Source organism: Cupressus sempervirens, chromosome 2 (genome assembly GCF_028749045.1).
Source record: "Cupressus sempervirens isolate cs-2001-9-10 chromosome 2, ASM2874904v1, whole genome shotgun sequence".
NCBI classification, from domain to species: domain Eukaryota; kingdom Viridiplantae; phylum Streptophyta; class Pinopsida; order Cupressales; family Cupressaceae; genus Cupressus; species Cupressus sempervirens.
The window spans coordinates 213,179,768-213,251,856 of NC_143119.1; the positions used below are offsets into that span (position 1 = coordinate 213,179,768).

At 34.7% G+C, this 72,089-nt stretch overlaps 1 protein-coding gene across 1 annotated transcript; it reads right to left on the reverse strand.

The window, feature by feature from the left end:
* Positions 1 to 34,825: 34,825 nt before the first annotated feature.
* On the reverse strand, positions 34,826 to 52,377 carry ATERDJ3B (DNAJ heat shock family protein). Its single transcript, XM_089813214.1, has 10 exons — positions 52,121 to 52,377; positions 51,877 to 52,025; positions 50,521 to 50,647; positions 47,334 to 47,454; positions 40,436 to 40,552; positions 36,361 to 36,447; positions 35,899 to 35,958; positions 35,743 to 35,820; positions 35,537 to 35,608; positions 34,826 to 35,425 (listed from the first exon to the last, which is right to left on the reverse strand). Exons 1-10 carry the CDS (start codon positions 52,189 to 52,191, stop codon positions 35,264 to 35,266), a joined length of 1,044 nt encoding a protein of 347 aa, XP_089669340.1. The 5' UTR covers positions 52,192 to 52,377; the 3' UTR covers positions 34,826 to 35,263.
* Positions 52,378 to 72,089: the final 19,712 nt, after the last annotated feature.

Here is a 72,089-nt window from a genome sequence, read left to right on the forward strand (position 1 = left end):
AGTGGATCAAATCCACTCATATCACTCACTCATGACTCATTTCCTCCCCTAAAAGTTCCCATGAGTTTGTGAAACATCAGAAGCACATTTTTTTAGGGCCAAGAACTTAATCACAAGTACACTTGATCTCCATGAAAACAAGTCTTGATGTTGCTTCTTGCAAAAAAATTAACTACTGGGGAAGTGCCAATGGAAAGACTGGCAGATGATATGATAGAAGTTGTTATGGAAATTTTGGTTGTGGGGTTGGGAAGATGGCGATCAGTGCATGGTGGGATAGACGCCAATGGTAGTGAAACACATGTGGAATATGTAATGGCTAGGGAGTTGTAGTGTTGAGTGAATATCCACACATGTGGAGTTAGAGTTTAGTTTAGATTAAGAGATTAAGTAGAATAATGTGGAATCCTTTACAATATAAAGAAGTGATGTAATCTAGTTTATTTGAGTAGAGCAATGAATAAAAATTAATTTCTTTTTTGGTGTAGCACATAGCTCTGTTTCCCCTGTTCTCTTGCGTATTTTAGTTTTTAAAATTGTACAATACAAACCCTCTGCAAACATGCTAAAACCCTTCACACTATCTAAAAATGCTCAAACATGGATAACATTTTCAACATTGCTAAAGCACAGAGGTTAAGAAAATGGTTTGTAAGCATTCATCGTCATTACAAATTTACAAGAATGTGCTCAGGAACCCAGTTTCCAAAATCTCAAGGAATTTCAAAATCTGGAAAAGGGCCCAGTATATGTTCGAAACATGACATTAATGCTTGTTTTTTATGTAAAATGAATGGCGCAAAAAAAAAAAATACCACTTGAATCCTTATTCAAACTAATTGCTTGAACAATGAAAGTAAACCCCCTACCTTCAGAAAATGGTGAAAAATGATAATATTGCAAAAGAGATTGTTATGGAAGATCTTCTATGAAATCCATTGTTATTCCAGTTGAGCCACAACTATGACTTGGGGATAAGGAAACCCTCTATTATGTCTAATACTAATAGTACACTAATTATAATAAGAAAGATAGTGATATCCCTTAAGAATCTCAAGCCTTCAACATAAGTGATATCGCTTAAGAATCTCAAGCCTTCAACATAAGTGATATCCCTTAAGAATCTCAAGCCTTCAACATATTATAGAATAACGTAGGAAAGGTCAAACAAATCAAACAAAATCATTTTGTTTCCATGCTTAATTCTAGATTGTTAATAAGGCCCTGTAGAGATACCCAGTCTAGACAATGCATGTAAAGAACCAAATCCTATGAACTACAAAGACATTGGGAAAAAAAAAATGAGAATTCATTGAATTGGTTGATGAAGAAAGTTAGAAAAAGAGAATGAGAAAATAACACTACACGTACCATTGAAAAGCCTAAGTTTAGTGAGAAGGCCAAATACCAGTTTTGAAAGGTTGTACAAAGAAGCAAATGTCATCCCGCTTCCCCTAATATTAAATGATTCTTAGATATGAGTTCAAATAAATGGTGTTTAAAAGGTCTGATAGAAGAAAGAAAGAAAAAGAAAAAAAAAACTTTAATTTGTTATATCTAGTAGCAACTTAGACTGTTTGTTTCTACAAAGTTAAAGCTGTTGACATTGTTTTATAAATTAAATTAAAGTTTGTATAGATAAAAACTAAATATTTCTTTAACAATCCTGAAGGAAAAGGAGGGTGTTATGTCCCCAATAAGACGCATGCAGTATTTTATCATATTTTCCTAATTTTATGAGAACCAAGGGAACATTTTAGGAATTTTTGAAGTATAGAAATGATGCAGGAGCATCCAGAGGTATAAGGGCAATCCTGTGTCACCCAAAAAGAAATGTACTTAGACTTAGTTTCTGTTTCATGTGTTTTCATTTCTGGATACCCATTTGGGTCAAATAAAGGTTCCAACTCTCATAGTTCCACTATTAGTGTTCTAGGATAGAGTATTTGAACACCTTGGGATATGTGTAAATGCCAAAACAATAGGAGTATGTAATTGAGCCATCATTTTGGTGAACTAGAAGGTGTAAATTGGCTGGATGAATATAATTGTAATTTAGAGCATTCCAGAAAAAGAATCAAGTCAAAAGGACCCACGGTTTGAAAGTTATTGCAATTTTTTGGTTTCTGGAGACCTCCTAAGAATGCTTCAAAGTCAGGTTAGGGGCATTAAATGAACTCAAAAAGGGCTGAAAAGTGAGGAACGAGCAAAGCTCTTCCATAGGGCTATAGAGCACTTCGAGAGCTTTCTGAAAATGTAAACGATTCATCAATCGGAGCTACAGTTCAAAAGTTATGCCTCCCGAAAGTTCAGTTACCCTTTTTGGATTCTTCTAGATTTGCACCAACTTCTAGTGTGGCTTCTGGAGCCTTCTACTTGGTCGGTGGATGCCTACTAGCACTTTCTAGAATGTATTCCTAGTCCTTAATCCTCCGAGGTCTATTTAAGGACATTTCTGACATTGTAAAAGGCAGTTCGGAGTGGAGTTTGAGAGGAGGTATTGAAAGGAGAAATTATCTCCAAATTTATGCTATTGTAAGCCCATAGGGCATGTTTTGAAGTCTATAATCTCTGTATTGGATGTATTAACTTATTTACAAAGTTAATAAAAAATTTCTTTCCTGTTGTGTCCATTATGTGCTTGGGTGGTGTCCCCATCAAGAAAACTCACATACAAGCTATTTTTCAATCAGAGATGCTCTTTCAAGTGACATAGAACATTTCAAAGTAAAAGGAAATGGTTTGTCATGGATATCAGCTGAAGAAACCCATATATGTACAAACACTCAAATTCTACAGAAAGACTAATATACTTCTATGCGCTCAAAGCACACAAAAGGGGAAAATGTGGATGTCTGTGAGGTATGAATTGTGATTGTTGAGGTCAGACCCAAATGGAGGATATCTTCCATTGCAATGTTGCAAGGTCTACCCTTTGATCAACAAGCAAAGAAATATTCATCCGCATACCCTATACTTACAGACAACTCTCAAATGTGGATATGGTGGAGTTTTTCTCCTCCATGTGACCCGAAATTCACTCTCAGCATTGTTAGCAATGTCATTACAGCAAGCAATAAAGAAAATTTTGCATTGGAAAATATGTCAAACCTTTAGTTTTGGGCTCTTCAGCATTAATGAACATATATGAAAGTAAATAAGGATCCATTCCTAACAAAATACCATGCATACCTTAGTGCATGCCCTCAACGTTTTGAAAGGCACAAGAATGCCCATTAAAGGTGTGTAACACCTACACATACACTACTTACGATGCAATGTTGATTTCCCAAATGCTCTATAGCAGGTCGATAAGTTCACCATGCATCAACCCATCAAACATATCCTCTACGATTCATAAACAAATTTCAAAATGTCGTGTTCCAATAAAGAGTGACTAGGGATTTGAGGGTTCATAAACTATTGAGTTTAATATGTAAAGAATATGATAACAGAATTCATGGAAAACAAAAACCCCTAACCCTAATAACCAATGATACCAATATTAACAAAAGAACAACCAAAAACACAATTATTTATGCTTTCATGCTAAAGCCCTTTCAAAAAATCAAAGATCAAAGAGAGAATAACTTACAAAAGCACATTTGAGAAATAATATGACTTGCCTGTAAAGAAGATGAATAGGAACATAAAACAAGACTTGTATCCTAAATAATTTGGTACCAAAAATCGTGTTGCTCAAACCAGAGAAGCTGTGATCTACACCCACAAACAAAAAATAACTCCGAACAAAGTTATCTTCCTATTAAAAAACCCTAAATCGCACATCTCCTACGCAGCTGTATTAAGAAGCAAAGTAAGGAATAAAACCACAAAGAACAAAAAATCCCTACCTCCAAACCAGAGAGAATAGAACAAACTGCTACCTTTGAACCAGAGAAGTCGTGCACGAACAATTCTATTTTGAGTGCCCAAAATAATGAACGAACCCAAAATTTTATTGTTTTTGACCCATCAAAATCTGCTCATTCATTATTTTGGGTGCTCAAAACATTACTACTCATGCATGGCTTCTCTAGTTCAAAGGTAGCAGTTTGTTTTGTTCTCTCTGGTTTGGAGGTAGGGATTTTCTATTCTTTGTGGTTTTATTCCTTAGTTTGCTTCTTAATAAGGGTGCTTAGTAGATGTGTGGTTTAGGGTTTTTTAATAGGAAGATAACTTCGTTCGGAGTTATTTTTCATTTGTGGGTGTAGGTCACAGCTTCTCTGGTTTGAGCAACATAGTTTTTGGTACCAAATTATTCAAGATACAAGCCTTGTTTCGTGTTCCTATTCATCTTCTTTACAAGTAAGTCATATTATTTCGCAAATGTGCTTTTGTTTGATTTTTTGAAAGGGCTTTAGCACGGAAGCAAAAAAAATTGTGTTTTTGGTTGTTCTTTTGTTAATATTTTTATCATCAGTTATTAGGGTTAGGGGTTTTTCTTTTCCATGAATTTTGTTATCATATTCTTTACATATTAAACTCAATAGTTTATGAACCCTCAAATCCCTAGTCACTCTTTATTGGAACACGACATTTTGAAATTTGTTTATGAATCACAGAGGATATGTTTGATGGGTTGATGCATGGTGAACTTATCGACCTATTGTAGAGCATTTGGGAAATCAACATGGCATCGTAAGTAGTGTATGTGCAGGTGTTACACATCTTTAATGGGCATTCTTGTGCCTTTTAAAACGTTGAGGGCATGCACTAAGGTATGCATGGTATTTTGTCAGGAATGGATCCATATTTACTTTCAGATGTGTTCATTAATGTTGAAGAGCCCGAAACAAAAGGTTTGACATATTTTCCAATGCAAAATTTTCTTTATTGTTTGCTGGAATGACATTGCTAACAATGCTGAGAGTGCATTTCGGGTCACATGGAGGAGAAAAACTCCACCATATCCACATTTGAGAGTTGTCTGTAAGTATAGGGTATGCGGATGAATATTTCTTTGCTTCCTTATCGAAGGGTAGACCTTGCAACATCGCAATGGAAGATATCCTCCATTTGGGTCTGACCTCAACAATCATAGTTCATACCTCGCAGACATCCACATTTTCCCCTTTTGTGTGCTCTGAGCGCATAGAACTATATTACTCTTTCTACAGAATTTAAGTGTTTGTACATATATGGGTTTCTTCAACTGATATCCATGGCAGACCATTTCCTTTTACTTTGAAATGTTCTATGTCACTTGAAAGAGCATCTCTGATTGACAAATAGCTTGTATGTGAGTTTTCTATAATTTAGAAATTCCTAAAATGTTCCCTTGGTTCTCATAAAATTAGGAAACTATGATAAAATATTGCATGCGTCTTATTGGGGACATAACACCCTCCTTTTCCTTCAGGATTGTTAAAGAAATATTTAGTTTTTATCTATACAAACTTTAATTTACTTTATAAAATAATGTCAACAGCTTTAACTTTGCAAAAATAGACAGTCTAAGCTGCTACTAGATTTAACAAATTACAGTTTTTTTTTTCTGTCAAAGCTTTTAAACACCATTTATTTGAACTCATCTCTAAGAATCATTTAATATTAGGGGAAGTGGGATGACATTTTCTTATTTGTACAACCTTTCAAAACTGATATTTGGCCTTCTCACTAAACTTAGGCTTTTCAATGGTACCTGCAGTGTTATTTTCTCATTCTCTTTTTCTAACTTCCTTCATCAACCAATTCAATGAATTCTCATTTTTTTCCCAAATGTCTTTGCATTTCATAGGATTTGGTTCTTTACATGCATTGTCTAGACTGGGTCTCTCAACAGGGCCTTATTAAAAATCTAGAATTAAGCATGGAAACAATATGATTTTGTTTGATTTGTTTGACCTTTCCTACATTATTCTATAATATGTTGAAGGCTTGAGATTCGAGATATCACTTATGTTGAAGGCTTGAGATTCTTAAGCGATATCACTTATGTTGAAGGCTTGAGATTCTTAAGGGATATCACTATCTTTCTAGATAACAAAGGGTTTCCTTACCCCCAAGTCATAGTTGTGGCTCAACTGGAATAACAATGGATTTCATAGAAGAGCTTCCATAACAATCTCTTTTGCAATATTATCATTTTTCACCATTTTCTGAAGGTAGGGGGATTACTTTCATTGTTCAAGCAATTAGTTTAATTTTTATTCATTGCTTTGCTCAAATAAACCAGATTACATTGCTTCTTTTTATTGTAAAGGACTCCATATTATTCTACTTAATCTCTTAATCTAAACTAAACTCTAACTCCACATGTGTGGATATTCACTCAACTCTACAACTCCCTAGCCATTACATATTCCACATGTGTTGTACTACCATTGGCATTTGCCTCACCATGCACTGATTGCCATCTTCCCAACCCCGCAGCCAAACTTTCCATAACAACTTATGTCATATCATTTGCCAGTCTTTCCATTGGCACTTCCCCAGTAGTTCATATTTTTGCAAGAAGCAACATCAAGACTTGTTTTCATGGAGATCAAGTGTACTTGTGATTAAGTTCTTGGCCCTCAAAAAATGTGCTTCTGATGCTTCACAAACTCATGGGAACTTTTAGGGGAGGAAATGAGTCATGAGTGAGTGATATGAGTGGATTTGATCCACTTAACTGAATGGTTAACTTGAATATTTTTCTTCAAAAACCATTTTTTTGGTTCTAATAGCTAGCCTATAAAACTTTCTCTGTATTTGAGAACCTTGAGGTGTGTTAGCCTATGCACCTTAATGATGTGCCTAAAAGAAACTCATTCTTCAAGTTGGGAGGACAATGGACAGAACTCAGCAATCACTTGCAATATTTTTGCATCTTTGCAAGTGATTTTCCCCTTCTCTAAAAGGTGGAAGTGTAAGAAATTACTTTGTGGATGAGAAATTAGACTTTAATCTCCTTTGATTAGACAAAGAATCCACATGCTAAAGACACATGGTCATAAGAAGAAAGAGCTTTACTTGAATTCAGGGGAACAAGACCTAACAAGTGTTGAACCAAATCAACTGGTGGTCTAAAATGAGTTTAAAGGGCATACTGAACAAGATTTTCAAAACTTGTGTAAAGACAAATGAAGCCCAATCAGAGAGAAAAGCTCTATCCAAATGTTGTACAACTTCATCTTATGTTAGTGGAGACTCAATCACACTCTAGCTATTAGAAGTTGTGGTTTGCGTTGCACCAATAGATTATCATACGGTAGCTTCCTCCAACAAGAACTTAAGTATGTTGTATTTCTCTTTTTTTTTACTGCACAATTAGAAAATATCTATGGCTCAGACTGTCCAATTAAGTTGCTTGGACAGTACAAACAATCATGATAGGTTCTATACATTACAACAAATCTAGCAATGAAAAATAGAAGATTATGGTGACAATATGAACATAATAATAATTACAGCCACTTCCCCACTAGTTAATTTTGTTTTGCAAGGGTGAGAGGCTACTAGTAACTTAATTTATGCTATTCATTTTGTCCCTTCCCCACCTGCAGTTGTTGTAGTGTAGAATGCAAGCTCTATTTGTGTCTGCATACTCTATTAATTATAAAAAGAAAAAGAGGAAGTAATGTGATATATGTGTTTGAATTAGTCTCTTCCTTGCTTTTCTTGTCTATGGAAATCTAAATTAAATCTATATATGTGTTTGCAGAAGAATTGTTAGGAAGATTATGCTCTTGCGTGTACTTGCAATTTTGCTTGTAGCCCAAGCAGTACTCATAGTAGCATCTTACGAAGATGCTAGAAGACAACGCAAGTGAAGAAGAGTTGCTTGTCCCTTCTTTAAACGTATTATATATTCTAATGACATGGATTGCCATGACCAAATACGCATGACTAGAGGAGCTTTCTTCAAACTCGCCAATATTCTAAGGGAGAGAGGGATCATTAAAGATACGATAAACATGAAATTGGAAGAACAACTAGTCATGTTCCTACATACCCTTGGCCACAATCTAAGGAAACGTAAGATTGGCCATAACTTTGGTCACTCAGGAGAGACTGTGAGTCACCACTTCCACAAGGTCTTGAAGGTAATAATATTGCTCCGTCGTGATTACTTTTTTCCCCCTTCTCCAACTACCCCTCCAAAAATTCTTGGGAAGGACCGTTTTGATCCGTACTTCAAGCTAAATCTCCTACTGACATGTACTTTGTTGCTTGAGTATATCATTACGTATTTGACTATAATATTTTTGGTGTTCTAAGATTGTGTTGGGGCAATTGATGGGACCCATTTACCAGTTACCATTGATGTGGACAACCAAGAAACATACCACGATAGAAAAGGCAACCTATCACAAAATGTTATGGTTGTTTGTTCCTTTAACTACAACTTTCAATATGTTCTTGCTGGTTGGGAAGGTTCAGCTGCAGATAGTTGTGTTCTTGCTTCAGCTCTATCAAGAGTAGATCCACTAATAGTTCCCCCTAGTATATTAAATCATATTTCTAATCATTATATAGTCATTATTGTAAACCATAGTGTTTATGTTATTTCAATCATAATACTTATTGTTCTTTTGTATAGGAAAATTCTATTTAGTTGATGTTGGTTATCCAAATGTTCCTAGATTTCTTGCCCCTTATCGGTGTACACGATACCACCTAAAAGAGTTTTCCAGAGCAAACTTGATCAACAATTCCCATGAGCTATTTAACCACCGACACTCCTCTCTTAGGAATGTGATTGAGCGCACATTTGGTATTTTGAAGCAACCTTTTCCTATCTTGAGGCATGTGACATCTTATTGTATCACGACTCAAACAAAGATTGTGTTAGCATGTTGCATACTACACAATTTCATTACAGTAGAGGACAGTGTTCCACAAGATCTAGAAATTGAAGAGGACGTTGATCGTGGAGGGATAAATGTCCTAATTCTTGAGACTTTTCGGATGACTCAAAGAGATAGAGATGATTGGGGAAATTTTTGAGATGAAATAGCAAAAAAGATGTGGGAGGACTATAGATCTCAAGATTAGTTGATCGTTTTACTTGCATTGATACATTCTACTTCAATTTTGAATAGCAGGTATACTACATTGACACTTTCAATATAATGTTCATTCATTCTGATATATGATTCAACATTCTGTAAAACTGTGACAGTGATTCAACATTCTATAAAGCTATTTCAATATTGATTTCTTATTGCAATACTGTGTATGGTTCACTTATTTGTATGATGTGTATTGTTTCTTTAATGGCCAGCTTAATTAGTCTTCAGTTTATTATTTAATTTCTATTTTTGATCTTAGTTACCAATTGTCTTATTTAGAAACTTTGTCATAGGGACTAGCCAAGTCCAACTTCATAAACCTTCAAAAATTTTGAATCAAATTTTACAATTTTTCACTTCACCTTCAAATATTTGAAATCACACTTTATGATCTATGATGAAAATAAGACAGCAAAAATAGAAAGTAGTGATGAAACTAGTTAGCTGTAAGAAAAATATATTAGAAATATATGTACCTTCTCTTTCATAATCTATGCTTTCAAGCTATTGTAATGATTGCCCATGTGGTTTATCATGAACATGAGTTTCTGGTTCTCCTCTATACAGTTCAATTCAGCAATGAGCTGCAAATCTAATTTATGCAAGAAAATTAAGACACGTTTTTATCTGTTCATTTGGCCTGACTTAATTTTGTGAAGCAATTTCATTCTAGACCCAAGTTATCAATGCTCTGATCAATATTTGTCACTGATGTCAGTATGCCAGCATGTTTTGGTTTAGAACATCTGAAGTAATATTTCCAGCAGCAAATGAATTATGATAGTGGTACAAATATTGATGGCTAGCATATAGTACCAAAATAGAAAACAAAGGTCTATCCTTATATTTTGTGACATTAGCCGGAACTAAACATTAAGTATAGAAAAGTCTAATTTCATACAGTTTGAAAATAATCTGATACGGAGAGTTCTTTGTTCATAGAATCATGATTGTAGAGTAATGGTATCTATGTTTATATTGCAATCTAAACCCAAGATGGAACCACTTGAAGGTAATTTGAGGGTTGATAAATTCAACAAACTGAATGAAAAAACTAATTAACGTAAAAGGTTCATTTCAGACACCATAAGGTCAAAAAAATTGTCAAATACAATAGCAGAGTGTGTCTATTTACATGGAGAAAATTATTTTGTGTATATAACAAAATAGATATATAAAACTATTCCATCATGAGTCTATACATGTGAATATCGAGGCCAAATAACAATCCCAGTAGAAGTCATACCTATGTAGTAGAAGGCAATACTAAAACATGCTTGGTAGTATTCATACAGAATAGAATTATGCTACATACTGATATATCTATTCCTATACCTATTGCACACTATCGTGTCAAATGCTCCAGCACCCAGTTTTATTCTCTTGGGCTATTGTTTTTGAAAAGTTGTCTGTGATTTTTTGTGAACTACTTTTACATTTTGTTGTTTATTTGTTTACATTATCATTACATTTTATTTTCTAATATGACTTAAACAATATATACAATGTGCACTTTTATTTTATGGATGTTTTCCAGCAATATAACAACTGCTTATTGCAGCAATATGTCTTTCAAAAATCTTTTGATGAGAATACATGAGGAGGTTAATATGCCCTCCATTGCCACCCTTGGTGCTACACTTTTTTCTACTCCTACGTCAACTTCTTGTAGAAATCCAAAAGTTGTATGGACTAAAGAAATGGAGAGAAAACTGTTGGATTTTCTCCTTGAGCAAGACAACCTAGGAAGGAAAGGTGAAGGAGGTTTTCATAGAGAAGCATGGAGTGCTATCCAGAGGAGATTCAATCAAGAGTTAAAATTGAACCTTGGAAAGAAAAATTTCATAAATAAGTTGAAAACATGGAAGATGGGATATAGAATAATGAAGGAGTTACGAAATACTAGTGGCTTTGCTTGGAATGCAGTAACTCAATGTGTGAATGCTGAGGATAGTGTGTGGGATGAACTTTTGAAGGTAATTTTCTCTTCAAAGTTTTTTCAATACTAGTGTCATAAAAATATCTAATTATTTAATTTTGGCAACATGTATAGAGAAAATTATATAGAATTGCAAAAGTGTATAGGAGGCAGCCATTCCACTATTTTAATAATCTAACAGTCATAGTGGGAAATGACATGGCAGAAGGAGGTGTAGCTAGAACACCACAAGATGTTGAAGATGGTAACCTTTATGATGATGTTGTTGATCTCAATGATGATTATGATTTGAATACACCTGTGAATGGTGCTGCTTATTTGGATGAAGATTTCTTATAGTCAAATCAGTCCACTGCATCTACTAGAAGCATTCCTTCAACACCAACAACAAGGAGGCCGAAGAAGAGGAAAGCAAGCATGGCTACTTCTATGGATGTAATATTTGAAAGCATCCATGAGATACAGGAGGGAATCAAATAGCCACACACCATCAAATTTGATAAAGAGGATATTAGGAAAGAAGTTGTAGATTTGTTTGTTGCCTTGAAAGCTATCCCCGAAATTAGTGAACAGACTATGACTATCGCATATGATCATTTTATGCAAGAACCAACAAGAGCTATTTGGTTCTTAGAGATGGATGACATAGTGAGGGAAAATTATATTAGATATAAATTTGGAGGATTGTAATATTCTCTTCAATCTTGTTTAGAACTATTTAGCACTCTATATTGAGTGTTCACATTTTGTTGAGCACTTTGGTAACATTCATACTTCAACGTTTTGTTCATGTTTTGATACTCTGCTCTGTTTTAGAATTTGCAAACAGAATTTTTGTATTGTGTATTGTGTATTGTGTTCCAGATGTATTTGAAACAATTGTATTTTTTCTTTTCTTGTATATGTATCAGCTTGAATGATATATGGCTCAGCCCTATATTTTTTCCTTTTCTTGTATATGTATCAACTTGAATGATATATGACTTGACATATATAGCCATACTGGTTGTTCACCCTCTTAAATTCAATGGCTTTGTAATCCCTGGTAAGTTTGTTTGATCCATACCACCAAAATGAATTCATTTGAATTCTATTTAACCTTTGTATCTGGAGGCATTCTCAGCTATAGAATCACACATGCTGGTCTCACTCCATTTGATCTTGTCAAATGTAGCATGCAAGTATATACTTTTTTTATCAATGGTAGAGTTTGAATAGTCGAAGATCTTTTTATTTTGAAATTGAGTAGAATGAAATAGTTCATATGTTAGGTAATGGATTTTTTGGAATTAATCATATTTTTATAATAGTGCTTTTGGATTTGATTATATTTTATAAAATTTAGATTTGACTCTGTGAAATTGAATCTGGCTTTATATAATAGCTTATTTGTTCATTTAAAATTGCATCATGACACCATTTTACATCCTATTTTTGCACTGTGCTTCTGGTTTTGAAATAAAATTTATGTTTAAAAAATTGCCTCTAGAGTTTATTAATTATGATTGGCTTATCATTTAAAATGCAACATGACAACTTTTTGCATCTTGTTTGTGTGTTTTGCTTCTGGTTTTGAAATAATTTTTCTGTTTCAAATATTGTCTCTATAGTTTATGAATTATGACATGCATGATCACAACAATATTTGGTATGTAATCATTGTCATTAGTGCTAAGACAAGGTTTGAATAACATCATATGTTGTTACTACATATTTATTCTTGGTTATTTAGTCTCCCTAGTTGAGAAATTCTATCTCAACGCTTTTTCTTTACATGATAATTTTCTCTTATTTTCGTTAATTTGAATTCTGGTTAGAGTTGTTGGAGGTGATAGCTTGAATGCATGCTGCTAGTTTCAGCTTTCATGCTGCTATCAACTCGCTATAATATCAACAATGTTTATTAGTGCCATTTGTATGTTTTCTTATGTACAATATTTCTTTTGAATACAAACAAAGTTCCAAAATTTTAGTCATCTCCTTTGTCAGGTATCAATTCATGTTAGCTTTATGGGATAGTTTCATTCCTCATGCAGATATAGGAGAAAGAGAGAAATTAGTTGAACAAACTGCCATTTCTCATTTGCCAACAAAGTGGGGCTCCTTTGAGGTCTATTGCTGTCATTGATGTTCAGCTCAAAAATATATGGTTTTTTTGTTTGACTCTCTTGATTTGAGATCTTATATGTTGGGTCATGACTAATTGAATGTTTCAACCATTTATCCTTACTATCCTTATTATAATACTTGCTAATTGAATGTTTCATTTTATTTGTATTTGTTTGTATTTTATACAGGTTTGATGGATTTAAATTTGCGAGTCTATGATTGTGGCGTTGTAGCAGTAGTGAAGACTTCGCATACTAAGGATAACCCGGAACGTAAATTTTATTCTTGTCCAAATTCAAGAAAGGTTATTACTAATTTTTGTTGTATGAACTTACATTTTTGTACCAACTAATTATTTTGGACACTACTAATTTAGAATTTGTATTGCAGAGGGATGGTGGTTGTAATTTCTTCCAGTGGGTCAATGAGGGCCCTCCAACATCTGTCATATCCAAATCCATAGCACATGAAAGTACTGAGTGCAAGTTGTGCAAGATCTGAAAGAGTGAAAACATGTTTCTTTGAGGCATGTTGGGAGGAGCGTTGGGAATTATAATTGTTTCAATGGTAGTAGTCTTTTGGGACCATATGCATAAATGAAGTTAAAAGCCAAAGCAACTATTGTAATTTATTTTATGATTTTGAATAGAAATGGTGGACATATTTAATAACGATTTGACTATTTTATTGTTTGGAACTTGTTTATGGTTGTATTTTGGTGACTAATTCTATTAAAATGATGAATAAATTATACTAGTTTCATTACTATTTTGGAGAGTTGAGTTTTCATTAAGAATTTTTTACATTGGAAAGAATGATTTTTTATTTAAAATTATTTAATGGAGGATTTTATTTTTCATAAGGAAGAAAAAAGTTTCACGATGGAAAATTGGTGTTTTTAAAAATATTTTATTAATAGAAGAATTTGGCTAAGGATTTCATTGTTTTAATATAATTGCTTACTATAATGTGTTAATGAAGTTTGAATCTTACTTACAAATATTATGACGACTAATGATCTTTCAAAAAAGTCATTTCAACAATTTATTTATTAGCTTATTAATATTTATTATATTATAGGTTATGCACAAATGATAGGCAACGTTTATGCAGCCGACCAAATCTACCATTTGTTATTATTTAAAATTGCAATAGAAGTTTTATGGTAATTTTTAAATAATTTTAAAATGACATTAACCAAACATTCTATCGGCTAGATAGCCATTTCGCAAACGATAAGGCCATAAGATTCTCATGTTGGAGAGTATATGTGATCTTTGTGAGTTAAATGTGAAAATTGAAAAACATAAAAAATAAAATAAAATCTTAAAAGTAATCTAACTCATTCTAATGTATAATGGAAAAAATATTAAATAACAATAAAAAATAACCTTATTCCTATTCCGCTTTTGCACAACCAAACATAGGTTATACATATTCCCTATCAAATTATGGGTGAACCAAACAAAGAAGAGGAATATGTATTCCATTTTTGTATTCCTAGAATAACAAACCTGGAATAGGTATTCCTATTCCGCTTGCCGAACGGGCCCTAAGTTAAAATAGTTTGTGTGCTCCCTTTATTGAAATGTGGAAACTGACATCAATTTGGAGACCTCCACGGGCTTGAAGGTGTGAGGACTCATTAATATGTTGATTACCGATGTTTGATCATCCTATTAAGTGATAACCGATGTTTGATCATTGAACCCAAGCTACACAATCACACAAAGATGGCATCTATTTTAATTATGGTTTGGAATAAACCCACTATGGTTATATTTTCCCCAACTGTATTTATCATCCCTACTTATTAGAGACTCTGAATGGAGATTCCAGATTGTATGTGCAGAATGAGGAATTGTGCAACTTGGCTTTTCTGTTATGGAATCATGGATTTGGGCCCTTGATTTTGAAATATTTTAAACTTGAACTCGAAAATAGGAGATCTTAAGAGACAAGCTTAAGCTTCAAACTCGAGCTTGGATCTGGGGATCTTAAGAGACAAGCTTAAGCTTCAAACTCGAGCTTGGATCTGGGGATCTTAAGAGACAAGCTTAAGCTTCAAACTTGAGCTTGGATCTGCGCTTCCAAATTGGCAAAGTTGAACTTTGATCCTGTACTTTAAATGTTGGAGGTTTTAACCCGATCTTTGAATGATGGCTATTTAACCTACATGTTGAAACCTCAAACTTGAACCTTGAATCTAAACTCCTAAACCAATGAATCTGCATTTTGAACTTTGAACTCAAACCATTGAAGATGAACTTCAAACCATGGTACTTGAACCTTGAACCCTAACTTTGAATTTGAGTTCATGAATCTGAACAAAGACATTTTGAACTTTCATAGTTTGCCTACATGTTTATTAATAAAACATAAATTTTCAAAGCACAATGTTAGCAAACTGATACAAGATATCAATATTAATTACAAATTGTTCTATGATGCCAAGAAATAAAAATTTTAACTTTGGTGTTGAAGGCAAGCCAACTTTGTTGTTCAAAAAGTGTATTATAAATTGTTATACCTAACTTTGTACACCCATAAATTCTAAAAAGCAACTATTGTCCTAGCTTTTGGGTAGTAATAATTCACACTATTAAATCTATTATACACCCAAAGGTCAAAAATTGGTCATATTAAAGTGTCACTTGATACCTACTTAAAGATGCCCTGATAATTGTGCACTACAACCACCTCAAAAATGGCAATACTTATTCACAAATGTCCCAGTATTCATTCATAATTTGTCAATACTTGTGCAGAGATGTCCTAGTAGTCATAAAAAGTACTCAATATATAGGTACAAGACAATGACTATTGGTACATGATGCATTTTTATTTATATGATTTAGTTATCGTTTTTTGTTTTCTTTAGAGTTAGTAATTAGAGGGTTTGTGAATGGTAATTGGAAAATGGGTGGTAGATGGTGCTCTTACCTTAGTGTTGAGAAATAGGACCCCTTATGATTAGATGGTCAATACTCTTATACATGGTATGCCTCTTTTTAGTGTGGAATAAGAATTAACATTAACCACTGAAGATGATAAAGAATGTAATTTTAGGTTTTTATATACACTTGGTTATCTATGCTTAGAGTTTCCTAATTAAGCATGTTTCAATAGAGTTGTTATAGCATTTATTATTTTAATGTTCATAATTTCTTATACTATGGCATTAGTCCATATGACTCTAAAATTGTGAGTATTGTAGCTATTATTGAATAAAATGCATCCCTTAGACCTAAAAAGAAAACAATCATGAAATGTCACATCATTTCACCAATAAAGCATGGTTTCATAAATTGGTCTCAAACACTCATCCTAGGGTTAAAGGATTGCATAAGGATTGGTGAGAAAAGCTCATGTATTGTTTAGTTGTGCATTGAAGGTTCTCTAGTTTATGGATTTGAGGTTGGCTCTGTTTTGTTTCATTCTTTTTGTTGTCTCACTATATATAAAGTGTTTGAACCCCTTCAATAATGTGGTTTTTGGTTTGTTTTTTTAGGGTTTCAAGGTCCCTTCAAAACCTATTTCAACTTTAATCAAAAACTAGGCGCTTTTGTATTTGTAAATTTGGAAAACCAAAGCAATGTTTATTTTTTTGAGTTAAGTGGTATTATCTTATTCAAATGTTACATTTCAATATATCTGTGGCTTCAATTTTTTGAATAACTTCGTGGTATTGGTCTCATTGCATATTTACCTAAGACTTCCTTTCCTTTATTTCAATTTTGGTTTGTACCCTTAAACTATTTTTAAGCTAAGAACATATCTCAAAAATTATGAAACCTCATCATAAGGGAGTTTCCCCTTTAAAAGATAGATAATGGTCACTAATTTAATACTTAAATGATCTTTTCAAAAATGGTGAATATTGTTGTTGCTCAAGGGACAATTTTAGTTTTATGTAGCAAGATATTGCAACAACAAATCAATTTACCAATAGATATTAGTAATTTGTGCCGCGTGCAAATTGACATATATCTTGATACATGATAATTATGTTTTGAATATCTATCAAACATCGATGAACCAAAACTTGGCATATTAAACTATGAACATTTCATCTTATTTCAAAAGGAAATCCCATTAGTACTTGCCATGGTAGAAAATAAAGTCTTATAGACTAAACATGTGAACTAGAAACCTTTTCACAATACCATACATAAGAAACAAATCAATTAGGCCCAAATTCAAACTCTTGGGAAACTTGTCCACTCGTGGTTAATTGGTGATTGATTGTCCTTCTTTTATTTGAATGATTCAAATATCATTGAAAAGTGACAATGCAAGAACTAGACTATGTTGCTACTAAGATATATTCATGTTGTCATTAGTGTCAAACAGTTCAAAAGTCATAGATCAGTGAATGAAGTCATCGAGTCACCGTATTTACTGAGTTACACTATAGTGCTTGAGCAAAGAAGAGCCAAGAAGAAAAAGTATGGACGGTTATAATCAAGTTACAATAGTCACTGAACAGATAGAGATTAATCAAGCATAGACATCACTGATCTTTACAAGTATTATCGAGTCTTAAGGACAACAAGTGACAGTGTGACTATCAAGAAAGAGAAAAGTGTACACTGAGTTGTACAAAGGCTTCGTACAAATCTGAAATGTTATGGAAGTTTATGTCAAGATCATACCAAGCAGTAAAAATGATTTTACATAGATTGAGGCAAAGGTTTGGCAAGATTTATTGGTAAATGTGAATTGACTATTGATGATTTCAAGATATAGAAGGTCAATGAAATGGCAGAAAAGAAAAGCATGGAATAAGGACTATTCTAGATCATTGATTTCAATATATGATAGATTCTAGAGCATTGCTAAACCCTAATTAGATCATAGATTGTAAGAGGCAAAAGAAAACTATTTAAGGACCTACATGGAACAATTGAAATTTGTTGTTGAGATGATATTCATTGATGCAGTTAGTATTATGATTAGAAGAGTTTAAAATACAGAAGGAAGAGCAGAGATTCAAGAGGCATAAGGAAAAAATTGATTTATTAGTCACAAGAGGTGATATATCTGATGCAAGAACATTCCTAGTTGGCTTGTAATCTTGCATATTGGAGGGATTTTGACTTGAAGGAGTAGTGTTCAGTCACTATTGGGCATAGTTTTGGTAGAAGATCTCAGTAGACACTAGGAGCTCAACATACTATGTGGAGCTCGGCCTACTCTATGGAGCTTGGCAGACATTGGGAGCTTAGCATACTCTATGGAGCTCAGCATCCACTAGGATTCGGGCATGCTCTAGGAACTTGGCATGCTCTGGGAGCTTGGCATTGCTTATGGTTTTGTCAATGCTGGGCTTAGTTTTTCTAAAGCTTGGCTTGGCCTTGGTTCCTATTGGTACCGAGTTGTTTGTGAGCTGACCTTGGCATTTAATTTATGTAGGGGTATTTAATTTGTCTTGTAGCCGACTTGTGGCTCAACATATATTTAATGTAAGGGATTTAATTTAGTTTATAATGAATTGGGTCGATTTGTGGCTTAGTTGGGTATAAGTAGGGGGTCTTGTAGAGTCTTTAGGCATGATGAGGATCCATCTTGGAGAAGAGGATGCAAACTTTGAAGAGCTAATAGTTGTGGCTTGAGGACTAGAGGATTTCTTGGTGGACCTAAGGGTACAAGTGTGAATTCTCCTTGGCGTTCTTATCCAGTTGTGGATCTAGACTAGCTGGGATTGAGATTGTAAGTTGGATATTGTGGGATCTAGCAGAACTATTATTGTAATTTTTATTTGTATTTGGCCCTAACCCAGAAGGCCTTATAGCCAGGCTTATTGCATGTAATCAGTTATTTTATGAATAAAGAGTGGTGGTTTGGTATCAGATCTTGCATTTGTGTTGCATTATTATGGTGTTTCAATTGTGTGGTTATTTTTTGGGGGCTAGGACATCTCCATTAGGGATTCTCTTTCCTTTCACTATGTTAGGCAGTATTAGAGTGAAGGTTTCCCAGAGTGTGTAGACAGATTGTTGAAGTTGAGGTAGTTTGCACCGAGATCTTGGGTTAGAGAATGTTGATCTTGTGGAGCTTATTGATCTTCTGGATTGATGGATCTATTGGTTTGGGTTTGCAAAAATTTTAGACTATGCCTCCAAGAAGATTGGACCGTAGGGCAATTTATGATCCTAGTGATGCTATGGAGGAAAGGATCTCAGAGAAGATTAGAGCAAAATTCAGATCTAAGAATGCATTGATGAAAAGTGACATGATTTCTAAAATTGTGAGTACTTTAGGTGGTGTACCTAGGCATGTGGGTACTGAAGATGGCTAGGAGGAAGTAGTTGAAGACTTTGAAGTTACTAGATCTAGTGGTGAGGATAGAATTGATCGTGTGGAGAGACCTATTAGAACTAGGGCTAGTTAGTTTGCTAGACTTAGACCTCAATTGAAGCTTAAGCATAAGATGGTGGTTTTCAATTTCTCAGGTACTTTGACTCCTAAAGACTTAATTGATTGGATTGGTGAATTGGAAGACTACTTTGAGCTTGAGGATATTGAGGATGTACTTAGAGTAAGGTTGGCACAAACTAAGCTAAAAGGACATGTTGCTCTTTGGTGGAAGGAACTGCAAAGAGACAGAGAAGAAGGTGAAATGAAGATCACTAGATGGAGATTGATGGTGACTAAGTTAAAGGTTAAGTTCATTCCTATTGCTTATGAACTTGATTTTTTTAAGAGGTTGCCAAATCTAAAGTAAAAGGATATGACTATGAAATAATATACCAAGGAGTTCTACAAGTTGACTATTCGGTATGGGCATAGAGAATTGTCAATGGAAAAGGTAGCTCAGTACATTAATAGTTTAAGATTCAATATTTAGGATGAGGTTGGTATGTTGAATATTTCTTCAGTTGAGGATGCTTATCAATATGCTCTAAAGGCAGAAGATAAGTTGAAGAGGAAAATTCAAGGTAATGCTAGAGGGAAGGAGAAGCAGGATAACTCAGCAAATGGTAAACCAAGTACAGAAGATGAACCAAAACCTATTGATCTAAGAAGGACAAGTGGAGGTGGTTTAAGTGGTAACTATTTTAGATTTGGTGAAGTAGGGCATAGATATTTTGAATATCCCCATGGTAAGAAAGTTATTTTTGTGAATGAGGTTGCAGTCCAAGACAGTCAACCTGAGCAAGGAGAGATTTATTGGCACACTGAGTACTAGTTCATCAAAGGACACTAGCTTCTTGTCAAAGGATTAGTTTGTTCAAGACTCATTGTAAGTCTTGTGGTAAAGTCCACAAGGTGATTTTTGATGGTGGTAGTATTGATAACCTTGTTGTTGAGGAGATGGTTCAGAAACTTGGTTTGAAGAGAGTGAGACACCCTTATCCTTATAGGATTGGTTGTTTGCAAGGTGAGCATGCTTTCAAAGTGAGGGAGCAATGCCTTGTTGATTTCTAGATTGGGCAATATAAGGATCAAGTGTTGTGTGATATTGTGTACATGAACAGTTGTCATGTTTTGCTTGGTAGACCTTGGTACTATGATTGCAAGGTTGTGCATGATTATGTCAAAAAGATGTTTGTTGTTGAGAAAGGTGGTAGGATGTATTCCCAATTCCTTTGAAAAAGGAAGATCTTGGTAGGAGGAACCTGAGTATTGGCAGCCAAGTTGAGTTGGAAAATTCTAAGAAGGTTGGAGATCAGCATGGAAAGAAGACCTGTAGCACACTGAGGATGGATGTGAAGAAATAGAAGAAGAATGAGGGAAAGAGTGTACATGAAGTTGAAGACTTGGAGGATATGTATGTGAAGAACCAATTGGGGATTTATGTGTTGAATCCTAGAAGATATTCTTCCAACTTTTGAGAACATCTCTTCAAACCTGGGGTGTCTGATGCAGGAGCATCCCTAGTTGGCTTGCAATCCTCCATGTTGGAGGGATTTTGTCTTGAAAGAGTGGCACTCAGTCGCTATTGGGCATAGTTTTGACCAAGGATCTCAACAGACATTGGGAGCTTGAAATACTCTATGGAGCTCAGTAGACACTAGAAGCTCAGCATACTCTATGGAGCTCAGAAAACACTAGGAGCTCAGCATACACTTGGAGCTCGATATGCTCTAGGAGCTCGACATTGCTTATGGTTTTGTTGATGCTTGGCTTGGTCTTTCTAACGCTCAGCTTCGTCTTGGTTCCTGTTGGTGTCGAGTTGTCTATGATTCAACCTTGGCATTTGATTTATTTAGGCATATTTAATTTGTGTTGTAGCTGACTTGTGGCCCAACATATATTTAATGTAAGGGATTTAATTTATTTTGTAATGAACTGGGTTGACTTGTGGCTTAGTTGGGTATAAGTGGGGGGTCTTGTAGAGTCTCTAGGCATGATGAGGATCCATCTTGGGGAAGAGGATGCGAACTTTGAAGAGCTAGTAGCTGTAGCTTGAGGACCAAAGGATTACTTGGTGGACCTGAGGGTACAAGTGTGAATTCTCCTTTGTGTTCTTATCCAGTTGTGGATCTAGACTAGCTAGGATTGAGATTGTAAGTTGGATCTTGTGGGATCTTGTAAAACTATTATTACAATTGTTGTTTGTATTTGGCCCTAACCCAGAAAGCCTTATAGTCAGGCATACTACATATAATCAGTTGTCTTATGAATAGAATGGTAGTTTGGTATCAAATCTTGCATTTGTGTTGCATTGTTGTGGTGTTTCCACTGTGTGGTTATCTGATGGGATCTAGGACATCTCCATTGGGGATTCTCTTACCTTGTACTACGTTAATATCACTGAGAAGAAGAGGTGTCTAAATTAGCAAAGCAAGTTGTATTATACAGTTCAATGTGTTGTTATTCTCTAATCATTGTAGGAAATTAAATCCTTTCACAAGGTAGACCTAATAGTCTTTTATAAAATATCTTTATCGAGTATACACTAGTATAGTGTTGTAAAATCTTTGAAGAAGGTGGATCCTAATAGATTTGTTTGTATTACTCCTAACAGAGTAAATTCATCAAAAGTGACATCAAATTGTAGTCCTAACAAGGCACCCTCTTACTATAGTAGTGATTGATTTGTGGGTACCATCCCCATCGCAGTTTTCCCTCTTACCAAGGGTTTTTGTGTGACCAAATACTTGTGTTATGTGTGATGATCTTATGGCATATTCTTATGGTTTCATGCAAATTAGATTAGACAAAGTTACTTTCATTTACAAGTATTGTGATTATTGTTATATGTTTACCAAGTTGCAAAAAGGGACAAGGGCATTGTAGATTTAGTTTGTGAATTAATTTATAGAGGATATGGATTCCCCACCCCCCCTCTCCACATCCTTCCTTTCCATAATAATACAACAGGCTAAAAGGTGTAAATTTGACAAAAATTGACATAACAAACCAATGTAAATATGAGAATCAATGTGAGTTTTACAATACTAGAAAGATGGTGCAAAGACGAGTATGTGTGTAAAATAAAAGCTCAAAATGCTCAGACATTATCAATAGGTGTCATAGTCCTCTAGGTGTCTCAGGTGTGAAATAAAAGCCAAACTAGTCTTAGAAGCCTCTAGATTGCCTCTAGAGAAACTTTCAAACCAAACCAATTGGACTGTGATTCTAGGAAGCCTAGTTCCATTGATTGATTGTGTAAAATTGTTTGCATATTTTCCTACACGGGGATATTTACTCCCAATCTAGACTTCAAACTTATTTATAAATCTATATATGCACACATAAGGGGAAAAGTAGTGTTGGCCTATATAGGGGATTGCATAAGTCAACCCATCAACCCAACAACAATGATGATGAGAAGGAAAGATTAAATATGAAGAAATTTCATGAATTAAAATGATTATACCCTTTATTAGTAATGCAATTCTCTTAGGATAAATCCTCCAAATGTTGATGTCATAACATGATAAATCATCACAAAACCCATCATGAAAATAACTGAAGATACCCTATTTTATCTTAGTGCTCTTTACCTTACATTTTCTCTTCATAAGAATATTTTATTTTTCAATGAGCTTGTGAATGAGAGATTGAGGTGTGTTGCAATGAATTAGGAGTGATGCCTTGTATAGGGTTCTCAAGGTATTTTTGCATTTATCCCAACTTACAACAGTCATATCCCAATATTGAGGCCAAAATTGGTAAAGCCAATGCCAACATATTATTCTCTTAAAATTTGATACATTAAAAAATGGGTCAAATGGTGTCAATTATTAGCATAGCTCACACTTAACAAAATAGTCTCTCCTAAATGAGCTCAAATTTTGAGGAGGGAAAGATAACAAGATCGTGACATTAGACCTAAGACCAGTATGAAATGACAAATTCAAAGTGGGGCTTAAATTGAATTGAAATTTATAATAGGATAGGACCCCATATACGTTTGAGATGATATATAATAGCAAATGCTAAAATAATGGATATGTCCATATTTAAAATAGAATAGGACGTGTATTCTTGATTTAAAGATTAATTTAAAGCCAAAAATTGTCCCAAAATTTCTTAAAGGAATCAAAAACTAAAATGAGTGCTACAAGAGAATGAAATTGAACTTGTCAATTAAATAAGTGCAATTTATAACACTAGAGTACTATCACAATTTTGTATCAGCGGTAAGGAATTAAATTTAAAATAGAATAGGACTTGTATTTTTTATTTAAAGATTAATTTAAAGCCAAAAATTATCCCAATTGTTCTTAAAGGAAATGAAAACTGAAATGAGTCCTACGAGAGAATGAAATTGGACTTGTTATTTAAATGAGTGCATTTTATGACACTAGAGTACTATCACAAAATTGTATCAGTGTTAAGAATTCAAATGTTCAATACAACACAACTTAGCATAAAAAATTTAATGGGAAAGTCAAGTCTAGATGTTATGTATGGTATCCACCATATCTACATATCAACCTACATTGAGTTCCTTGTTAATGTATCAACTACAAAGGATTCTCCCACCATATTTTTGGCAAGCAACAATGAAGCTTTATAACATGAAACATGCACTACTAAGTGCAATCAGGTCAACTTCTTTGTAGACTTGAATCTCGTAAGTGGCACACAAGTCTTTTACACTCAAAGTGAGGAAATTTTGTAAATATCAATAATTCATAGTTACTACACATCCATGTAAAGGTGCATCAGATGTACATCTTTACATAGTGGCCTAACAAATAGACTTATTATCTTGGCAATTGCATTGTCTTAATTGCTACAACAATTTAATTAATAACTCCAATGGTTATGGACAAATTTTCTCTTCTTAAAATTATAAGCTCAACGAGAGTTCATGATTGTTATAAGTAAATGCAAATCTAGTTACAAAAGAATATTACTAGCAAATGTTTGAATAGAAAAAACACATAAATACTAGGAAGCCATAATAGAAACCAACAATTGTGCTCTCTTTTTTAATTATTTGGTATTGTAATTGATGCTACCAATCTATATAAACAATAAAATGTATTTAACATAAAATATCATTGACGCATGTTAATGTGCTTTACTCCAAATGAAAAAGTATAGTTGACAATGAAATCATTGAAAAAAGTGAGGTATTTAGAGAATAGTATCATTATTAGCCTCATCTTTTCAAGTGGTTATATAAAATTTGCTTTTGAAAATGTAATAGTGCAACTCCACACTATTTATCCCTTAGTTTAATGTTTTTATCCCTTCAATGTCCTCTTTTTTAAGAAGGGGAATGGGTTATAAAAGATAATGCTTATATGAGTCCAAATCATAATGAGAACATGCATGTTGATTATATAAAAGAAAATTATTACACTAAAACTATTCCCATTTCTATAAGATTTATCAAAGGTATAGTCAACATAGGTGTCAGTGTATGTCAATATCCGTGTTGATATTGGTTAGTCATGGTCTATGCATATGCACAGATATAGATACCTATGTGTTTTAAACTAATGATCCCATACACTATGGACTTCATGCATTTTTACGTTATGCATTGTAGACATTAGAAGGTGTATTTATGAATGTTTAGTGAAGTGTAAGCTGAGAAGCCTAGACAATTTGGTTTCCTAATTGAATGTGCTTTTAATGCATTCTAAGAGCAACCTATATAGAGATTTGCAAGAGATAACTAAACTCACGGCTAGGTTTCTTCATCTCCTCAACTACAAAAATACACCACTTGATCTCGTAAACCCTATAATGGAACTAGTAATTGTAGTCTCTTACTTATTAGGTGTATCATGTATTTATTGTAAAAGAATGCATGCTCAACTAAATAGATGCATATGCTATGGAGTATTCCTCGCAGCATTGTTTCTCAAACATGGAATATTATTCTATGTGTTGTGGTTACCATTTTCTATAGGTTAAAAAAGAAAATAAGTAGCATATTTTATTTTAATTCTTAAATTCAAAACGAGTAATATAATTTTTTAGATTTGGTAAAGAAATCTAGATAAAAGTTAGAAGTATTAATGTTTAGGTTGTTTGAAGAATTAGTGATACATTAGTCAAAATAAAATTAAAACTGATGTATTAAATGTAAGGGGAGGTATGCCTTCTCAAAGTTCCCATATTATAAGGGGCAAATGTATATAGTATTTAGGACGCTCATGTCCTAGGCTAAACTAGGGGTTTTCTTCCCCTCCCTTTTCCCTTTGGTACCCACACTTAAATGGGGTAAAATAACTTGATGTAAAATGGTGAAAATTAATATAATACGAGAATTTGCATGTTAGTGATTTTAAAAAAAAAAAAATCAAACTTGTAGTCTCATCCTACTTGGATAGAGTCTCATTAGATATAAAAATTAGGAAGAATAATGTGCTCACTTATGTAAAATTTCAAGGCTACTAGACATTTTATTAAAAATAATAATTTAATTGACTTTCTAATAATATCCTAAATATTTAATTATAGTAAACTATTTTCAATTGTAGCACATGTCATTAGAATTATGTCATTATATAGCTTGCATGCTTTCAACACTTCAAAGTTATGCAAACGATATTCCTTAGTAATGCAAATAATGGGTTCGTGCCCACTTAGAACATGCAATGCAAGAGTATAAATTAGTTGTTGGATTATTTTTAAGTAATGCTCTTACAATCTAAATGGATAAAAAAATATTATTATTATACAATGAAGGACTTCCACCCTAATAATAAGCATTGCAATGGTGAGAAAACATTCCAAGAACCTACTTGATCTCTAGGATTGCACAATAATTATTGAAAGTGTCTTTCAATAATTGGACTATCTCATGAAACATAACATGGTAAAGAATGGAAATATTAACTGGTAAGAGGAAGCTAAAAATGACATCACATATAAGTAGTGTTATAAAACCTACAACGTGAGTAAATTTGAGTGGACTCTCATTGATTCTACCCATCACCCTCTAATGTTAGTCGCCCAATTTAAACCCTTATAGCTCCAAAAAACTAAATAGTTAATTATCTCTTAATCCAAACAAACCCACAATTTGTGTATGCTCTAAACTAATTGAACTAAGACTAAGAACAATCTTGATATTTAAATTCCCAAATAAAATCTCTCCTAGTGTTGGATTAATAAATTAGCTCAAAGAAAGACACAACCCTATGTATTTCATGAATATATTTTAACTTTGTATGGGGCTTTGCTTCGGTAAAATTACTTTTGTAGTCAAGAAATTGTTAGTCATTCCCATTAATTATTTTCCTATCAGTTTTTATCTCACTTCACTTTTAACTTTTATTTTTCCCTATTTATTTAGCTTCATTAGTTGTTATCTTCACTTTTAACTCTTGTTTTATTTCCTATTTATTTTATAAAATTAATTAACTATTATCTCCACTATTTTTTTTTTATTTTTTTTTTTAAAGAGGGGTAAACGCTTTGACCTAGAGCTATGAACCAATGAGGCCACAAATGAGGGACCACAACATGCCACTATTGGCAACTATTATCTCCACTATTAATTTATGTTTTCAACCCTATTTTTTTTACTTTTAATTTTTTAATCTATTTTTCAAATTATTTTAATTTTTCACTTTAACTATTAATTTTTTAGTTTTTATAAAAATATTTAGCCAATAAAATATTTGTGGGAAGAGTTATTATTTTTTTTATTTTTTTTTTTAATTTCTCCTTTTAATTTTCATAATATATTTTTTGATTTTTTTTAAATGATTATTTTATTCATAAATGATGAATTGAATATATTTCTTAATCTATTTAAAAGAATTTTTTTTTAAAAATTAATTTGAATTAGAAATTATTAATAATTTAATTTTTCACATAGGATTAAGTTTTAAAATAATTTTATTATCAAGCACCTATTGACTTATCATTGCAACAACAAAAGCGTACAACTCCTGGTGTTAGCTTTTGTAGGGAATTGTAAAAGCACAATGAGTAAGCATGCCAAGATGAGAAAAATGAAATGAAAATCCATGCAAAAGAACATAATATGAGTCATTTGGCTAGGCATTTAGATTGCAATTTTACATGTATGGATCTCCTAAGACCACCACTTGGCAAACCATTATATATAGAAGATCACAAAAAAATAGAGAATCACATCATGGCGGGCCTATGCACACACAAAGGGTAATAGGTATACATAGTCATGTTGTATCTATTGAGTCTATAGGGTACTGCTCGACTCCAAACAACCCTCTTGTTCTAGATCTAATGTAATCTTTAAAACTCCAGTTTAGGAATTAACACCATTTAATTACTTATAGTTTACCTCTTTTGCAATAATATAATATTTATACTCTATGATTTGATTGAGGCCAAAGTAAAGGTCTTTTATAATTTGATGATTATTGTATTGTTGATTAAAATTTCCCATTCGCAATTTTTTTTAATATTTTGTGCAATAGGCTATGATTTACCTATTAAAATTATTTATCACATTTAAGTACAATTGACATTCCCATGGGTAGCTATAACTCTCATGCTTAATTTATCATTTCCCTTAAAACATAACTCTTAAATGAATTACACATTTCTATGAAGTATAATGCAATTATTCTCTATGTACCCCTCTCCTCTTTACATATTTGTTCAAAGTTGATCTTCAATATATCTTCAGTGTACCCATTGCACACCAAAGTGCAATTGCTAGTTTTAGGTAAGCAAACATGAAAACACGGAGCATGTCCTTGTTAAAGTATCGTCAAATGGTGTAGTGTCATTGGGAACATAAACTCAAATTTGTAGGTATATATAAGAGAGAAGAAAGAAAAGTGTGGAATGATGAAGAGACGAAGAGAAGTAGAAAGTGATATGGAGAGGGAATATAGGGAATATATATATATATATATATAGTTTTTTTAAATGATGCATTCCAAATATGTCACACTTAGGAGACTAAATTTAAAATATTCAATAAAATATAAAGTTAGTGCAAGTAGAAGAACAATCAATTTAAAGATGTCACAACTCCATCAATACATGTATTGCGAACACAACATAATTGTTATATGCCCTGCCAATTGACTTTGTGTATTAAATGAATGTGTGCAAAAAATAGGAAAAAGGAGTTTCTCATTGACTTCTCATTCCTATTCAATATGTACCCATTGTAAACTAAGGTGTGATTACCAGTGATATCATTTTTGTAACCATAATATTAAATGAATAATATATAATACATGATTGCATTTTATATTTCATACACTATTCAACATAACAGCATAAATAGAAGACATGTACAACATACACACACACACACACACATACACATTTATGTTTATAATGCATTGTACAACTAATAATCCAATAGAACAATCATCAAGACATAAGATTCACAAGATGAATTGCATCAAGTGCTAAGAGGAGTCATGTACATAAGCTTTGGTTTTTCTTTTTCTTTTTAAGAAATAAATGTCACTCTCCAAAAAAAAACCTTTTTTCAATTTTACATCAAGCAAAGAGGTTGTAAATCTCTCATATCTTAAACAAAATATGTAGAATGAAATTATCTAGGTGCCTAAAATGCAGATATGATAGATTAATGCATACAAACTATTTGGCAATACTTAAGGCAATTTGTGTAATTCCATTTTCTCACAATCAAGACATATTGCCTCAGTAATATTTACAATACATTATTCATGTAATTCAAATCTTTCCAAAATGTTTATGTCCTCTTAAGTGCCAAATGCACCCTAGATTTTTCATTGTTCTCTTTTTTACACAAATGCTTTCAAAGGAGCAAAATGAAAATTTCCTAGGTGTCATTTGGTTGAGATAGTCATTTATGTACATTGAATTAAAACTAGTTTGATTATTATCAAGTCTCAAATACCAACCTTTATTTGTTAGGATGTCTCAGTTTTGTTTTTTATTGCAAAGAATTTCTCTCCAACAATATAAGTACAAATCAACATAAACCTACAAACCCCATAATCCCAAGGATTGCATCTAATCAAGGGATGAATCAACCTAACCCTATGAACTATAAAATTCCAATAATATTAATTGCTTTTTACTCAAAAAGAGGGTTCATGTTTGTGTCAATAAGATTTTGTACTTCACTGGTTCCTAATGGGGACTTATTTACACGTTTACTTAGGTCCTAGGTGTTTTCTTAGTTGCCTAGATAAGATCTTGACATATATAAATTATATGACTCATTTAATTCAAGTTACTTAGGTCATTAATAATTAATTGAAGTAGTTGTCTCATGTATAGAATTAAGACATGTGTTAAAATCATGTCTAATTCTATCTCACCTTGCTTTTATAAGAAATAACTGTCATTTGAATTTCCATCCATTCTTAAATCAATAATCAACAAGGTATTCTTGTCATTTTTTTGCTTGTGGGAGCTATTTTAGTCTTGGAAGGTTTTTGGGGAGGTTGAGGATTCAATGTCAACTCCTTCATAGTATCAAAGCTTAAGATATAAATAGTCCTTCATATTTTTATGGTGATTTTGGGTGACTATTTTTTATGAGTGCAATTTGGGGCAAAAGAAACTTATAGTCAAGTCTAGAAGGTCCAAAAACTATTGTTTCATATTTAAAAACTTCATATTTTGGCATCAACTCATTTTCTATCATATTTTATGGTTTAAATGGGGATATGGAAAAATATGTTTGCTCAATTGTATGGAACACATACATCTATGAGTATGTATCATATATTTTTGTCATTGTCCTTTGTGTAGATGTATCATCAACACTAGAGAATGTTTGACAATATCAATTCTACATTGTAAAACCTACATCATTGTCCTTAGCTATATCATCCTTTGTCCACCTCTAGGCATATGCTATGAGTGTCAAAGTTTTGGATTGTTTCAATCGATGTTTAAAATAAATTTTATATATTTAAGTTTTCATTGATTTTATTTTTTAACCATTTGGTTGTTGGTTAGAGATCATATTACAAAGAGGGGCTAGAGCTTGGGCCTTAAAAGCATGTGATTGTGGACAACAAGACTATTAAGCCTCTTACATACTCACCACATTGTTGTCACTTTAAGTGGGTTACTTATTTTAAATGTTGGGCCCTAATTTTTACAACCCATGGTCACATGGACAGCTCTTGCATGGGTAAATGTTTTGCCCTAAGCTTAAATAGGGATTTTTTTTTAAGTTGTACAACTTTGGCAAACAAAATGGATTTTATAAATGAAATCTTGTTGTAAAGATGACTAAATAAATGTTTCAATGGTATAGGTGGTTTAGTAAGCTTTAAATGTTTTTTGCAAGTCTTTTTAGGGCTTTTTTTCACCTTTTTACTCTTGACTTTGTTTTTAGCAATTCTTGTAATATTAGTAAGGTTTTCTTCCAAGAGGAGTACAATTTTGTACATGCACTTTTTGCAATATATATATATATATATATATATATATATATATATATATATATATATATATATATATAAGTTTAGTTTGAAGTTAATACATACATTTGGATAACTTGTAAATTTGCACAAAAGGTGTTATTTTTACTTGCACAAAGCACTTAATTTCTTGAATTGCAAGTGATTATTTGATTCTCAACTATTATATTCTTCAATTTTACTATGCATTTTCCAAAAGTTGCATTTTGAACTCCATCTAACTACCATGAATAGAAATCACAAATGGAGACATTTTTGTTGTAACTGAAACTGCAAAGACTCGCATAGGACACAATTCTAAAACTTATAGGTGCTACATAAAGAAGAAAACAATTTGATAGAATGGATAAAGCTCTTGGTACTCTTAGTTTTCCTATTTCTCTCATAGATATTGTGTTGCATTACTTACACATCCAAATAAAGTTTAGATTACCTTAGAGAATCTCTATTTGGTAAACCATACAAGGAGAGGAAATTTAAGTTCGAGAATGAAAATAAGAGTTTTGATCCTCAAAATTTTGAGGATATTCAAAACTCCTCATATTTTAATTCTCTTAGATGACAATTGTCTAAATTGTAGGGTGAAGAAAGAGGATGAACAATTGATTCTATCTATTACTGTTGAGCTTGGTCTTGATTATTCATTTTTTCTTTAAGCGTTTTATGCTACTATGGATACCCTAAGCAATACACACAAATTGCCTTTTCATGATGTATGTGCAACTCATCTCACAAGGGAACAAGTCAAGTTAGCATACACATGTTCATTGAAGTCTTCAAAGTCCCTAGCTCTTCTCCCTAAAGATCCAAACATGAATGCTTCAAAGAGAAAAAATAAGAAGCACCCAAGTCTAATGAGCAAACAAAGGATTCAACTTCATAACACATCCCCTATTCCACATCCTCTTCCAAAGAAGAATCGTCTAAAAAGAACTTAAAATATGTTTATTATAAAATGATGAGGACATGACAAACGTAGATTTTCTTTAAAAAGGTTTGAGGAACTAACATGCCTAAGGAACAACATCTAGTTGCATCTATTAGTGTCTACTTCACCAACACAATTCACAACATCTTCATCTACACAATCAAGGACTACAAGAGTTGCAAAAGGGATTGAAAAAAGGAATGTAAAGCTCTCTTTTGGCCTCTACAATTCCTAAATCTAGTAGATGACTTTTTGATTCAAGAACATTTCATCATATGGCATCTTCTAAGGATTTGTTCTCTTATTAGCCTTGTAATTCACCTAATGTAGTGATGAGTAACAACACATTTATGAAGGTTTGTGGGAAAGGTTCTATTAACATGGGAGAAGGCACTTTGTGTTGCGCACTTCTCATCTTTTTTCTCTCTATCAAATTGCTTATAGTGGACAATACAAAACAACAAACTTTACAACCGATTTTGTTTACATTAGGGACATTGAGACTAGAGAGACACTACAAGGATGGTTGACCACTCATCTTCGTTGTATCCATTTGCTCATTTTTCCTAATGACGATGTTTCTTTGACTGATGTACACACACTTTCATCAAGTATGAATCATGTTTCTAAGGAGATGTTTGGTGATTTGAGTTGTTATTCTAGAAACCAATGTTGTGCTTTCCACTCCACTCTTTGTTAGTGCAACTTTTTTCGTGTTTTTATTTAGTAAGATGATTCATGGTTTTGCAAATCATGCTTTGTGATGAATATTTGGTAGGATTTCAAAAAAAATTGGAAAGCCTCGTATTTTAAATTTGGAGGACACACTTGGTGGGATTTTGCTACCCTTTGATGAGAGTTTAGCACAAATGTTATCAAATGTTTATTGTCTTTGGCTATTGCCATATTGACTCAGTTTGATCACAATTGTGTTATGGCTTACTTGAGCTTTGAAACTCCTCAATTCAAACCAACAATTTTAAAACTTCTTTCCTTTTTTAAATTGGACATGCAACGGCTTCTTTATCATCTTACGGACTTGTTTCTTTGCATGGGATGATGCATTACTTGCAAGCATTTGATTGTCTTTTGTTTGCAAGTATGCTTAATCAACATTGGAGGCTTTTTATATTGTATAAGGACATCATCTTTCTTTGTCCTTCTAATATGAGAGGTCATCGATTGTAGTTTCATTATCCATATAGTCCTTGGGGGCATCAAATAATCCTCCATGCATCATCATTTTTTTTGTAACATTCTCTATTTTTAAAAGAAAAAATTGATGCATTGATGTCCTTTCTATGTGAGAGATTTGCATTATACATAGATAGAACATGGTTTTGTAGCCAAAAAAATCATAATCATAATCTATTTTTTGAATAATTATTCACTATTGCACTTAGAGTGGTGGTAGTGTGAATAAAATGTTGTGCTTAGTATGTTGAAGTTATTTATATCTTGGTAGGGTTCTCGAGGAGAGTCGTCGCCATCCAATTCATTCTCTAATTGTTTCATCTGCATGCCAAACATGCCAATCTTATGATTGTATGAAATAATGGCAGCAAAAAAGGATTTCGTAGTTACATAGGGAAACAACTCAATAGCTGCCCAAGCTAACTATATGCACCTACAATTCCTAATCCATATCAAAATTTGTCAATTTGTTCAATGAGCTTCCGTAGGTGAGACAGGAGCTTAAAGCTAACCTTTAGACTTTCCCACATTTACAAAGTTCTATGTAGAACTTGTGGAGTGCAAGGAGGTCTAAAAGTGTCATTTTAAAATGTTCGCCCAAAACCCGCAACTAAGACCCCCAATAGCTGCTTACTCAAAAAATAGTACTTCTTGCACAAATGGACAAATCAGCAACCAAGAGAACTTAAAACTGATTAACCATTATTACATGTGGGATCAACTATTAGTACATGTTCAATCATTTTTTGGGCTTTTTTTATGAGCGATAATTGAGGGGAAAGGTAGAAGTAGACACGGCGGTGATACAAACATGGGCAACAACTCGCTTGTTTCCCCCACCTCCAATAGTCTCATCTCGATGCAAAAATTTTAATCAAGCTTAACATATTATACGCAAGGTTGAACATTTGTGTTGACCCTACCTTGAGAAATGTGCTCAATAACTGTTTTTTGTTTTTTTTTAAAGAAATTCGCAATTCAGTCTGCAAATCATTCACTTTGATGTGACTATTTCCCGCCAAGATAGTTTATGGCGTCATTTCTTACTATTCTGGAACTACTTGGCTTGCTTGTAAAGACAATTTGCATGAGCATAAGAAATTACATGCAGTTTCTCTTCGGTACTGAGAACTAATTGAAATATTAGACTGGGCAACTAAAACAATCAATGGGACCTTATTTCCAAAATATATTATGTGCAACATACTTTAAAGAATTATTTCTTAAATTTCAACTTTCGGCTACAAAGATATTCTCCAACAGTGTATGCAAAGGTCAACTAAGCCCTTGAGCCCCCAGCGACCCAGTGACTGCACTTAATCAAGAGAGGAATCGCGCTTGCCCTGAGAAAAGTAAAATCCCAATAGTACTAACATCTGTGTTCCCACCAAGAGTGTTCATCCACTCAAATGCCTTGTCTACGTGTCTATCTTACTATAGTAGGATATGACGGTCACAAAAAAGGTTTTTCTGATAAAACTAAGTACTTTTATGTTGGTCCTTAGCTTCAGCAATGTATAGATAACTATATTAAATTGAAATAATACTTGCAATTTTCTATGCAAAGCAGTATGAATTGACAAAACCCTTAAAGAACAGCTTACTGAGCCATTTCTTATCTATCATCTTGGAATAAGTGGGCTTGCTTGTAAAGACAATTTTCATAAGCATGAGAAACGACATGCAGTCCTGTTCGCAACTAACTAATCCTGCAATTAGGTACCTAAACAAAACTACTAATTGAAAGTGACTGAACTGCTAAAACAATCTATGGAAACATACATCCAAGACTTCGTTCTGCAACAAGTGAAACACTTAGAATGTTTTTACTGTCATCAACACGCAAAAGGCATTTTTCAAAATGTGCTTATGTGATTCATCTACATTTATTGACTTGTGACAGTAATGTGTACTCAATAGACTTTGCAACCATGTAAAAATTACAATCTTCATCTGGTCATTGTTACACTTTTTCTATTACTAGCTGCATGTAACACTCTTTTCTTCATAATCTCCGCAGCATTAAATTATGAATAACGTAAATGCATTCGTGCATTAGCATCCTTGAACCATCATAAGTTGAAACTTGTATTTCCTATTGATTGTACAAACGGTAAGCCACGCCACATAAAGTGGGTTCCTAACTGAAACACTACAATTTCTAGTCTAAATGAATATAATGGAGAGCTCTTTTTGGTATTAAACTCTGTCAAATACGACAAAACTTTGTTTCCATTTGATGCCAATAACTTGATAGCAACCAGGATGGAAAAGCTCATGGTGTAAAGAGTCACTGTGGAAAGATTTCCTTGATTTTGTTTTTCTGTTCTTCTGTTAGTTTGCTTGGGAAGAAAACCTCATATGTAACAGATAGGTCCCCTTTTTTTGTACTCATGTGTAGAGGCATGCCTTCTCCTCGAAAGCGCCTGACTTCTTTAGGTTTTGTGATTCCCTGAGAAAAAGTATAAATACTCAGTTTTGATAATATAAATACAAAATCAAGTTAGACAAATAAAGAGTTCAGAATCTAAGTATGATATGAAAACACATATTGTGTTCATACCTTTGTGCCCACAGCAACCAAACGTCCATCAAGGTGAGTAATACTCTTCTCAAATCCAACAAGAGCCTCCCGCTGCATTACACACGCAGATCAATTCATGCATACAATATGAAATGTACTATAATCATGAAATGCCTACTCATTACTGGGATTTGAATACAACTGCTAACCACTATTTTGGGTTCATTTTAAGAGTCGAGACTAACCAGAGTAATGGTAACTGTAGTGTGCAAATCATTCCCTTGCCTTGTAAACCTTTCATGTGGAGCTGTAAAAATCTTGAACTGCACAGATATTGTCTCGGTATTAGGTTCCATATAACTCTAATACATTGACAAGCAAATATCTATAAAAATACAAACCTTTAGGTCACCAGGTTCTCCATCTACAACAGGTTCTCCGTCTTCATAAAATACTATTTCCTGAAAAATCCAACACAAGCATTACTTGATCGTTCAATGGAGAAATGAATATTACATGTGGACATTAAAAGCCTGTCTTCCAAAATATATCACAAAATACCATATGTATATAATATATTATAATATAATAAATTATTAGATATAATCTATTAAAATAATAATATCATAAGAATAAATAATTCTAATTATAATATAATATAATGAATCAATACTAAAAGAACATGATCTAAATTAATTAATATGATAATAATCATAAAAACATCACAAGAGCCAATAAATTTAAATGGCAAAAAAAGTACTATCTAATAGGAGCACTAGCAACTCCTACAACAAAAATCAGCTGAAGCTACTCTCGACCACTAACAAACCCAAGTAAAATTCATCAACGATCAAAATCTATACCTGTCCATCCTGCATGCCTTTCTCTATATCAACAGTGATATAATCACCTTCTCGCTCATACTTGACATTCGGACACTGCTCACACACCTGCAGAATCAATTACACCACATTGTAAGAAGTAAAAGAATCCCTTTATTTATGACTGGCAATAACTCAATTATAATTTCAAACATAACATGCTTATTCCATCACACAAAGAATATGATCATAGACAGACAATACATTATTGACTACTTACACCAAAACCAGTATTCCCACCCTGTTCCCTTCTTCACTGAAAACTTGGGAACATCCCCTCAGTTGGGGAATGTCTCCTAGGAATATCCTCTAGAGGGAGACCCAGGGGAATGCCATGGCATCCCAGACACCCCTGTGATGTACACAGCATCGAAGCACTTTTTAAAAATGAAAAAATAATAATAATAGAAAAGTGCACACTTTTTTTTGAGGGGGTAGGGAAGTCCATAACATTAAGAACATATTATTCTATTTGTTCTATAGCATAATATCATTTTATTGTTTTCACCTGCATTTTCAGTTATCTGGTTTTGCAAGCAAGAAAAGATTAAAACAGTCTGAAAGCTTAAGAGAGGTGAAGGAAAACGAGTAAGGATGGTGAAAGAGAGGAGGGGAAACAAATGAAGAAGAAGATGTGTTACATATCCAAGTTGATTTTTTCTTCAAATTTATGTCAAATGCAAAATACTTGAAAAAGCTTCATGTTTCATTGCTTTTTTCAAAACCTTCAATATTGCTGATATAAACTTGCATATGTCACGTTAAATGTTTTCAAACCTCTTACAAACGTACAAATTTGCTTCAAACCTACAAATTTTCTTTATTAAACTTGTCCAATATTGCAAAGCTGTTGTTTTTTCTTGTATTCAGCATGCCAACACTCCTATTTTTTACTGTTTTTTGGAAAAAAAAAGATCAGTCTTTTTAAGGTGGGATATATTGAAAATTTAATATGTTTGTTGCTTTTGCTGTATCTCTTTAAGGTCGAGATGGATTTATTCAATGGCAGTAGCAACCTTAAATTAGGTGCACAAGCTTATTGAGTGCAACCAGACCCCAGCCACAAGCACAAGCAATTTGATTGCAAGTGCATTGTGATGCCATTGTCCTTCCAAGTTGTTGATGTGCATATGCCAAAGGACCATCTAACAAGGAAACTCCTTTGCAATGTTTTGCAATGTCACTTGGAGGCAGCATATTGAATTGGGAATCGGCATTGAAAATTCAACATTTTCTAATAGAAGCGGAAGGGCAGCATTAAAAGGGTTGATGCATGCTTTTTATGTAACCCTTTGTAAAGGGGTTGGACCTTTTGGCAAGCTCATGCTTGAGGGGGAGCTTGTTGGCAGGGAAAGAACAAACTTTCAGAAAACATGCCATATCTTACCGCTTCCAGCCTACAAAGCCTAAGAATTGGAGCAAAGCATATAAGTTAGGGGTACTTTGCATGAGTCAGGTCCCATCTAATAGATACAAAAAAGTTGTGAGATAAAATCAGCAAAAGCAACGAGATAGCAGCGTGATAGAATAGATATAGAAGGAAAGATAGATTATAAAGAAAGAAGATACATGATATGAATGTATGGAGATGAATAAGGAGGCATAAGGGTATATAAGCTAAATTGAATGAATACAATCAATAGAATTATTTTTAGGTCTCAATCTATTGTATTATGTATATTCTTAATATTCTGATTCCCTGTTATAACTTACCCTTAATAGGACTGAGTGCAGGTGTAAGACTACATCATAAAGTCATTTGGGCTCAGAAACCTAATTTGCATCCCCAAATTTGTTGCTAACAAGGCTCAAATTAATAGATTATCTTGGGTGTACATGATTGCATTAATAATTTCTTATACACCACAAAGTTCAAGTAGACCACCTACATTTCCAACATTTAAGGTGAAAGCAACAGAATCAAGTGGGAAAATGAACATAGCAATTTCATCATCACTAAATCTAACTACAAATATGATCAATTTGCAAGGAAGGAGAGCTCTCGACAAAGACATTATCAATTTTCAATTTAGTAATGGTTTTCCTTTCCATGTTGCTCAATCTCCTTTCTACAAAGAGAGTATTGACAAGGTAGGCAATGTTGGTCCTAGTTATGTGGGTTCTAGCAAGAGTAGATCGAGAACCATTATCTTGGGGGAAAAAAAAGTTACACTATTTATGGAGAAGATGAAGGCCAAATTTGTGATATAAGGCTACAACATAATCATGAATAGGTGTGTGGACATTAGACGCCTCCCACTCATCAACATCACAGTTTCATACATTGTTGGACCTTACTCAAGAAAATGCAATGATGTCAAGTCTGAATTTCAATTCCTACAAGAAGCCAATGAGAAGCACAACCCTCAAAAATTAGTGGAAGTGATTATAAATACAACATATTTTTGCAAGGTAGAAAAATGAATTGACAACAAATAAGTATGTCTATCAAACGTCTTGTTGTGGAAATACTATTAACAATGCACTCAAACACACTGAAAGGATATAATGGGTGAAACAAATGATGGTGGATGCAAGGCAATGCAAATAAGATGCTCTTCTTCATTTACAAACATTGCACATACTTTCAAAAACCACAAATGTTTTCCCACTTTTAAATTTATTTATAAATTAGGTACTTGGGGAGTTTTATTGTATGGTTGAATTTTCAAGTACTGGAATGCTACACAAATTGCTCCAAAATAGAATTCTGATGACACTCCTGTGAGAACTTGCTCCACACGTGTTGTAATCTTCTGTTGGATTTGGATGGACTAAGTTCTAGGCAGATCCTGAACAGGTGGGCTGCAGTTGATTATTCAGAATGTGCAAGTTGCACACCCCAGGGCAGGTGAGCGGGTTTTGAAGTCGGGAATTTTTCTTCTGATAGGGGGTTTCCCGCAAAGATACTACTGTAATGTATTCCATGCTGGTTTATACAAGTTTCTATATTTTCTATAATGTTTAGATCAGACTCAAAAAAATTCTATACACTTCTCTCAAATGTAATGTAGGAAGTTGTTTTTTGTACTTGCTTCCTTACACATTTTCACTCCATCACCTAGAATAGGTGAGAAGACAAGCAACCCTCCAGAAATGGCTGGAAATCATTTGAATCCTAAGAGGTATGTGGAAAGGCTTGGCCAACTCTCTCCCATGTAGCACCACAATGTGAGGAATGGCCTCGTGAAGAGCTTCAAGCAAATGTTCACTACACAAGAAGCTTCACTGATCAAAACTGATTAAGTTTACATCACTAATGGCTACAAGGCTTATGCAAAGATTGACAGACACACTTTGGCATAGGCCAGGCCATTTAATTAGTGGCCAAACTATGTACCTCTAGGATCAGAGTGTGCTCGTTTCATTTGCCTTCTCTCACAAGTTTCTAGTTCCTCTATTGTTGAGAGAACTTGGGCCACATATAGCTTTAAGTTTTTCTCTCTAGACGAACAACCATACCTCTAGAAGGGCAAAAAGAATTGTTGCAGTGATAGAGTTAGTGTGTCTTGTTCATCACAAGATGTCTAAGTATTGGCTAAGGCCAACACACAACGAAATGATGTAAAGCTTGGCAAGCCACAACAAGTCGATGAGTAAGAGGTGTAGTAAGGATTTGATGGCATCGGTAGGATACTGCAGAATGAGGATACAATTCTTCCTACTAGTTTGAAGGATTTTCAGCAAACTATGAACATTGATGTTGAAGTGACTAAATTTTGACTTATGATTCAAACATTGGGATTGTTCAATTACTGTAGTGTTTTCTCATTTTTTTATTTATTATTTAATTTTAATTTTTTTTTCTAGAGAGGAGATTTACAACAAACCAAAAAATAAGATGCCCAAACTCCTGATATGGGAGAATGGCTAGTAATCAAAACAAAGTTAACTCGTGTTAATCTACAAGGATGGGTTAAAACAAAAGATGATAGACAAGAAAAATAAAAGTCATGACCTACTAAAAATGATGTCGTCTTTGAAATGTTTAAAAATTAATGCAGAATATAAGACTATTAAATGAAACCATCAGAGATAATGGCAAGCAAACATCTACCTGCTGTGTGATCTGTTGAAACATTCCCGGGCCAATCTGCTTGTGATAGACCTCATTTCTACAATTGCATTGCCTTTTACCAGGAGCAGGCTTCAAAACATTTTTTTCTCTCCATACCTAGAAAATTTCCAAGGTCAAATCACCAAGTACTTGAGTCCTTTCAAATTTCAAAATAACAAACATTTAACTATTCAACAGTTTTTATTTCCTTTTTCTTTGCACTTTATTTATAATTGAGAACTTTTCTTGCACGTAAATACCATCAAAGACACTAGCTTGAATGAATAAATAATTGAACAAAACACACTGACACTCTATTTTAATGAACATGATTTAATCTCACAAGGTGTAAAACACAGTAGTTGATAGCAAAGAGTCTAAAATTCCCATCTAATGGTATGGAATCTGGATTAATTACTTAAACAAAAAAAATTATGAAAAACAGTTATTTAAGAAAACCATCATAGCCTTGCACTGGAAAAATCTTTATTGAAAAGGAAGCACAGAAAATGGCTGCTAAAAATTTATACGCTGTACAATGAATCTAACAAAAAGAAAATCCTAGATACAGTTTCAAATCAGATTTTAACAAGAATTAATTCAGAAATTAAACTCAGAAATAATTCACAATCTCGGCTCAAACACTAAAATATCTGAATTCTTCATGAGCCACAATAATACTAGCTTTGAAAGCCTCTTGAAGATCAACAATGACACTAGCATTTTAATAGTAACAAGAGGGTGACAACAAAGGTTCTCAACAGTTTAGATCAAAACAGCACAACCCTGAACAACCAAGTAACAGCATGAAGCATCAACTCCAAATCTATAAAAATTCATCAAATACTTAAGCCCGCCAAAATTGATCATATAATTTATAAATCCTATGAAATCAGCAGTAACCTTGTTAATCTTTTGGCCATACATTAGAAACAGACAAAAGTGAACTATGCAGCATTTGTCAAAACTTTAGTGGATAACCTACATGGAAATCTTTGTCCTGAAACTCGAGTGAGATGCATCAATCGTCATCAAGGAAATGGAAGACATCAAGAAGAGACAAAACTGAACCATGCAGCATTTGTCAAAACTTTACTGGAGGACCTAAGTGGAAATATTTGTCCTGAGTTTAGAGTGAGATACCTCAATTATCATCAAGGAAATGAAAGTCATAGAGCTTTAAATAATAATTAACAGTTTAAAACCAATCCACAAAAGCACAAAACTAGTATACAATTCCCCCACACTTTATGTTGCTCAAAATGGTATTCATGAGGAAATTTTAAAATTGAAATGAGGCTAAGGATTTTTCATCCGATTACCTAAGATCCAATTATATAACAATAAAAAGTTCAATGTCCTTTTAACATATGATACGTTTATGTCTACTGAACACACAATGTACACCTCAAACTCCTGGCTGTCAGATGAAGTAGTGCTTGAAATAACATGGATTGAGAATAAACACAAAAGTGCAATGTATTGGGTTTGCAACCTAATCAGCCAGATCCGGGTCTGGTTCGCACTAGATCCTAGTGTACCAGTTCAGTACACATTTGGGTGTGCCTGATTCTGAATAGTTATTTTCGAAGCTGGAACCCAAATCTATTGATCCACATAATAAAAAAATTAAAAGCATGGTTATTAGTAGTACATTTGAAATCTAATAATACTTTTATTTTTGGCCCATTAATGGGCTTCCTAGGGTTAATCCTGTCAATAACCCCAGGGATGGAGTCAAATGGGATATACCTGATGATGGTTGGATCAAGGTCAACTTTGATGGGGTGTCCCAAGGAAATTCTAGCCCATCAGGGGCTGGGTGTGTAGCTAGAGATGCTACATGCAACATACTGGCATTCTAAATCTAAAAGACTTGCTAATGGGACCAATAATGAGGTGCGGGCACAAGTGGCAGGCTAGCAGAGGAGATGGCTAATCAAATCAAAGTGAATCAATTGCATCTTGAAGGTGATTCACAGATTATTGTGAATGGACAATCCCATGTGTGGAAAATGGATAAAATCATTACAATTATTCAGAATAAATTGATAACATTTTGCAATTTCAAAATTTAGCATGTATACAGAGAAGGCAACTCTCTTGTGGTTTCTTTATTGAAGATGGGTGAATATGACACGTAGACATAGTGTATGCTAACATATCAAACAAGTTGGCAACCACCTTTGAATTACCTTGGGGTGGTGGCAGGTAATAGCAAATTGAGGTAAGAGCATTTATGAAGGGTAGATTGTAGGAGATTTGAAATGATTGATGCAAAGTACAACCAATGATGATTCACACTACCCGCAGCCTGGTATTGCAAAAGAGGCGGATCAAATGGCAAATTTGCATAATTTGCAATTGTGGAGGTTGTTGACGGTCAAGAAGCTACCAGCGCAGCTAGAAGGCAATTTCACTTTCAAGGTGACAAAACAACAAATATTATTTTGGAGACGAATTTCCAACAAGAGATTGAAGATTGTGTTTACAATAGACAATTCCTTATTCATGGCTATGGTGAGAGATTTGTTGGATATAAAATACATAACCACAGAGTTCAGATACCACAAAAATACAGATATCCCTTCACTGTTTTGTGCATGGCAGCTGAAAGTTGGTGAGCTGGAGGAAATTGGGGCGGGGCGGGGGGTGTGGGGGAGAGGGGGAGAAGAGTGGGTTTGGATGCACTGCTTCAACATACTGAAGCAGGAAGGGGTTTCAACTCAGAAATTGGCAAGTGGGTGCATGTACCAAGTAACCCTAACCACATTCACCCTTTTCTTTTATGGAAAGGGAGAAAAGAAAGCACGGAGAATTGCAGAATGGAGACGGATGTGTTAAGTGTTGCAGGATAACACCATAGATTGGGAGTTGGAAACAATGTGGGAACAAGTTGTGGCTGGAGAGGAGGTAATGCCAAATGAGGATGAGTAAGAACACAAGGTAAGGCAAGTTTGAAGCCAATTATAATTAGGCCTCTTTTTCAAATTTTTCTCCATGTTTATATGGCATTGTGGTAAATCAATGCTTTGATACAGACAATCGTTTTGGTATGACAAAAGATGGATGCCCTGGTATGCAATTTCGATTTGTTAAGGAATGCCTTGTTTTTAGTTTCTCTATATGCAATGTATGTAATGCATTATTGTATAGGGATAGGAACCAATGGTGAATTTTTATACAAAATCTGGATGAAATACCATGATGGCCAAAACGCAAATGTACAGGTGTAGGGACAGCAGATTTTGTGCTATAGTAACTGTGATGGGATATACAGTGAAGGCAATTGTCAATAGGGCAAGGGTTTGCTCTGACTATTTATTTTGTAATTTTTATTATTAATAAAAAAACATATTTACTGAGCAAAATATATATATATATATATATTGTTTTTTAAAAATTTAATTTAAATGCTGAAAATTTATATTAATTTTATATTTAATACGTAATACATTTGACTACATTTTAGAATATAACTTAATTTCAACTCTATTTGGGGACTCAGTGTGTGTTTATATAGTTATATATATTTATAATTTTTACATGATTTTGTAAAATTTGTACTACCAAAAACAAGCAGATCCAAACCCTAAACAATATTTACCCAAACTATCGAACAGCAACTGGCAACATAGTGAAATTGTTGAGAATGGGATAACAATTCAAAAACGCTAAAAAATAAAAACAGATAGTGATTTCCATCTCATGGTTGTGGACTTTGTCAGATTTCAGAAAACTATGGATCCTTTATGTTGGGCAGGTGAAGCCTATAGTGTGAATTGAGTGATAAACTCCTTTGAGGTGGCTCAATGTCAGCGCTTGGACACAATTGTTGTCTTCCAGATCTCTCATCCAACATTTCTCTCTGTCAATTTTCTATCATGTGTTACCCTGATAAGTTTATTGATTGATAGAATGGCAAGAGTGAGTTGTCTGAATTCCTCCAGTTGCACTATTCTTGTTGTAGACTACCTCTTCAAACCTCTAAACCAGATTAACACAAATGTTGACTTGTAAAGATTATTTACAATCCAAGTCCAACAAAGAGCCTCCTTTTATAAGTTGTCTAAAGCACAACTTAAGGTTGAGTTTGACAAAATAATGGTGACGTATGTTGACTTATGCAAAGCAAGACTCCCCATGAAATAGTAGAACTAGCTCATGTCTCAAGGGTCAAAAAAAGTTTCAATTGGTTGACGTCACCTATGAAAACGAGGCCATCGCAATAAAGAAAAGTTCTCTCAATGACCAAATGAGTTGTGCACCTCAATTGAGGCTTAAACGAGACAAGGTGTGAGGGCTCCACCCAATGTAGAAAACAAAATTCTTTGTTCCAACTATCTTGCCAAAAGGCAACATCAAGCTCCTTTTAATGTTGTAGAAACATGAATTTGTGTCCCCTAGATTTGGTACATTAAAAAGTATGCAAACCCATGAAACCCCAAGATTTTTCAGCTTTTGTGGACGAGTACACTAGAAAACGTGTGTCTATTGCTTGACTATCAAAATGAAGCATTTGAAAAATTAGAAGAGTTTTCCATCCTTGTTAAAGATTTTGGTCAGTGCCTCAACGCCATTACTTAGTTTGAAGAGAAAAATTCATCAATAAAGTGTTTTAAAGCTACCTACAACAATATGAGATACAAAGAAATCGAGCCACAGTGTATATATGTCAACAAATTGGTGTTGTGGGGAGGCATGTTTGTACCATAATGGAAATGAAGCAATGCAAGTCAAAGGATGCAAGTCTGGTCCCTACATTCAGGGCAAAATTGGCTCATACAACTTTATATTTGCTGAATAAAAGGCACACCAAAGGGCTCAAAAACATCACTATAGAAGCATGGACCAGGAAAAGCCCTTTGTTTTGCAACTGAAAATGTTTGGATGTACAGCCTTCATGCACATGCCCAGGTGCAAAGTTGGACGAAATTTTTTGAAATACATTTCCTTGAGTATGGTTTAGAACTTTAGAGTAAAGGGATACAAAGAAATTGTATATTAATATGGAAGAAATTTTTAATTAGAAAAAAAGATACAACACATCTCCCTCGCCATTATCTATAATCCATTGTAATGTTGTAATCGTGCAGCCCCATGTAATTTACCATTACATGATGTCCCTGCCTTTGCCGAAACATTAAATTCCACATAAGCCTTTGCTTAACTTTGTCATCACTCACCTAAGATTTTTAGCCACGTGCTTTAATCGGCCCAGGATGCATGCACGCCACAGAGATGATCGTACAGCGCACACGTATCCCATAAATTTGTAGACGTGCAGTGAGTGATTGAAATGTTACAACTGCCACCCTACAGCATAACACCTCTGGCAATCACCCACAACGCCAAGATCCAAACCATTCATGTTAAAACCCCATTCGGTCTTCTTCACTCACTTTTGGTTGTCTTGCATCACAACTCAGTCTCCTACAACTTCTTTACCATTTTCTTACTGTATTGAGACAGCTTACTTAAGATTTTTTGATACTCACAGTTTAACATCTCTGTTGTCTTGCTCACATTGCAAAGTCTACATTAAGAGATGTTTCTTGGGGGACTTGGATGACACCCTAGATTTTGTCACAGCTCACCCACTCACCCATAGTTGTGAGATGGGTAACGTAGTGTCCATAGCCTCTTTTAAATAGTTAAAGACTTTCTTTCTTGTGCTGACAGAGGCTATTGAAGCCAGCTAATGAAGTAACAAAGGCACCTCAAAAGGTTTTACAATTATAGATCTCAAACATCAATGTGTACTCCATACTTCACCAAGCAAAGCTAGGGTAAAAGGTTCTAAGAAAACTATAACCTTCCTAAAGCTAAATGTGGGGCTTCGTGGGGACAATGAGACAAGCGGCTTTGTAAAAGGACATGGGGACAGTCAAAGTACTAAATGGTTAACCTTTATATGGGTGGTAATTATATTCCCATGGTAAAAACTGCTAAACAAAGCTACATTGTTCCTAAAGCTAATTGCAGAGTTTGGTGGAGACGGTGATGCCAGCAGCTTTGCAAGAAGAGCATGGGAACAGCCAAAGGTCTAAATGCTTATATAAATGGTTACTACATTACTATTTATATAAGAATATTTTTGTAAGTGTTTGATTGTGATTGCTTAGCAGTCACAGTAGATATAACTGCTATCTGGGGAAATTTATATCTTTTTCCTTTCTCTTCTGGCAAAAGTAATGGTATATCTCCTCTAGCCTGAGGTTTGAAGGGTTCACTATTTTGGAAGTAATTTCTTATTTTTCTCTTCTAAAGATAGTAACAGTATTTCTCCTCTAGCTTGAGATTGTAGTACTTGTGCTTTCCAAGACCCCTATTCAAGGGTTGATGCTTGTACAAATGTAATAGATATTTTATTATAATAGATATGAAAGTGGAACTCAAGTCCACAATTTACCAGTCAATAAAGAAAAAAAAGTTGCATGGGCTATTAAGGCACATTTCTAACTTCATTTTCTGTCTTTTCTCATATAATACTCATATCTCATAATTTCCTACAATTAGTTACTTGTATTGAAACTCTTTAATTGTAACCCTTGGAGATTTTCAACTAGCTTGTTTTGGATCCCAAGATGATTTCACTTTGGGGCTTTTAATCTTTTTCTTTCTTTCAACAATGATCTAAAATCAGCTCTCTGGGTAAAGGCACGTCTACCAATTGCGACTCCTCTTGGACCACTCTATTAGGTCCTTCAAAGATCTTATTCCAGTCACAGCTTTGAGAAGCACTTCCAATACCAATTGTCAACAAAAACAGGTGCCATTAAGACAAAAAGCCAAATTTTTATTGTTACTAGTTCTAAGAATCTAAAGATATCATAGCCATTGCATGATCTGATAAAATCTTCCAAATCTGAAGTTAAAAACTAAATCATCACTCTACCTTTAATGTCCCTCCCATGTATAGATCCTCCAAAGTTGCTTGCAACTGAACTATCACATCATCTCCTTTCACAGTTCTATCCTCCTCTTCTTCATGAGGATTGCCCCCACCAAAGAAGCTACTGTAGGAGAAGCAACAAAATACAACAATTAAATAATTCATTATGCTTAATTTCAACATATTTCTAACCAAAATACACCAAAAGAGAGATTAAATAGTCATAAATTTTATTCCGTTCAACATTCCACTTTAACTCTACCATAATCCTTTAAAATGTTAGCTAATAAATATTACTCCTAAGTAGCAAGATGTCCAAATTGGTCCTCGCACTTACAGAAGACAAGATTATACAAATCTCAAAAGTCATGACTTACCCACATGGTCAAACTCAAATTAGAACTATGATATGTATTCTACCATCTATTAAAATGTAGACTAAACAATTACTACTAACCATGAAAAACGCTCAAAGGAAATACAGTATCCAATTGCTCTAAACCATTACTGCATAAGCCCATACCATAAAAAATAAGAATGACTTCACGGAAACTAATTGAGTAAACTCTATGCCTAACACTTGCAAAAGAGAATTTTAATATAGAGAAAAAATAATAATCAACAAAACAGAAATATAGTGAAAATAAACTGAAAAAAAATCGTGATGCAGAAAAGTGCAACCACAGTTTTATAGAAAGTTCCAGAGATTTTCAATCTTCATTATATAAATCTTAAAGCACTTAAATGGAATGGTGAACATACAAGTCAAATCCTACAACTTCCCTGTCTCTTAAATCAAAGACCGAATGCCCAGGGATAGAAAATGTATAAAAAAGGAACATGTTTCAAACTAAAATAGAATTCTTATAAAGTGTAGATGATATTAACGTGTGTGGCATGCTTGACATGACATTAGTTTGCTGATTCATTACAGATTTACAACCACAAGCACATGAAAACTTGTAATAAGCATATCTGCAGCAAGATGAATATGAAGAAAACATTCCTTCAAATACTAGGTATTTTTCACTTTCTTTCTCTACAACATTCCTTCAAATATTAGGTGCTTTTTAACTTTTTTTCTCTACCCTTGATTTTGAGTTTTGTCTTCCCTTTCATTCTAAAATAGTGCTCCTTGCTCACTGCCTCTTGTTTCGAGATCTCAAATTTATAACCTCTTTTACAATTCTTAGGATTTGCCTATTCTCTGGATATGTATCTTCTAGGATTGTCTATAATTTATGATAATCTCTTCAAGTTGCTCTGAAAGGTTACTTCCAAAAGCTCTGGATTCCATTTGAACTTTGCAACAGGTTTGGCCTATTGGATATTGCAATCATCAATGAAGGGTGATTTGGTCGATTCCCTATATGTTTGTGGTTCAGTTTAAGAATGTTTTTTTCCAATAGAGTAGTGGTTTCAGTCTGTTGTTAAGGGGCAATTTAAGTTCTATTAGACTCAGATCTGAAACTAGGAGCTCCCAAATGTGTCCAGAGCTCTGCATATCACTATTCATTCCTTCACCTGTTTCTGGCAAAACATTCATTTTCTTGCTCTAGATTCTTCGTGGTGAATTTGGTCATTTAATTGATGCTAGCATTTGGTTTCACAGACCTCATTTTTCTGAATAGGTCCTACTAAATAGCCTGATTTTTGCATTATCTAGCAGAAACTTAAGTACTAGAATCTATCTTACATACTCATTCCAGTATTCTAAATGCTAAAAAGCAACAGATACCACAAACAAAACAGTACTTCAAACAGGTATTTTGAAATTTGGACAAGGGTGTGCTTCATCAACAATAAAACTCAGCAATTCATTAAACCAATTTCATTTTGTAAAATTTGTGTATCATGTTTGAAAAAATGTTAGCTTTCTAATTAGTTAAAATTTATCATGATGCAAAGGCCTAAGCCAAGAAGAAGTTACAAAAAAAGGCTATAATTGCAATTAAATTTCATATTTCCTTTGTAATTATTTGCAGACAAGCAGAGAAGAAGATGATAGAATGTTTAGTATTGCATATCAGATAATCTCTTTATGAAGTTGAAGTATCATTTGGACTTAAATGGTAGATTTCATACAAATACATAATTGATACAAGTCTTAGAACCATTTTACTGGAAACTGGCAAGTATTCGTCAAGCTGTAGTTATAAACATCTGTATGCAACAGTAGAAAAGAACTCACATGCATTTGTGCATATGCAAAAACATGTGCATACAGCAAAGAACTCACACATGCATTCATAAATACATGTGCGTGCATATGCAAAAACATTTGTGCATACAGCAAAAACATGTGTACATACAATTCATCTCAGTAATATAAGGCAATAAGAAATCCCTTTTTATGACCATGAGGTGTGCCTTGCTTGTTAGAGATTTTTTGATACTAGTATGCCTCAAGTCACGTACCTGACCATGACTCAATGACAATCAAATAGAGAAATATTTGAATATTCAAAAAGGGAAGATGTGTGAAATGAGCTTCTGGATATAAGTGTGTACAAGTTTTCAGCATTCAGAGTTCTATCCAGAAGCTACTCTCACACATTGCAATGTAATGTGAACAATTTGGTCTCGGTCTGTCAGAAAAGATGTGTTTTAAAGGAAAGTGTTTGGTGATTATTTCCTGCAAGTTTCAAAAACTTACCGTGTATTCTATTTATTTTAATTACTTACCAAGTACTCACACATTTTGACTAGTTTTATCTTTTACCTTTTAACTGCTCAAATTCAACTTGAAATACTTTTGATTGGAAAGCCTGAGTCACATTCTAATCTTCACAAGGCCCTCATAAGAGAACAGAGTTGTGGAGAAATGAAGTGAGGAAAGACTATTTGGTTGTCTATGCCTGTCAAATATTGATGATCATAGAAAGTATTGACAAGATAAAACATGACAACAATCAGATTTTTCAATGATGTTACTCTCACCAATCAACACTAGTGCATCAAGACCAACACAAAAGGCAGTAACTATTACATTAAACCTGAGCCTTAATGCCAAGATATTTCTCCTGATAAGATCAGTAGTATCAAGAGAACATATTGATGCCTCATGAGTCATAACAGGGAATTGTTGTCTTATATTGACTCTGCAAATTACAAGGAATGGATAACAGACAGTGTATCTTATATATCGTTAGCTGAATAGAGACGTATTACTCTTGGATGTAATTTCTACCTGAAGATATCTTGAAAGTTCATGCCACCTCCTCTTCCACCACCACCTCCAGCATGTTGTTTGAGACCTTCTTCTCCATATTTATCATAGATGTCTCTTTTTTCGTCGTCACTGAGTACTTCATACGCTGTAAAAGATAAAGCCATAATTACTAATTTGTAACCTCATTAATATCTTGGTAAAACAGATATTGATTTTTTTCTAAAAAGACTCAGAAGCACATGAAGAGAACGATCATTGAAGCATTTTAGTTAAAACAGCAAGAAGAGCTAGGCAAAGATCTGGAACCCCAGTATCATATTTGTCAAACTTTTGTACTGGAACTGAAACAGGGCCATTGAATGCTGAATGAATGTATCAAGCCTCTTAGACGGACTTTCAAAAAAAATAAGATCCTCAAAAATTCAAAGAGCTAGATGATCTCCTATACAATAAGACGTTAAAAACTTGGAAATGCCTCGGCTGAAAACTAGGTCAAACTATCATCGGACAATTGATAAACATCCAGAAACAGCTCCACAATTTTCTCTGAGTTGAGAAAATATCAGTACAATCTCAGCTAGATTTTTATTTATGTTGAGAGCGATTGGCATGAACGACTCAATGCCAATCTCTAACTCGATTGCTCCTCTGTGGGTATGTGGATGTAGGTTGCTATGATATACAACCGCCCAGCTCTTGACGCCATGTAATAAGGCCCTTGAAGGCATCTTTATTGAAGTATCCAATGTAAAAGAAAACTGAACTAATAGGCTGGAAATGAACAACGTTTCCTTATGTACAACTGTCAAATCAACCAGAGGAATTGCAATCCCCTCCTACATGGGGTACTTGTCTTTCTTATGTACTTTCCAAATAAAGAAGAGAGTTTGTAAAGGAGATTCCAAGTTGCTTCTAAACATACTGCGTGCATCTTCTTTCTGTAAATTCTTAATCAACAAAGTGGGTGGAAATTTGTATCCTGCATTCATCTTATTTTAGTGCTTTCCCTATTAGTCGCACTGATATATCCCACATGTTTCTGGAATTGAAATGAAAAACCCTTACGATGAAAAAACATAAATGTCCCCATTCAAAATATATATCTGATTTAGTTTGGATTCTATGATTCAAAGGAAAAAAAAGCAATTACAGAACTAGTAATTTGAAATTATCAGCAAAACCATATAAAACACAATTTCCACGTCAATTGACAGATTTGTTATTTTCGGTGTTTATGGTTACCACTTCAAATCAAAAACATAAGTACCGACCTAACCAACAAGACGTCAGATCTAAATCAGATAAAATACATTACAACAGAGTCAATGCCTCTAAAGCCCACTAAAAAGGAACATTTTTTAAAACTGTGCATACCGTTATTGATTTCTGTAAACCGTTTCGTTGCTTCTTCATTCCCGGGATTCTTATCCGGGTGATATTTCAATGCAAGTTTTCTGTACGCTTTCTTAATCTGGTCCTCTGAAGCACCCTTCGACACTTGCAAAACATCATAGAAACTCTTCCTGCAGAACAAACAGATTTAGAACATGTTAATTTAAATCCAGAGAGTCCATCGACTTAGTTGAATCCCAAAACAATAGTCGCCAAATGCACATACCCAGCAAACGATCTGTCAATATAAAACACGGCGAACAGAAATAACACCACCAGAGCCCTTGCGAGTCTCATGGTGATCAAATTTCTGTCGACTGACAGACTGCGTATCGACAATTTGTCGAAGACAATTGGATTAAACTGCACCGATCCGACGGATCGGCTACTGCTGTGTGATTATAGGAGGAAATTGTTTAGGTAGAAAAATTGGTAATAGATTTGTTCTCCTCTCGCGGGCACTGGAATTTTCTCCGTCTTCGTCAATTAACACACCCGTTATTGCACGTTATAGAGCATTCAGATCTTGGAAATTTAGACTTTTCATATCGACGTGGAAATTTAAATCCTGTCCAATCAAAATGCTTGAAAAAATTGCTTGCCATTTAGAGTGTTCCACGTAGGAATACGAAAATATTGAAGAACTTGTTGACTCTTAGAACTTGGAGTTGACTCGTATTTTTCTTTGAAGTGTAGAATTATTTTATTTGTAGTCTTCTTTCTTTTCTTTTTTTGGGTCAAAAATACATAGCTCTTCCATGGTCGCCAATAAAATGATTACGATAAGTTTTTGACCCGTGCTTCTCAATTTTAGATAGATAGAACTTAAACGGACTTTGGCCATTTATTTTGAGAATGTTAAATCATGTAGGGCAGTTTTCCAACTAGAAGAACCTAAGGGTTCGTTTGGTTCCCGGAAGATGACAGGAATTGGCTTTTTCAAAATTCGGATTTGAAAATTTGTGCGTTTGTTTCAAAATTTGCAAAATGGAATTAGCATACACGACTTTCAATTTTACCTCAAAACCAGGTTTTGCGACTTCTTAAAAAAAGTAGGAATTGAAAATCAAAACCTGGTTTTGTTTTTTAAGGAGTGTAAAAACAATAGATTGGACTACTTTTTGAAATTTACCTTCAACTCCAAGCTTACGCATAAAAATGTGTCTTCACACGCATCTTCTGAGCGAAACAAACGGTTTTAATAAAATCTCAAAAATCAGAATGAAGATATACAAAACCTTGATTTGGCTAAATCAAGGTTTGTAGAAATCCGGGTTTTTTAAATTCCACGAACCAAACGGACCCTAAATGAAATGAAATGAAATGAGTTTTATTAACGTTCATAAGACTAAAGGTCTATGGGACCGAAAAGTGGGGTCCACTAAATATTCTGTTGAGATTTTTTTAGGTGGTCCCTTCTTTTGTGGACTTGCATTAGCAAGGTGGACCTTGTGAAGTCTTGGCCCCTCAAAAAGCTCTTTTATACTATTCACTTGTATCGTGTCCATGAATTGGACCCGGATGTCTTAGTAGTCATACATTCCTTTATATAGTGTCATTCTATTTCCATTGTGCCCTTGTTACAAAACTTACAAATTCTCTCCTCCCACCTTTCTTTAGGGATCTTCCATCTGCAGGTTTCGTACCTCAAGTGATGTGAACCAAACCTCAGTTGGGCTATCAAGATTCTTGCCTCATCGTTGATGTCAGCTCCTAGGTACTCTTTATCACCGTGCTTACAGGTGTGGTTAAATTCATTGACATAGTAACCCTTTTTTCTACCTACCTGATTTGTCCACATGTCAGTCCTAACTTTTTTCTAATACCCACTTTTTTATCTCTGTGTTGGTTTTCAGGCACTCTTGATACTCAATGTTCCACTTGTTGAGCCATTTATTATTTGTTTCCTCCATGTCTTCTTTCGAGGTTCTAGATTCTCCTCAACCACTAACTTAGGCTAGCAGTGTGCATTCATATTTTCTACTTTTTTTAGATAATTGAGCAAGCGAAGAACTGTGTAGGCTTCCACTGGGAACATGCATGCTTCAACCAAAAGAATCTCATAAGGAACCATTGATTTGATTGAGGTTGGTGGTGATGAAATGTTTTTGAATTCTTTATATTTGTCACCATTTATGGTTTGATATGTTGCTCCCCCATATTTCGTTGTCGTATAGTACAATCAAGATCACCAAAAGCCCAAATAGGATTTTCCTAGTCTCCCAATCCCACAACTTCGCTTCCCTGCACCTGTTCTGAAGGAGGTAGGAAGCCTTCCATCTCTCTTGTATCCTTTTTGATCTACAAGTATCCCACCCTAGCTAATAATGGAAGTCAACCCCTAAATACTTGTATTCTTTCACAAATTCTAATGTGTTACCCTTAAATATGAATCCATGTTGCTATTGTCTTTTCTTCAGGGAGAAGATCATGATTTTGGTCTTAGATGTGTTGACTTCAATCCCTACATCTGTACAAAAGGTCTCTAGTTTACTCAAATGCTCCCTCAAGCCTCTAGCAATCTTAGCGATAAGGATGAGGTCATTCGCATGAAGAAGCAATCTAACCACGTAACCAGCAAGTTGGATACCTTATCCATTGACCTTGTTTATCCATTCCTTCAGCTTGTTTATCTAAAGTCCAAACAAGGTATGGGAGAGTGGGCATCCCTATTTGACCCCAATGTTACTCCCAAAGCACTCTAGCATGCCCTCTTTAGTTCTGATTTTTTGCTTTAACCTATTCATATAGCTTGTAAACAGCAGCCCTATATTTATTTGGCACTTTCATTTCTTCCATTTTACTCCATAGTTTATCTCTAGGTACAACATCAAAGGCTAAGTCGACAAAGTAGCAAAAAGCTTTGTCACCTTGTTTCTTCCAGACCTTTTCTATGAGGTATCTCAAGGTAATGCAGTGATATATGGTGGAGTGTTTTGGTCTTAATCTTGCCTGCCCCTTCGCTCTTTTTTCCTCTTTTTCTACCCAATTGATAATTCTACACTCTAGCATACTCCCAAAGAGCTCACCTAAGAGAGGATTCACCATGATGGTGCGATAATTGGAGGGATTGTTGATGTCCCCACTCTTGTGAAGTGGGATAACTACGTTGGTGATCCATTCTATGGGAAAGTAGTCTTGGGAGACTTTATTGAAAATGTTTTGGATGTGTGTTGCCAATAAATTTGCCCCCCATTTTAAGAATTCTGCATGTAGCTCATCAATATCTTGGGCTTTGCCACTTGCTAACCTCTTTATCCTTAGGTTGATGTCCACTATTGAGAATAAGTCAATCAAGTTGTTGATTATGGGGGGGTGTCTCTCCTTCTGGTCTCTCATATAATATTTTTGCATATTCCAACCATTAAGAATCCGTAATTTTATTTTCAACATGTTTTCTAACTTGTTGTAACTCTCTCAAGAATCCTTTAGGATTAAGTTTTCCTAACTTGATTAATTCCTTCCTTTGGTTTGTCACATATTCATCTTTTTTTTGGATTTGATCAGTTGTTTGTACTCCTTTATTGTTGCTTTGTTTTCTTTTTTCCCTTTAAGACCTCTTTTGGCAGCCTTACATTCTTTGTCATACCATGGATTAGATGGGGACGTGTTTGATAAATTTTTCCTTGCTCTTGTTCTCTTACAACCCTTCAAAGCTTTTTGGATTAGAGGAATAATTGAGTTGTTACTGATATACTCTTTCTTATTATTGCCCCCCTCAGAATTTGTGTTGTTATGTGCCTTTTGAATATGTTATTCTAGAGCAGCACAAAATATCTCCTTATTCTCACAGTTTATAAGTATTTTTCCCTCTTTGTGACTTTGTGTGATGTCTCCCTGGTGCTGAACATTGTGTGGTCTATTAACTTTGATATTATACTTAATATAGAGAGGCATATGATCTAAATTTAGCTTTGTAGGGCAGCGCTTGATCCTAAAGTCTAATATTTAGTTAATAGATAAATGAGAGCATATTACGTAGTCTACTACACTTTGTCCATTGTAAGTTTTACATGTGATTCTATTTGATTTTGGTCGTCATTGCATGCCATTGCAAATAACCAACCCATGAAGACTACAGAGCCCCAATAACTCCACTCCAAATTGGGATATGTCACCTTTCTCATCCTATGAGATTATTTTACTATTGTTGTCCTCCACTTCTCTTAGCTACAAAGGATTGTTGTCCTCCATTAAGTCATTGCTCAACTAAATAGATTGATTGTTCGTTGTCCTGGCATTAAAGTCTCTGATCATGATAATGTCATCTATAGAACTATAAGAGAGAATGTCTCTTTTTAGTGCAATAAATGGATCTTCATTGTCAAGATTTCTCCTTTTGTAGAACTTGGAGTTTTTAGACGTGAAATAGCATGCAGCTAGCCATGTAATCTCCTCTCCATCCTCAATCTTTAGCCATATGAATTTTTTATTTGGGTCTTCTTTCTCCACTTTGATGTTTTTACGCCATGTGTCTTTTATCAAAACAGTAATCCCTCCAACCCTTTTCCTATTTTTGTTTCTTCATTCCATGTAGATACTTTATTATACCCTTCAAATTTTGGAATTCTACTCCCTTCATGTTCGTGTGTTTCTATAAGGCATATAATGTCTTGCCCTTCAATTATGGGCCCTAGCCCTTGTCCTCTTCTCCATGGACAACCTCTACAATTCCAACTCACCATATTTATATGCTCTTGTGGGGCCCTAGAATCCTATTGTTGGGTTGTTGGTTTATCAACAAATTATGCTCTACCATTTCTCATCCAAGCCCATTTGCTTGTTGCCCTTGCTGATTTTACTTTCTCCCATTCCTTTCTTCTTTCCTCCTACTAGTTGGTTGTCAAATCCTCTTATAGGTAGATTTGGGTATCTTTGAGTAGTCCCTTGTTCTTCATGATTGTTGTCTTATCCTCTATCTTGGTTAAGATGACTCTCACATGCTTATTTTTCCCCATTTCCATACTTCTACCAATCCTTCTTGCTTCTTATATTTTCCTTGTTCAATTTAGCTTGTCCCTAAGGAAGTCATGTGCCAGATCTTCTATTTTTTGACATTCTCCATAGTTTTTTAGGCCTTTAAAAATGATGTTTAATGTTTTTTCTTGTATTTCTTTTTCTTCTTTGATTTGCCTCTTGATTTACTTTTCAATAGTTTCCTTTTGTCCTGATGTTAGTTCACTAGCCACTTGGGCCCATGATTTGGCCTCTTTGATTTGTTCTTTTAACTCATTCTCTCTCATTGCCATATCCACTAGGGCTGCTTGGACCTCTTCTATTTTTTTTGTGGTGTTTGATTTGATCGTTGTTTATGAGTTGTTGTGTATTGTTGTTTTCCTCTCTCTCATTGCTTTTTTGAGACTGATTATCTCTTCCTACCCCTTCTCAATGTCATCTTGAAGGTTTAAAACATATTTTTTTAGCCACATGTTCTCTCATTCAAGTTCCCAGCTAGTAAATGTGACTTCCTTCAATTTCTTGCTCTCCTACTATCCCTACTCTTCCAAGGCTTGTATCATCCTCTTCGTGTCCATAAGATGATTCACATACATCTCTAATGACTGAAGAAAAGATGAGGATGAGGGATTATAGGGTTCCTACTAGAAACCTCCCTCATTAACTATCTTGTTAACCTTCTCTGCTATCTTGGGAATTTCTACAATAATCTCCTTGGTACCTTTGTCTGGTTCTTGTTCATTTGTTATTTTCTCGTCTAGTGTAGTTATCAAAAGAGTATTGGCTACCCTTTGTAAGATCGTGATAAGTTTTTTCTTTTGTAGCTACTTTTTCTTCTTTTGGATCTGTCTCTATTTGAGTATCCCCAAGCATTGTTCTTCATTTATGAAGATAAACTTAGTGTTTGTGTCATAAAAATCCTTCTATTGAGACTCTAGTATCATGTTTTGTCAGTTTGGATTGATCCTTGGTAGCATACCTCTCAGTTGAGGATTACATAGTACCCAATGTGCCATTCCCAAGGTGTTCAGGTAGTGATTCAAGTTTTCAAACTGGGTGTTGACACCTTCTTGATTTACCAATCGAGGACCTTCTAACCTTAACCCCATATTTTTCCTATGAGGGCTAAAAGTCAAGAAACCCTAGAAAGAGACAACACCCTTTTGTCCCCCTCCTAAGCCCAGATTATATTGCTAAGAAAAGGAAAGACCCTGCTTTCGTGGTGAAATGTTGATCTCTCACAGTGAGTTTTGAATGTATATTTGAGTGTTTTGATTTGATGTGTTAAGATGGTAAAATGCAGTTGTAAACCAGATTTTGCTTTATGGGCATATATTTAATGTGATAAAATAGGAAAGAAGAAAGAGAGGATAACAAGGAAGACCTAGCTGAAACCACTAATAACTCTACAAGCCCTAACCATCAATGTTGTAGGTCCCACTATTGTTTCTATCTTTGTAAGTCTTCACCTTCACTGCAAGCCTTCACTGCAAGCCTTCACTGTCGATGTTGTAGGCTACTGAGAAGAAATAAAACAACTCTTCTTCGTATAAATGCTCACATCCTCATTCCTTTGAACTCTGATATTTTGCTTCCAGAAGATATTTATGTCAGTTTTGAGGGAGGAACCTACAGATGAGATATTGTGAAACTAAGGGATTTGGGGGCCTATTTCCAAAAAAGAATGTTCAACCCTAAAAAATATCCACAAAGTCTTTAATAGTCCAAGCCCTAAGTCGAGAATAGGTCAAATCAATGATACTATTACATATAACTCTAAAAAGAAGAACAATAATAAAAGTTGTGAAAATGTGAATGTTCCTCAAGATAAAGTTAAAAAGGCTCAGGAGGTCTCTGTGAACAAAAATCTTGATAAATTTGTTTCTCTCACTAATCCTTTTTTCAAAGATGAATTTGAAGCTGGACATGCTAATTGAGATGGAAACATGAATATTAATAACCCTTTTGCTTGTCAACCAGTCTATATCCATTTTGAAAGAGAAAAGGTGAATGAGGATAATGTCATTAAGTTAAATACTTAGCTGATAGCTCTATGCAATCTTAATGAAAAAAGTCAAATATTGAAAGCCAAGGAACAACATAAAAAGTCTTAGACTAAAGTTAACATTGATAATCACCTACATATAGTTGATCAACAATTGGGAGCTAATAATTCCCTAAACATTCGCTTAGATAATGAAGGAATAGATGATGGTTTCATTGAAGTTGTTGATAAAAAGAAAAGGAAAACATATGAAAGAAGTAATAGTGTTAAAATCAAAGAGAAGCAAAACAAGATAAAGAATGCAAAATTTCCACAATGTTTTAATAGACTACGCAGCACCTAGAATGTCACATCAACATAATTTCTATGATGCACTTACACAATTGAAATATTAGAGGTCTAGAAATGCCAGACATAAAACACATGATGAGGAAATGGTGTAGTAAAATCCCTAAAAAAGATATTATTTTCCTTCGAGAAATCAAATCTTGTCCAATCAAAATGCTTGAAAAAATTGCTTGCCATTTAGAGTGTTCCACATGTATAAATAAAGGTCTATATGAATACAAAAACATTGAAGAACTTGGAGTTTGACTCGTATTTTCTTCAAAGTTTAGAATTATATAGAAAGAGAATGCATATTGTTTTGTTTTATTTGTAGTTTATTTATTTTTTCAAAAATACATAACTCTTCCATGGTCTCCAAAAAAAAAGATTACAATAAGTCTTTGATATGTGCTTCTTAGTTTTGGATAGAACTTAAAGGATTGCAACTTGAACTTTGGCCATTTATTTTCAGAATGTTAAATCTTTTAGCAGTGATTCTTCAAGTGGAAAAACCCAAAATAACTCTTCTCTATATGAATGTTTCTATTCTCATTTCTTTGAACTCTGATATTTTGCTTCTAGAAGATATTTCTATCAATTTTGAGGGAGAAACCTACATATGGGACATTGTGAAACTAGGGGATCTGTGGGCCTATTTCCAATGTAAAATTAATGGCCATAATAGAAAAGAATGTCCAACCCTAAAAAATGTCCACAAAGTGTTTAATAGCCCAAATCCTAAGTTGACAACATACCAAATCAATGATATTTTTACAAATAACTCTAAAAAGAAGAACAATAATAAAAGTTGTGAAAATGTGAATGTTCTTGAAGGTAATGTTAAAGAGCCCCAAGAGGTCTATGTGGATAAAATTCTTGATAAATTTGTCTCTCACTAATCCTTTGTTCAAAGATGAATTTGAAGTTAGACATGTTAATTGTTGGTATCTCTAACCATTGTTGTCTATTAGTGTCAATAGTGTCCACCACTTAATCATTTACAAGTCAGAGTCAGATGGTCATCACTGCAACTGAGCTACTCTATATAACTCGGGTCATGTACATAAGTACGTACCTATCTCTATAGGAGTCGAGTAAGTTTTGGGCCATAGAGTATTTTTGTATATGAATTGAACTCATTAGTGATTGAGCAAGTTTTTGAGAACACAAGTGTCCAGTTACTTAGTATGTGTTGAGCACAATGAAGATTGAGCAACAACAATACTGAGCATTAGAAAAATAGTAAAGAACGAGCTATGCAAAGTTTACATCAAGAATCGAACATAGCTTTAGGCAAAATGATTATTAGGCCGACTTGGAAAGGATATTTAATTTTTTGAAGAGGTTATTATAGAACATTTACACGTTGTGGATCATAGATCCCTGTGTTGTGCGTTCAACGATCAGGATGAAGAGGAAAAACATGGAATCATCTAGAAAACTCTTTATATAGCGATGATCTTAACCTAGATCATATGACAACAGAGAAGGGGATAAAAGAGTTTATGTGTGAACATGAAGCCATAGACTAGAAAGGATTTAGATTAGATTAGAAGTCATTGAAGGATTTTGTTATCATCTAATAGACTAGGTGACCTAGTCATTGCAGTGAAATGAAAGGGAAAGATTTGAAATCAACTTGCAAAGCAAATTGAGAGTTAGGTTCTGAATTAGCTTTAACAAACTCAAATCAGGGTAAATCTCTTAACAGAGTGGCCTTAACAGATCTTTGTAAATCTCCCAATAAAGTCCTTACTTTGTTGTACGTGTTAAATCCTGTAACTAGGTGAGAACTGGCAGTCTCTTAAGCTTTCAATATGGCAGACCCCTCATAGAGTAGATCATATTTTTATGGTCAAACATTGTAACCTTAATTGGTTAACTTTATTACTATAGTAGTGAAGATTTACGGGTGTCATCCCCACCCTAGTTTTACCTTCACCTTGGAGGGTTTCTAGGTAACAAATATTGTGTTGTGTTTTACTTTCATGCATGTGACTGAACTAATTTACAAGTTACAACAAAATTACATTAATAGTTTTACATGCACAAATTATTGATAAATGTGGATGAATCGGAGAAAAGTTCAAAGTGTTTAAGATTCTCTGCGCAATCTCAATGAAAAAAGTCAAATATTGAAAGCCAAGGAATAGCATGCAAAGTCTTGTATCAAAGCTAACAATGATAATCACCTACGTATAGTTGATAAACAATTAAGGGCTAATAAGATGATGGTTTTATTAAAGTTGTTGATAAAAAGAAAAGGAAAGCATATGAAAAAAGTAATAGTGTTAAAATTAAATAGATGCAAAACAAGATAAAGAATGCAGATTTGCCATAAGTATTAATAGACAACGGAGCACCCAAAATGCCACATCAAGATAATTTCTATGATGCACATACATAGTTGGAATATTAGAGGTCTAGAATACCAGTCAAAAAGTACATAGCAAGGAAGTGGTGTAATTAAATCCCTGAAAAAGATGTTATATGCCTTCAAGAAAACAAAGTTTCAGGATACCAATCCTATAGTTCCCTAAAATTTATGTGGGATAAAGCCACTTGTTATTGTTCTAATCACACCAGAGGCAAAATGGGGGTTGCTATTATGATTGGTCCACAGTGGGCTAACTATATCACTAATAAGGGGTGTCTCCATGCCAAAGATTTATTTGGGTGACTATCAAATTAAAAGATATCAATATGGGGATATGTAATGGTTATGCACCTCATGATTATAGAGAGAGCCCTCTTATGGGAACGAATTTCAAATAATCTTCCTAAAGCCTATTGGACATTCATAAGGGACTTCAACATGATTGCAAATAATCAAAACAAATCTGGTGGGAATAAACATGAATAGAAAGGGAGTGAATTTTATTTCTGGAATAATTTTAAGAGGAAACTTAACATTTGTGACCCACTTGAAGGATTGAGGAAAGAATGTGACCATATATGATTCACTTGATGTAATAACCAATCTAATAAGAACAAAATTCATCATAGATGGGATAGAATATATATTAACGCATCTATTTTTGAGCTCTCCCAAGGCCTAAGATGCAACCCGGTGATCTAGTCACCCTAGCAAGTATATATGATCACTCCCCCATCCATGCTTGTATTAGCTTGAAAATTTCTCCTACCAATAAATAAAAAGGAGAGGCAGTATGCTTTTTCAAACTTAATACTACCTTTTTGCATGTTGAAGACTCTAAAGATGTAGCCAAAATTGTTACCAACCTTTCTCAATTCATCCTGAATGGGGAATCCCTGAAAGCAAAATGGGATCAACTGGTGGAAGTGTGGAAAAACATGTTATAGATTATTGGTGCAAATAAAGCTTGTAATAGAATGAGGGAGGAAAAAAATTATTAAGAAAAAATAAATGAGATTGAGGAGAAACTTCAAGATAGATGATATGATGGTAGGCTACAATTAGAGTTGATCCAAGTTAAAAACCAATTGAGGAAAACCCAAAACATCAAGATTCAAGGTCAAAAAGTAATATCCAAAGCTAAATGGATTAAAGAGGTGGATAGAGGTACAAAACACTTCTTTAATCTAATCAAAGCTAACCAGTCTAGGGAGGGGATCACTGACATTTAGGGGGTGGATGGATATAGCACAAACAATACAAAGATCTTGTTCAGAATTTTGTTCAATTCTATAATAAACTCTTCTCATCTGAAACTAAGGATGAAAGCATCACAATCATGGATCATTGTATTAAATTAATTCCAAAAAAAGTGGTCAAGAAGCAATTCAATGCATTTCAAAAGATGATTGAACTTGATGAGATTGATGGAGCCATTGGATCATTGGCTAATGGTAAATCCCCTGGCATGGATGGGATACCAACAAAATTTTATAAGCATGATAAGGTTTGGATAGCAAGTGAATTCATGGAGCTCTATGATTATGCTTATTAAATAAGATGTCTTGGAAAAAAAGTTAATAAAGGAGTAATCAAACTACTCCCCAAAAGTGGTGACAAGCCTCTTATTTGGAAATAGAGGCCCATTACATTATTGAACATTTTTTATAAGATCATTGCTAAAATTTTGGCTAGAAGACTTTTAGACTACCTTAAGCACATAGTCACATCTACTCACATTGGTTTTATTAAGGGAATATATATTATTGATAATATTTTTACGGATTTGGAAGACATGCATTGGGTGACATGAGTGGGCAAAATGTGGCAATGATCTTGGTAGACTTCAAAAATGTATATGATAGAATTGAATGGAAGTTTGTTTCAAGTATGCTATAAGCATTAGGTCTCCCACCTTATTTCTGTAATTGGATAAAAAAATTGTTCAAGGATTCTTCTATAGTGATTGAGGTAAACGGTGAACTATCTAATCTAATCCCCTTAGGTAGATCTGTAAGACAAGGATGCCCCTTGGCACTAACTCTTTTTGTCTTACCAGCAGATGCTCTATCCTTTATTCTTAAGAGATGATAAATTGAACCACCTGTTAAAGAAATTTCTCTCTCGAACAATGAAGAGTTAGATATTGAATGATTTTTAAATGATACATCTTTATTTATTGAGTTGGAAGAAGATAACTTCAATAACACTCTCAATAGGCTCTAATTGTATTGCTCTGCATCCAGAGAAAAAATTACACATGAAAAAGCAATAGTTTTCAGATAGATTGAAGAACCACCACAATGGCTTGAAAGGAGGGAATGAAAATCAGCTAGACCTAAAACTATGGTTAGATATTTGGAGATTCATTTTGTTGTGAAACCTTCTATCAAAGAAATGTGGTCATGGATTTTGAAGAAAATTAAAAACAAACACTTAAAATGGAAAATTGTGTTTGAGCTCTTCCAAGGCCCAAGATGCAACTTGGTGGTGTAGACACCTAAAAACCTTTAGAAATAAAGTATTTTTATTTTCTGAAAAAGTCCTGATGACATCATCATTAATTAATTAATTAATTATTTAATTAATTAATTAATTTTTATTCCATTAAATCCCTTTATCTTAATTAAAAATATTTAATTAAGAAATCCCTCCCAAAAATGTTTAAATCTTATTCAAACATTATTTTCTTATTTATTAATTATTTAATTAATAAATTGACCAAAAATCCTAAAATAAATAAAAATTTTATTTTTTGCCCAAAACTTGGCCAATTTCCTTATGACCAATAACCTCTTCCAAAATCTTCTAATCCTTCTTTAATTTCGATTAAAGGCTAATCTCATCATTTCCTACCCCTAACCCCAACTCAAAATATTTAATTAAAATTAAATATTAATCCTCATGTTTATTAAAAAAGTTTTAATAAATATCTCCTCAACCCAAACCCTTGAAATAAATAAAACTTTATTTATTTCCTAAAAATCTAATTTATCCTCACCCTAAGAAGTTCTAGACTCTTCTAGAAAGTCTTCATCCTCATCCTAGGAAATTCTAGACTATTCTAGAAAGTCTTTATCCTCATCCAAAATCTAGACTCTTCTAGAAGATGTCTTTAAACCTAATCCTAATCCATCCTCTAATCATTTGCACAAGCCTAAGCAAGCTTAGAACCTTCCTAATCAAGCCCAAGTCGAAATTGCTCTCATCACCCTCAAAATATCTCAACCATAAAACTTTATGAAGTCCACTAGGTCATAAATGACTCTTACAAGCCCTTTTATTGCTCTTACAAGTCATCATGAGGGTCTTTATGAAGATTTTATCTCTTGAGCCTCCTTTGTTGACTCATCCTTGCCCTTTCCTCCATCCTCTCACCATGTGACATGTGTCACTCCTTGATTGGCTATAAGGAAGCACAATCCATGTGCTCTCCTCTCATGCAATCTGAGCCTTCCATAAGCTTTTTCCCATCCTTGCATCTTAGCCCTCAATCCCTCAAGCCTCTTGCCTATAAATTGGATCCTTCCCCTTTACAAAATAACACAATCCATGAAGTAAAGTTATAATGCTATTTTGAGAGTCAAATCCATACTAAAGCCATCTATCCACACCAAAAATCCACAATCATCCATTGAAGCCTTTGGAAGCATATTGAGCATACATCCTATCCATTTAGATAAAGATACTCAACAAGAGAGCTTCTTATTGAGAGAGTCCATTAATGGCTCATATTCTCAATTGAGAGCTCATCTTAGTCTATCTTGAAGTTTATGAATTTTGTTTAGTTTGTAGAAGCTTTATTTAAATTTGGTTTCTATTAGCATACTAACATTGCTCATATACATTTTGGCACGCCCGGTGGGACCCCGCATGGGTCATCTTCATTAGCTTTTTTAGTCAAGTTTTGTATGTCATTTGCTGATTTTGGCTAATTTTTCTTGTTTTTGTGATTGGTAGGATTGTATAAATTGGTTTTGTAGGTCCACATGAGCATGAAGAAGACAAAGGAACTCATAATCTATCTCATAGTGTTTGCAAATTTTTCAAGCTTATAGGTGGACAAAGAACTTGAAATTCTTCTTCCTCTTCTTGTCTATATTCTTCTTATTCCATCTTCTTCTTCTTCTTCTTCTTGTGGGAGATCTTGGCCATTTTTTTTTTAAGGAAGCAAAATCATACACACTTCTTTTTAGTTCTTAAAATGAACCCCCAAATCATACTTAAATCCATTGAAAAATTTAAAATTTGCAAGAAAGAAAAAATCTTTTAACAAGTGAAACTAAACCAATCTAATCATTTGCATCCTTGCAACATCAAGGTTTTAGATGCATTCATGCAAAATTAGGAACACTTCATTTTTGAGAATTTAAAAAGAACTTCAAGTTTCCATTTCAAAAGGTTCAAAATCAACACTAAGTGCACACTAAAGTTCTTTTAAAAAATCTCATGAAAACTAAGAGTCCTAAATGGTTGCCAAAAATTGTCCTAAAAGATTTGTTATTTGTTCCAAACAAATGTCTTATTGCAAAATCTTGAATGTTTCTTAGGATTTTCATGCATCAAAAAAATCTAGGAATATCATTTTTGGGCTTAAAACATGCAAACTAGAACACAAAATCTTGAATGAAAACCAAAGTCCAAAGAGTCATTTTCACTTTTGAGTCCAAAACAATCTTGAATGATCTAAGGTTAAAACAAAGCACTTCAAAGTTCTTAAAACAACACACAAAATCTCAATCTTGAATGCTCAAAGGAAAAAACTTGAATGTTTAATCACTTGTCTTTGAATGCATGTTGCTAAAATCACTCTTGAGTGCCATGGATTAAAATCAAATTTTCCTTGAATGCATGATTGAAACAACAAATCCAATCTTGAATTCTAAGGATCAATTAACCATTGCAATATCAAACACTTCATTTGGAGCTTCTAAAAATTGAACAAAACAAATCTCTTTTCCACATGCAATCTAGGTAAAGTTTGATTTTTGGACATTTAAGAAACCTTGTTAAGTTAAAATACAAATTTGCAAAAATCAATTTGAGTAGTTCCTTGGACTCACCTCTTTTCTGATCACCCATCAAATATTAACCATTGGTTGCAATCTCAGCGCCATTTATGGGGATGGGTCTACTTGAAAAAGGTGTTAAATGTTCCACAATATAACTCACTCACTTGGTCTTTGAATGTTTTCTTTAACTTTATCAAAATTCTTAAATGATCAAAACTCTAGATTAAATCGATCACACTTCAAGTTTGGGCACTAAAATTGAACAACAACTGACGTGGAGAGCCTCCGGGTGCGCGCTTGAAATCGAATCTCACACACTTTTGTTTTGGGCTTAAAACAAACTCACACTCAATCTTGAATGCCTTAAAGAAAATTAATCGATACTTGACGTGGAGGGCCTCTGGGCGCGCGAGTTTGCTTTTGTTGACCCTAACTCTTCTTATTGTTTGCATTCTTCGATCGATTTACTTGTGTTGGCGCTTCAAGTTGGAATTGAACATTGTCTCTTAAACATGAGTGCTTGCAAAGTCTAGATTAGCACACATAAGAGTCAGTTGGTAAAAGAACAAGCGTGTTTTTTAGCCCAAGGTCATCCAAGTCTTCTCTCCCCTTGTCGTCTTTCGAGGCCATCTTGGGTGCATAAGATTAGGATCCAAAACCTTGTTTCTTTTTAGTAGGCCTACTTGGGGATTTCATCACCCCTTGGATGACCTCAACTCCAGCGTTCTGGCGGAGTATAAGAATTGGGAGGTGAATCAAAAGACACCTCTCTTGGAATCAAGATTTTGTCACTCGAGCTAAGCCTCAAGGAACTTTATACCCTTGAGAAGTGAAAGAGGAGAAGTGGGTTACCGCTCCTCTAGGCTATGTGACATCTTTTTGGTCTCATCTATGGATTTGGGCCTCACGTACCTTGGGTATATCGAGGACTCCTTAGCTAAACCAACTATCAACCTTGTAGACAACCATCTAGGATGTTAATGTGTTTGAGGTGACTGATCGAAACATTTGTAGAACATACACACTCCTTGGCGCAAGTATCACTTTCTGAGAATCAAAAACCTCTATCTGGTTGTTTCTATCTATTGCTTGATCTTTTATTTGTTGAATGAATGTTTGCCAAACTTGGTCAATCCTAGCTTAGGGCATACTTAGCGTAGTCACTACTTATTCCAAAAGTTGAACGAGTTGAAGCAAAACAACCAAGATCTCTCAAAGCCAAGCAGATTCAAAAATTGATGTCAGAGCAACCCAAACCCAAACAGAAGTTCCACAAAGTTAAACTCAAACCATCTCTAGCATACCAAGAACTTTCAGCCAAGAGAAAAGAAATAACACCAAGCCCACGAATTGCCAAACTCCACGAAGCAGAGGACAAAGCTACCGACGAAGCACTTCAAGAGGCCTGGTTAGAGCGCACCATCAAATTTAGCCAACATCTAGGAGTTAATCCTGCTTATGCCTTACCAACTAGGCATGATTTCTATGATTAGACGCCCTTGTTTCTCCACATCTTCTTGGATTAGCTTCACTTTAGAGTCATCTTTGTAGAAAAGCCAGCCATCTTAGGTTATCCCCTTAAGCATTATTAGCTCATCCATCTCATTTAGAATCAAACCATCTAGCCAACAATCAAAATATCACATACAAGCCTTCAAAATTGTTGTCACTTTTGCCAAAAGTTTGCAACTCCTAAAATCTTCCAAATCCATCAATCTCACCAAGGTTATCCCTTTGACAGAGCTTTGTCTAGGGTAATCTAGCTTTGTCACTTGTTATCCCTCATCACCTTGAGCTAAAGGTTGGGATCCACAAGTGGTCAATCTCGTGTTCTTCCTAAAGGATCATCAGTCTATCCTTAAGTTGACACAATCACCACCAAGCTTGCACATAGGAAAGCAAACCTTTCGTGCTTTGGCAACATATCTTTGAAGTTAGAATCTCCAACCCAATCCTCCTTAGGTTTTTTCATATAGCTTTTCCTTAACCTAGGAAATCATTTGCATAGAGAAGCCTTCCCCCTTTTGCATCCATCAGCATTATTGCATCTCATCCCTAGGAGCATTTTTCATGCCACCCGTCACTCGCTTAGCCAAGAAGAAAGAAACAATGGAGCCCTATCATTTGGATCGAACAACCTCACCCCCCTTGAGCACTCAGCCATCCTTCAGCCCAGAGAAAGCTATGCCATCATGTACTGACATTGAAGCTTTCATGAACCAACCAGGAAATGCAGTATTGGTAAATGCCATTATAGACAAGAACAAAGAGACAATCATGGCTAATTTTCGAAGGGAAAATGTAGGAACCTTTGACTTTGGAAGACCCCCTCCATTATCAGAGCCATCTCACCCATTGTTTGGGCAGCTACCACCACCCATAGGCTCTTATGATCCAAATTATCCTCAATATATGCCAAAAGAAGAGCCTCCAGCCAATCCATATGATCCAACAGACCCAAATATACCATCATCCACCCAAGTTGAAATCTCCATGCCGCAAGCCAACCCATCCACCACCACTCCATCCTTGGTTCATACCTCTCCGCTCCAAACCCCCTTTACCCAAAACAGCTCACCGTTCACCCCCTTCACTATTGCTGCTGCTGCTCCCCAACCCAGCCTTCCAAATCCACCCATCTCCCAAATTAGTGCTAGCATCTTTGGCCAACCTCAGCAATATACAACAAGGATGCCACCCATGGGGCCAAGTAATCAACCTTTTATCACCCCAGCTTGTTCACTATAGCCCAAAGCTTAATCCCATCATTTCCATTAGGTCTTGGGAGCTCAATACCATTAGCCACAAATCTACAAGCTACTACCCTCACTCCACAAAGCTATCAAATCCCACAAGCTACTACCAATTTTCTACCAAACTCCCAAGTGACCCCAGCCCCTGCCACCACTCTACCAAGCTTCCAAATCCAACCACAAAGCTATCAAACCCCATCAGTTCCATTCCCAAGCTTTCAATTCCCACCACCTCCACCACCAACTAATCCATTACCTCCAATTACCAACTACTTTTCAATGCCACTTCTAGGAGGTAATCCACCACCCCAGCCAACCACCAATTATTTGCAGATACCATCCCAAATGGGGGCACAACCCACATATATTGGTCAAACCCCACAAGCCCCCCGATCCTTTCTCCAAGCCTCTCAACCATCTTATACCTTACCTCCACAAAGCAATCCATTTATCCCACAACTAGCTTATGTTCCTCAATCCCAATCTCAAATCCCATATCAACAGCAAGCCTCGCAGCACATGCAGCAATATGCGCCACCTCCCCCTCAGCAACCTGTCATCCACCATGCAGCTGCCCAAACAATGTACAATCCCTATCAGCAAAATCCCTCATAGCCATCCATATTCAGTGGTCCCATCCAACACATACCTACCTCAAGGCACTCCTACATTAGGGGCACCCCAGCCATCACCTATCAATTCAGAATGGGAGCAAATGAAGATAGCTCTGAAAGCCATCCAAGAAGGGAATGATCCGAAGACATTCAAGTTTGAGAATGTGTGTCCTTACCCATTTGACAGAGCCATTACCATGACACCATTTCCCAAACACTTTGAGGTACCCAAATTTGACAAATTCAGAGGAAAAGGAGACCCTGTCACAGATATCAAAGAATTTTACATGCATTGCTAGGACGTAGCATACAATGATGTCTTCCTCTTGCGCCTTTTTCCCAAAAGCTTAGCTGGACCAGCTCTTGAATGGTTTTATAGAATCACCTATGGCACAATTAAAAACTTTGCTGAATTATTTGAGGCATTTGTAGCCCAATATGCCCATCTTGTTGAAACAGAGCTATCAATAGTTGATCTTGTCCACACCAAGCAAAAAGGTGGAGAAAGCCTTGCCGAATACCTGCAAAGATGGCAAACCCTTACCACCCGCATATCCTGCACCTTGCCAGAACGCCATGTGGTGAAAATGTTTATTGATAATGCCCATCCTAGCTTAGCTCACCACATGACCATGAACTGTTTGCAAACCTACAAAGATATCAAAGAGAAAGGAATGATCCTTGAGCAAGGACTCATTAAAGATGGTGTGGTCAAGCTTTAAAAGGAAGCCAACCAAAATCAATCACATTCCAATGACAAGTCTAGGTATTGGAACAAAAACAAGCACGTTGCAACAGATGGCGTCACTGACACCAGACATGTGAATATTGTTGGTCCTTCTCACAACCAATCCAACCCACCATATCAACCAAAAAATCAACAAGCTATCCAACTACCAACAACAGAATAACCAAAGCTATCAAAACCACAATCCAAGACCCAACTTCCAAGGGTCTAGCAATCAAGCTAATGCCATCAATGTAGCTGCAGGACAAAAGCCTAGATTCCAACCTACACCTAGAAACTATACACCCCTTGGTGAGCCATTGGATGTCATTTTTGAGAAATTAGTCAAAGAAAACCTCATCAAATTTCCTCCTACCCAGCAAATTGACCCAAGCCAATCCAAAGCTGCATGGTACAAAGATAATGAGTACTGCAAATTTCATAGGGTAAAAGGTCACACTACCCTCAGATGCATGAAACTGAAAGACTATGTGCAGGACCTCATTGATCGGAAGGAAATCACTGTTGGTGCCCAAACCTCTCCCAATGCAGGCTTACAGATCTATCAAAATGCTTTTCCTCCACACCACAACCAAAATCCTGGAAAAGCACCTATCCAAACCAACAACAACAACATCAACAACCGTCAACCAAACCAACAGCATGGGAAGAACAATGACCACACTTCATCCTATATAGACTATGGTAGCCTTATAGGTTGTATATCCGAGAAAGAGCCTTCCGTCAATGTTATCAATATCCAAGGACCAAACAATGAGTGTGCAGTCACCACTCGAAGAGCGCGATTTAACATCGCAGGCCCACCTGTTACACCAACACCATCAGCTCCATCAAAAAGCCAGTACAATATCTTGGAACACCTTGGGAACATGCCAGCCCAAATCTCCATTTTAGACCTTCTTCGCACTAGTCCTATGTACAAGAACATCCTTGACAATGCTCTCATAGAATCTCGTGTCCCTTCTGATATCAATGCTACTAATTTTCGTAATCTTGTTGGACACCTCTCATCCTCATGTGCCCTATCGTTCAAACCCACCGACATACCCGTGGTCGAGCCAGATCACACCCTTCCGCTTCGCATAGCCATCATGGTATCCAACTTTGCTGTAAAAAGAGTAATGATAGATAATGGATCAGCCTTGAATATTTGCACCCTAAAATTCATAAAACAAGCTGGGTATACTGAGGAAGATATCATCAGTGAGGTTATCACCATCAAAGCTTATGACAACTTGGAAAGAACCACAGAAGGAACTATTTTGCTGCCAATCAAGGTTGGGCCAGTCATCCAAGAGACACTCTGCCATGTTATTGATCTAAACCTACCATTTAACATCCTCCTCGGTCGCCCATGGATTCATGCCATGAAAGCCGTTCCATCCACTTACCATCAATGCATC

What these genes read in the sequence shown, in the direction of transcription:
- ATERDJ3B (XM_089813214.1), bottom strand. Translation starts at nt 52,191, where the DNA reads ATGAGACTCGCAAGGGCTCTGGTGGTGTTATTTCTGTTCGCCGTGTTT. An exon ending in GTTTACAGAAATCAATAACG is followed by an intron (nt 50,648 to 51,876) that starts GTATGCACAGTT and finishes TATCTTTTACAG; the next exon opens with CGTATGAAGTACTCAGTGAC. An exon ending in TTCAACAGATCACACAGCAG is followed by an intron (nt 36,448 to 40,435) that starts GTAGATGTTTGC and finishes TTGATTCTGCAG; the next exon opens with GTGTGTGAGCAGTGTCCGAA.